This window comes from Strongylocentrotus purpuratus, unplaced genomic scaffold, assembly GCF_000002235.5.
Source record: "Strongylocentrotus purpuratus isolate Spur 01 unplaced genomic scaffold, Spur_5.0 spur5_scaffold_13, whole genome shotgun sequence".
Classification (NCBI taxonomy): Eukaryota; Metazoa; Echinodermata; class Echinoidea; order Camarodonta; family Strongylocentrotidae; genus Strongylocentrotus; species Strongylocentrotus purpuratus.
In genome coordinates, this window is record NW_022145598.1 from 28,369,272 (window position 1) to 28,441,360 (window position 72,089).

Genomic DNA, 72,089 nt, shown 5'->3' on the forward strand with positions numbered 1-72,089 from the left:
GCCCCATCCCCTTCCCATAATTACCCCCCTTTCATCTCTCATAAGTGCCCCGTTTATCTTGACATGTGCCTCTTTTCTTTTTAATAATAGCCTGCACTTCCCCCTTCTCATAAATCCCCCCCCCTTCCCCTCGTATTAAATGCCCCTATTAAAAACTGATCGGTGCCCCTTTTCGTACAACAAATGAACATTTCCCCTTATTATTAGTGCCCCTTTTTCATTCTCATAAGTGCCCCTTTTCTTTTCACCTCAGATAATTACCCTTCAACAATGATACGTACGTGCCCCATTTTCACCTTCTGATAATTACCCGTTGTAATTTGACATGTGCTCCATTTTTTTTCTAATAAGTGTCACCCTTTTCGATAAGTGTCCCCTTTTCCTCTCATCACGTGCCCCTAATTTCCAACTACTAAGAGCAATATCACCCAAAGCACACCCGCATTTCTAGATGTTATAATTATGGTACTTATCAAAGGTCTTTTCAGTCTTCTGTTATGATAATGTAATAAACCCATCAGGATTGGGGTTTTCTTCTTTATAATTGATGTAATTTTTCGCACTGCGACCTCACAAATCTTATTTATAAAGATAAAAAAAATATTGAAATCATCCCTGATAATCTAATCACAATATAGGGGGTATATACAAATGTTTTTTTTTTTAAATATATATTTTCGCTTTGAGATTTCCCTTTGTAGGTGCCCTATTTATTTTCTCCAGAAAGTGCCCTTTTTGTTGGTGCCCCCGGCCCCCCCCCCCCCCCACTTTGGAAGTCGCTCCACTGCCTCTGTTTGCACTCAATTAGTCTCAATCAATTAAAGAAATCATTAAATAAAAAATTCTAAACCAAATTGTAACAAGTAATGTATATAAGCAGAAAGTAGATAACAAGGGCTGTTTGCTGCCATCTTGTGCCCAAGATTTGAATAACTCTTCTAGCCGTTGGTCTCCAATTTCTACTCACTGAAAATGCTTCGCAAAACTCCAAAATATGTGAGGAAGAGGAAGGTGTTCAAAGGAGATCAATACCAGATATTACAGAAGAGTAACATGAATGCTGGAGAGGTGCCAGAAGAACTAACAGCTAATTCAGAGATCGAGGAAGCTTTCCCTGAATAAGTGTTTGGACAGCCCTATTTTTGGCCCTGGTCCCACATGTGAAGATCCGCGTCATTAGTGGCCCACAACTTGCAGCTGCTTTGCAAAAGGCTCACGTGTGTCTGGGAGGTATGTACTTAGACCTACTATCAAACAATATTTTTAGTTTGCAAACTGTTACTTTGAGATTGTATTGCATGCTCAAGGGGTGAATGGCTCAAAAAGCCAAATCAAATGATTAAAGGAGGGGGTAATCGACCATCACCAGTTTTCGGCCGATCCGTTGGATGCATGGTAAAATCCCTGTAAAATCCATCGCATAACAGCATATATCCCACACATACCATACCATGCCAGAGTCACTGAAGAACCACATTTGCAATGGAAAATATATCCTAAAATATCACATTTTAGCGATGTAATCGGCGGTCCCGCTCCCCGAATCTGAAAAATTAAGTATCTTACGCGTGTAAGGAATATGGGTACCATAAAATGAGCTTTATTTCAAGTATTGTTCAGATTTAGAGTCCGATTTTGTGTGAGTCGCAAGCTCAAAAGTATCTCATCGCATGTATTTAATCAATGCAGTCGGATACCGCAGCGCACACACGATATCTCTGTCTAATTCAGATTCCAATTTCTGATCACCGCAGAGGTAGTTTTCGGCACGGGAAGCTCCGGCTTGGGATACCTGCTCCGGCCGCTAGTGCTATAGATCAGTGGGGAAACGCATGGTGCGCTTGCTTGCTTCCTATTGACTTTGTACATGCGGCCGAAAACTGCCTCGCTAAGCCGAAAACTACCTCCGAAACAGTGAAAATTGAAATGAATGTTGTCATGGCAATTCATGATTTTTTTTCTGGGATTCTTTCTTTGTTTAAATAATAATAGTATTTGCTTCATGATTTGAACAAGAAATGATAATAAATAGGAAGTAAAGAGTCCAAAAAATAGGATTTTGTCTTATGTGGCCGAAAAACCCCTCCTTTACTCTATGGTGAATCAAAGTGGGGGCATCGGAATTGTCGTGAAATCTGTGAAAATGTGTATTTGTGTAATATACTACATGTATGTCATAACTAGCACTTTGTTATTATTTGGGGATTGTGCTTTTCAAAATATTTTCCCTGTTCCATAAAGTGTTTTGGATATCTTTTACAGGGCATCTCATTCCTCTGGAGAATTTGTCAAAGAGGAATGGGTTGAACTGCGCCATGGTCCTTGGTTGCTTCATTTGCAAGAAGGAGAGGACATTCTCTTCATCAGAAAATGAATGGGAAGGACGTGGAAAGTCTGCAGAAATAAACCGCAGAGCTACTCTGGCAGCAACGGAGGTTGGTTTGGCACGGGATAGCTTGTGCGACTTGCTGACCATCCTCGGAACAGCCCCACTAGTCGAAGCCCCTAGCTACAACAGGCACATAGCCACTTTATCTTCCTTATCCCAAGAGGTTAGTCACCAGCCTTGTGTTTTCTTCATTACATTATCTTAGCTGTACGTACATTTAATCCAAACATATTTTTATTTCTTAGTTATGGTCAATAGAAAGTATAATACATGTACATCGATATCCCTTCTTGTCAAATCAAGGGATGAAAATTAATCAAATCTAAATATTTGTAATAGGGTCTAATAACTAAGGGGCCTGAGGGAACTTGAAATTTACTTGTTATTTATTACAAACTCTTTTTTTTTTGCAGACCAGTAAGGATCAGAAGAAGAAGGTGGCAGCATGCCTACGTCAAAGGGCCATGGACAAGGATCTGACCATCAGGGAAATTGATCATGTGGACGTGGCAGTGCCCTACGATGGAACATGGCATAGACGAGGTTACACATCGAATCATGGGGTGGGGGTAGTGATACCGATCGATACAGGGGAGATTTTTTGACACAGAGGGTCTATCAAAATCATGTAAACAGTTTGAGTATAGAAAGGGTTGGGTCTTCAGTGTTCTCAGCCAGAGGGACCTTGATCGCCTTCAGAGACTCCAAAAATGAGCAGCAAGGCTTGTATTTTCTGCTCCTCTTCGAACTCACATACAACCTCTTTGACTTGAACTTCATTGTACATGTTTATACAATGTTTTAGAACATTTCTGTGCTGCAACTCAGTGCCTTAGTTTTTGATTGTACATGTTTATATATTTTTAACTTGCCTTTCATTTTAGTCATGTTTACATACACACTATATATGACATTTTAGTTATTTAGAGGAACTAGGGTGATATATATGTGGGTATTTATTACACCTTAGTAGAATAAGTCCTAGTAATATGTGTTGCAATTATGAACTTGCCTTTCATTTGAGTTTTTATTGTACATGTTTATACAATGTTTTAGAACAATCCTGTGCTGCAACTCAGTGCCTTAGTTTTTATTGTACATGTTTATATATTTTTAACTTGCCTTTCATTTTAGTCATGTTTATGTACACACTGTATATGACATTTTAGTTGTTTCTTTTTAACTTGCCGATTATTTAGAGGAACTAGGGTGATATATATGTGGGTATTTATTACATCTTAGTAGAATAAGTCCAAGTAATATGTGTTGCAATTACGAACTTGCCTTTCATTTTAGTTTGTAGTGTACATGTTTATGTGATATATTTTTTACTTGCCTTTTATTTTAGTTTTTAGCATATGTACATGCATACAACTTTTGATATAAACCAAATACATCCTGCCACTTTCATTCAATTCATTTTTTTAATAAGCATCATATGTGTATTGTAAGTTAACATTTAAGTTTAGATTTCTCAAAAATTCAATATATTATAGTCACCATTCTGTGTACTATAGAACGCACTACAGCCACCATTCTGCTAACCATAGATCAAGATCCAAACTACCATTCTGAATATACCATTTCAAAATGCTACAATTAAGCGTAACATTTTGTTGCGTATTTTGAATGGTAGTGAATGGTAGATGAATGGTGGCTCTATGGTAGATAAATGGTGGCTCTATGGTAGATAAATGGTGGCTCTATAGTAGATAAATGGTGGCTCTATGGTAGATGAATGGTGGCTCTATGGTAGATGAATGGTGGCTCTATGGTAGATGAATGGTGGCTCTATGGTAGATGAGTGGTGACTCTATGGTAGATGAATGGTGGCTCTATGGTAGATGAGTGGTGACTCTATGGTAGATGAATGGTGGCTCTATGGTAGATGAGTGGTGACTCTATGGTAGATGAATGGTGGCTCTATGGTAGATGAATGGTGGCTCTATGGTAGATGAATGGTGGCTCTATGGGAGATGAATGCTGGCTCTATGGTAGATGAATGGTGGCTCTATGGTAGATGAATGGTGGCTTTATGGTAGATGAATGGTGGCTCTATGGTAGATGAATGATGGCTCTATGGTAGATGAATGGTGGCTCTATGGTAGATGAATGGTGGCTCTGTGGTAGATGAATGGTGGTTCTATGGTAGATGAATGGTGGCTCTATGGTAGATGAATGATGGCTCTATGGTAGATGAATGATGACTCTATGGTGGCTCTATGGTATATGAATGGTGGCTCTATGGTAGAATATGTAGGTGTGGCCTAATTTGAATAAATGAATAAATTTGTCCCAATTATTTTAATTAGTTCTATGGTAAATGAATGGTAGATCTATGGTAGATTTGCTATGGTGTTTGTATGGTAATCTATGGTAGATTTGCTATGGTGTTTGTATGGTGTACCATAGAGATTTTTTTTGTAAGGGGTCATGGAAACAAATAGAAAACATAAAGTTAAACAGACATATACGAAAAGAAAAGGAAAAGTTAGGATTCACGATCAAATACTATATCTAACGTACACCTTTATCGGTTATTAGGGACTTTTAGTTTTGCACGAAGACAATGTGAAATTGCTACGGTCGACGTCCTTTTAATGCACTGCCTTGAATGGACGTCACACGACGTATCAGTCCACGCAAATCTAAAAGTCCCTATTTACAAACAAGTCAACGGCGAGCTCTAAGCATCTATTGCCATATAGCTTTTACTACGTAGTCGCGCGCTCAGGGACTCAACGTTATTGTTCGATCGCTTTTGTCCAGATTTGCGGTTTGCCAGATTCTATCGTTCGGGTTGGGGATTAAGGATTTGGGAATCGCCCAATTAAAATATTTGGTCAGTAAAATAGGTGTACATAAATATGTTGATGTCTCGGCAAGGCATGTGTGTGTGAGGATGGGGGGGGGGGGGGGGGGGGGGTCTCGTGAACGATCGGACCCAAATGGCAAAGGCCCATCAGGATACTTGCAGAGGCGTAGTAAAGTAGCGGATAATAAATAGGCATTCATTTCCTAGGCATAGATGTAATAATGTCTTTAAAGACCGACTGTACTAGTTTGGCTAGGAGTGAATAGACCGCCCTGGGTGCTCACTGACAGATGGCTATCTCATCATCTCAGCTCTCGATTAACATAAGAAGAGAGGATCATGGGACCAATGGTCACCGATCTATTATAGGCTTGTCTTCTATATAGAGGGAGCAAGTAGCTACAAGTAGTACAATGGGGCATTAGAGGATCTTTATATTGGCAATAGTGGCATGTCGAGACAAAATTAGACAGAGTTATCTTGGCTAGACATTGAGAAAATTTGAGAGAACGAGAAGGTGTTAAATAAACACATTTTTCAGGTGTGTTTTTTCGTCTTTTTCCTCTTCTAAAACGCGTAAAGAATAGAAAGAGACTACAGGACTAGAGTGCGTGGTTTAAAAAAAAAAAAAAAAAAAAAAATCAATTATCGGCTGGTAAGCGCACGTCATAATAATTTGTTCATGTCTTTGAAAAGCGGCCAATCTAAATTGGTTTTTTAAAAAGCGATTAGGAAAGAATGAACTGTGTCAAGATTACAAAACGTGTGATAAAGAAAATGAGAACGAAATGTCAATAATAAATAGCCCGGTCCATTTCATTTTCGGAATTAAAAAAACTGTTTACATATTATTTCGGACTTTCTGGTTTTTGTAATAGCAAACCCATTTACATTTACAGAAATATAATTTTTGTGTAAACTATAGTAATTAAAAAAATATCTAAATCTCAATGATAATGATACTATAGGTTTTCCGGCCAAACTTCGTAAACTAGCTTAGCATCCCAATTAATGTTACGTTCATTCAAGTTTGTGCGAAATTGAATGACTATGTAGATCAACATTCAAAAAGCTAATTGCGTCATTCAATTTGCTAATATGCTCATCTTACCGTAATTAAATGCCTAAAACCCCTTGAATCCGGTGGCTCTGCCCCTGGACCCCACCTAGGGCCCTAAGGCTCCGCCCCCGGAACCCCACGCCAATTCGTGACCTGCCAGTGTCACAAATAAGGTATAAAACTATGCTCATCCGACGATGATTTCATGTATGAAACCCCTGAGCTTCTGAGGGCTTCACCCCTGGACACAACACCAATTTGTGTCCTGCCAGTGTCAAAAATGAGGTATCAAAATATGCTCATCTGATCGTAATTTATTGCCCAAAACCCCTGAGCTTCCGGGGGCTCCGACCCTGGACCCCACGTCAATTCGTGACCTGCCAGTGTCACAAATAAGGTATAACATTATGCTCATCTGACGATAATTTAATGTATAAAACCCCTGAGCTTCTGGGGGCTCCGCCCTCTGGACCCAAAACAAATTTATGTCCTGCCAGTGTCACAAATACGGTATCAAAATATGCTCATCTGACAGTAATTAAATGCCTATACCCCCTGAGCTTCTGGGGGCTCCACCCCTTGACCCCCACTGAGAAACGTTCAACGGCGGGGCCTACATGCTAGAGTGGGGTGATGGGCATTTTTTTGTCTAATTTTTGTTTAATTAAACTAAAAGAAGGCCAGCGGATAAAAAGTCACAGTTCGTAGGGAAAAAAAACATGTCGGCCGACCGACAATATACATCTCACCGACTTTAAACTTCTGCATTGATATAGTACACGAGGATCGAGCAAGAATACCGACACAGCTGACCCGACACAGCAATATATTTTACCCGTGTCTTTCTTGCTCCCTCGACGAGACGACTCCACCCAACAACCCCCTCTCTCTTTTACTCCCACTCCTCCTCTCTCAGACCCTTACCTCCCCTCTCTCTCCTCTCTTTCCTCCCCCGTTTCTTTTGTTTCCCTTTTCTCTCTTTTCTTCTTTTTTTTCTTCTTTATTTTGTTTTCTCTTTCTTTCTTCTCTTTCCTTTCTTTTCCTTTTTTTCTTTTCTTTTTCTTTTTTCTTTTCTTTCCCTTTCCCTCTCTTTTTCCCCTCCCCCTTTTCTTTTTTTCCCCGTGGCAGCCAATTTACCGACAATATCCTGACAGGTGGGGGGGGGGTGTCGTACCCCCACCCCCCCCCTCTCTTGGGAGACGCCCCTGAGTGGACACCAAGTTTAAATGGTGTAAGATAGTGGATATAAAGACATAAAATGACATGAAATATTTGAAATTATACACTTAAATTGTAAACAATAATTATGATAATAGCTAGTTCTTATATTATTATAATAGCACTTTTCAGGACCGAAGGCCTTCTCGAAGCGCTTCACAATTATATATATTATTACCCCGGTCATCGGATTCAGGCTTTGTCGCACACATACTCCCTGGGGGAGCATTCCAGCCAAGCGTCGTTTTTACAAGCGCACACTTGCTAATCCAAACAATTTAAAACAGGTGCGTTTCGCTGTGAACAGGCGCGATAACAATCGCCCTCAAAGCTACGTCTAAACAAGGAGTTACTACACTAAACTATGTTCCCAGCATCACGGCAGCCACGTTTGCCTGAAACATTCTGTATTCAAGATTTGTTGGGTGTTGCTAAGTTTTTGTCAAGGTCTATCACGGTATCTTTCCCCTCGTTGCTTAACGTCCATCCCTTTTTGTGCGCAAAGCCCGGCGTGAATAGAAATGTAAACATAGCTTGAAACGACGTCACAATCGGAAAATGAGCGCCATTTTTTAGGGAAAGCTCAGTAGGTTTCAACAAGTTGCAACTTCAAGCATCAAAGTCCAGAATCTGGCCTATTTAATTTTGATCTCCACCACACCAACGCTACCTATTCCTACTTACTTGCTACCAGCCGATGATGGCGTGATCATTAAATTAAGACGCCCGGCGAAACTCAGGCTGGGCTGATGAGCATAATTATGAGTCTGTTGATAACGCCATCTTCGACGGCTTGGATCAAGTGTGGGGAAATTATAAAGGACCGTAAAGATTCTGGACTACAAGCATCTCCGCCTGGCTGCCGCCACTAAAACTTTAAGCATCTCCGTACGGCGACCGCCAGCTGGAAACTTTTAAAGTTGCAACTTTAACAACCTATTTTTGGCGGCAGCCTGGCTGAGCCAATTATAGACGTGCCGCCAGGCTGGGGGTGGATGGGCCGATTAAAGATTCCGGGGTAAAACTCAGATCCCAGCCTGGCGCAAGCCGGCTGGGCTAATTAGTGAAAATTAATTGCCCCAGCCAGGCTTCGGGCGGATTTGCAGCCTCGATCCGCCAATACGTGAGGCGGGAGCCAGCTGGTATCGATATTTTTGACGCCTCGCCTTACAAACGCACATTTGTGAGAATTACATTTTTTGTATAGACATGTGATGATATTCTGTCACCTAACACCCGAACCATAGGTCCGCCCATAACAAATTTGGAATCAAAATGTGCGGGAGACATGAGAGAAAAAAACTCATGAAATTTCAGCGCCAAAGGTTGAGAGGTTTTGATGCAGCGGCAAAAATTCGACGGGGGGGGGGGGCATTATGCCCCCGGCCTTATTAGGGTTAAATCAATATCTTCTCACATTCTCTCACTATTTATCTCTTCCTTTCGAGTTCTCTCTTTCATTACAACTTCTCTCAATTTCTCCTCTCCACTCTTATGTGCTGTGTATCTCTCTTCTTCTTACTCAAACAAAAAAATTGACAGGATAGTAATTGAAACTAATTATTGCACGTCAAACAAACATTTAATCACTAATGCTACTATTTCAATGACTTTAGAAAATGAATCATCCTGTAATATGGCAACTCCCATCGTATCAAGTTTGCATATTTACATCGGCTTTACTTACAATAAGTATAATGATTAACTTGTAAAATAATAGTTATATTCACAGCAATAGTAATAATAATGATAATGATAATAATAATAATAATAATAACAGCAATACTGATACAATAAATATTATTATCAAAATGTTAGGCACCCATCAATTTGATTCTTGTTTTTTAAATATCTTTTAACTTGCTCTTTAAAAAAATTTCAGGCAGTTCTGAAAATGCAAAAGCACTGTTCATTACAATTGCAGACCCATTCACTAACTAAAGTATGCCCTTTTACCCTCATCATCGACAATATTTCCACAATGCATTATTTCATGATAAAGATGGTATATATTAATCTTGCCTTCATTATTAATAAAGTTCTATAAAATAATCTTCTCATTCGCTTTTAAAATTTGTGTTTCTTTCAGGTCATGATCGGTCATGTTCACGTTTGATATTTTGATACTAACGGTTTTACTCTTTCACACAAATCCGGCACAAGTGGATGTTGACATGACATTTCAACACGATGTTGCTCAGTGAAGCGTGTATAGATTAATGTAATCAATGTATCATAGGAAAGCATATTACTGCTACTCTATATGGAAGCAAGGAATCTTATTATACACCTCATAGATATTCACAACATCTATTCGTTTTCGATTTTCATTTTTTCTGGGACGCAGTGTATAGTTAATAATTTATAAACCGAGCATCTTACTTTAGATTACCCATATTTCACACTAAAACCATATTTGTTTTACCTAAAGTTTGGAAGATAAAATATTGACTTTTGTCTTTCTTTATTCTTTTTCCTTGTCTTGAATTACTTATATGACATGATGTCATGTATTGCATATAGTTTTCATTGAAGGAATGCATTTATTCATTGTATTCGATTTATTTAGGTAATGATTGTGAAATATAAAATAAGACAGCCTTAAAACATGTAAATAATGTCATAAATTGCCGTGTATTTTGACACATTGACGTTACATTATTTGTTTTCGTTATTTCTATTCGTATATATCTGATGTATAAGCTTATTACTCGAGACCACAGACAGAACTTTATATTTATATGTTTACATGTTTGTATATTTCTATCATAGAACCTATGAATAATTTACTACACAAACTGCACTTTTATGTTGTAATCAAATATCTTTGACGTTTCATGATTTCATGAAGCACTACCTAATATTATACAATGAAGTTTAAACACAGTCTCTTGGCAGTAAAAATGAGATTCTATAAAACTCAAAAAGAACAAACCGCCACTAATTCTAATCATCGATATGATTATTTTCAAATTGCTTGAATGTAAAGATGAAAAGTGCTCTGTTTTTTAAACATCATAAATAAACAATTCTTTTACACTCTTTTTTAAGTGCTCTTCGTGTAAAAATTAGTGCATGGAACTACAAAAAAAACACAAACTCGAACATTCCTAAAGATCTATATTTTTTTTGGTATTTTTTTTGCTGGGGGGGGGGGGGTATTTACTTGCCTCCATCTAGGTGTTCAAATACAATCAGTGGTGCAACCTGGTGATATGAAAAATGGAAAGAAACCAATACATTTTTTATATCCCCACTTTTTTCTCGCATATGAATCTTAATCGTCTGGAGCAATGCTTATCCTGCCAACTATATCGCTTCGACTCTTGATAACTATCAAACCAAATTTGAAAACAGTTTACATTCTCGCGAAACGACCCTTGGGTAAAATGTTTATATGTAAGACTTGATCCGTCTAGCCACCTTGCCTCACTGAGACTTAAGCCGGTCAGCCCGATCCAGTAGTTCTCACTAGCACGCTCTGCAATGAAGTCCTGTTCCTCTTGCGACTCGATGAAGACTAGATGGGATCCGTATTGGGAACAAGCTGAAACCGCAGAAGAATGATTCATCTCTGAAGTGCTGAAATTGTAGAACGACCCGCCGAATTCACAATCCACCGGAGGGGATGAGCATGCTGAAAAAGATGAAAATACAATATGTAAACTAGACATGTAATACTTGTTTGGAACAAGTATAGGTGGGCTGGTCAACTAAAATTTGAGACAAAATAGAGCAAAAAAAAGCGATATACTGCTAAAAAAACAATGTCATGTAGATCAATGATGTGAACGAAATTCACCTTTCATAGGCATAATACGCGACTTAAAAAATTTCTGATATGTGCCCTTTAATCGTAATTTTCACTATGATGACGTCATCAAAATGAAAAATGGTGCAATTAAGCTTGTAGAGAATTGTCTTAGCTACATCATATCAAAATTGGAAGAAAATCGATCAATATTTACAGAGATACAATCAATTTTACATAAATATGCTGACGTCATAATATGCAAATTCGTATTTTGAGTTCCAAGGCCATTATGATGATGTCACGATACACTTAATGGCTAAATGAGACATGTAATCATATCTCCGACTCATCTTCTATCTAAATATGAAAACAAATTGAGGGTCCCGGTGCATTCCTAAGAGCTATAATGGATTTTGTAGTGGCATATTTTTGCCCATATATGCTATGTATTAAAAGAGCTCGCGCGCACGAACATTTATCTTGAATGGACGCTCATGTTGTTATTAATGGTCATAAAGAAATAAACATGGTATCAAATTGTTCGAAAAAATATGGGAAATATCATGAAAGAAAAAAAAATGGCGATTCTATGTTTTGTAATGGTGTTACGCGCGAAAACGCGCGCGCATGCGCGTGTGCGCGATTTTTTTTAATAAAATGCTTAAAATGGCCTAAAACGTATGCAAAATAAATTTAAGACGATTTTGAGCATTTTGAAATTTTGTGCGCGCACTGACGCGCGGACGTACGCGCATGCGCGCGTTTTGTGACCTAAAATTTACCGGACTGATATTGACCTTGATCATGATAAATATGAAAGAGAACTCATTTTGGGTTATGAAGATTTGATCATGAGTTAATTTTCAGAAAATTTCACAAAATGGCGCCTAGATGACGTCATCAGTCAAGGTCAAGGTTGAAAACCTTACCGTGCTTTGTCCATATGCCTATACATATGTGCGCCAAAATTGAATTTATTTGATTCAGCCATTTTCAAGTTATCTTGCTAACAAAAAAGTGGTAAGATTTAAGAAAAATAAATAATAAAGAAATAAATAAAGGCGATTTTAACAAAAATATAAGGTGGTCTGTATTAGATACAGCCCACCTGATTAATCAATTTTAAGAAAGTAGGCAAAGTGATTATTTGGGTAGAAACTGAAATATTCAAAGACAAATTATTATTATTCTCAACATTATTATTATTATCGTTATTATCATTATTATTATTATTATAGATAATAGATAATGATGATGATAATGGCGAAAATAATGATAATAATGATATAGAAAATAATGATACTAAAAATAGATGCAAAGACAAAATAACAGCTTTAAAAAGACTCGGTAACATTAGTGAAGGTTGATGAAAAACTGCGTAATTTTTGTATGAAATGTTACTTATTATATTCCTCACTGGACTAACCCTCTAACATGCAAAAAAATCATGATTTTTTTTTAAACCACAAAGATATTTATGGTTTTCTTTGAAGGCGTCACTGGTCAACACCCTCTAACAGTAAATTCTCCAAACCATTTTTGAATTTTCCCAACCGTTTTTCCATGAAAATAAGACAAAAGACAGGCTTTAAAAAATATTTCGACACTTAAATATCTGGGATGGTATATAAAACCAATGCATAGCTTTGTGATGATTTACATTCACCTAAAATGTAATTAAATTGTAATAATATAGTTGGGAGAATTAAGGAATCGATCAGATCAGTTCTTCCCCAACAGTTATCATTAATAATGGTGTGCTTTCACTAGAATTTTCATATTATCTTTAACTGTATACATGTAGCATTGTAGTCATTACCTTAACACCACTTTCTCTCATCTGAACAATGTTACCAAGTCCCTTTAATGATCAATCAATACCTACAAAAACTCTCCTCACTATCGCAAATTTTGGCCAATTTATGAATAAAAGAGGGGAAAGAGAGAAAGAGAGAGAGAGAGAGAGAGAGAGAGAGAGAGAGAGAGAATAGAGTGGGGGGAGAAGGAAGGGCAAGAGATAGTCGAGCCTCTGTACCGTTTTCGTTTAGCGCACCCAATCAGCTGATAAAATAACACACCCTCAACGTTGAAAGTAGACCTAGCCATTCCTCTAAATCTGGACCACGAATACGGAAATTTGGGGATTGCACGATCAGTGGAGAGACCGCGCTGTGTGTGCGGGTTAAAAAGAAAGAACGGACTGAATCTGGACTAGGCAAGAGAGAGAGAGAGAGGGGAAAGGGGTAGTGGCTAGACATATTATATTAATGATCAAATGCAGGCGCGCCGGAAGCAGTTTGGGATTGGGGGGGGGGGGCAAACATTCCAGGGGGCTCACTTTCCAGGGGCAGTGACGTAATGAGAAAAAAAGTTCGGAAGGGGGGGGGGGCAGACGAAAAATCTGCATCACCACCAGTCTTACACGTTACATGCAGGTCCCGCGGAACGTTTTTCAAAGTGGAGTATTATCGATCAGGAAGAGCGTAAATTGGCGTGGGGTCCAGGGCATGAGTCTCGGCAGGGGGTCAAGGGGCTGAGCCCCGGGAAGCTCAGGGGTTTTAGGTATTTAATTACGGTTAGATGAGCATCCAGGGGCCCTCTGTAAGGCAATTGACGTGTTCCAAGGGGGGGGGGAGCCCCCAGAAGCTCAGAGGTTTTAATATTTAACTACGGTCAGATGAGCATCCAGGGGCCGTCTTAGGGCCCTTGGTGTGGTCCAGGGGGCAGAGCCCCCGGAAGCTCAGGGGTTTTAGGTATTTAATTACGGTCAGATGAGCATCCAGGGGCCCACCTTAGGGCCATTGGTGGGGTCAAGGGGTCAGAGCCCCCGGAAGCTCAGGGGTTTTAGGTATTTAATTACGGTGAGATGAGCATCCAGGGGCCCGCCTTAGGTCCCTTGGTGGGGTCCGAGGGTGGAGCCCCCGTAAGCTCTGGGGTTTTAAGCATTTAATTACGGTCAGATGAGCATTTTTTATACCTTATTTGTGACATTGGCAGGTCACTTATTTTTTTCTCAGTCTTTCTTTCTTTTTCTCTTTAACATACTTTTTAAAAAAGGAGGGGGGGGGCTCGAGCCCAGCCACTTTGCAGACCATGACATAAAGGCTTCTAGATAAGCGTATTTCGCCTGACTGTAATGTGGGAATTTCTTATTTTCCAACAAACGCATAAAAAGGTATGACTTACAAAAAAAATGGAGAAAAAATGCCGGAAAATCATGTCACAACATCAACATTTGTAAATCACTTGTTTCGAATAAGAAATACATTACCCCCCCCCCCCCCATCAGTAAGCCAGCGTTCAGGGGCTCATGTCTTCTCACCCCTATAACAAAAAAACGGACACGCTTTCCCATTCTCGCACAATATGTCCACGATATGCGCGTATCGCTATTATAGAGACCTCCATTTAAAATACCGTATAGGTGGCATGCGCAATGTTTATGACATTAATCCTGTGAACTGTCCTTTTTCTTTGAATGGAATTGTATATGTGATTTAATTCAGGTTTTTATTATTGTTACGTTCTTTTGGATTTAAAAAACAAACCATGTTTACTCCTTTACTGTTTTTCTTTTCTTTCTTTTTTGGAGGGGGGGGGGGGGCGTTTTTGGGGGGCAAAAATGCGTTTTGCCCCCCCACTTTTTTGACTGGGGGGGCAACTGCCCCCCCTGCCCCCCCACTTCCGGCGCCTATGATCAAATGCATGACATCATTTCATTGTTTCTCTTACTTACTGGAGGCGGTGGTTTCTGGCGATGTTGTTGTGTCTGACACCGTGGCCGTAGGGCTCATCGTTGGCTTTGTCGTCACGTCCGTAGTCGATGATTCCGCTGACTCTGAAACGTTTATAAAAAATGAAGCCACACTTTCAAAGTAATAAGATTAGGAATGACACCTCAACAGTAATAGAAGGCCAAAACGAAGAACGTTTTTTAAAATAAACTTTAACAGTTTATTTATTTTTTGTATAGTGTGTGTCAGGACATTGAATTTAGTGGTGCTTTGACAAAGTCGAAGGGTCTTATTTTGCCAAATCATTTATCTAAATGTATTGATATGGCGTGTTGACTGTTGTTAAACGCATGGACCATAAAATTAGACGGTTATTTCCCCCTTAAAAATGTTTTACCGACGCCCGAGATAGGAAAGGACTTTTAAAAAGTCAGATAAAGACTGAAAGATACAGATACAGATACAGAGAGAGAGAGAGAGAGAGGGAGGGAGGGAGAGAGAGAGAGAGAGAGAGAGAAGAGAGAGAGAGAGGCTATAGTGGCTAAACTCAGAGGCCCGAATTCACAAAGGAGGTTCGTCGACAAACCTCCTTTGTGAATTCGGGCCATAGTGATATTAATCACATGACGCCATTTTAATGTTTCTCTTACGGGAAGTTGTGGTTTCTTGCGATGTCGTTGCGTCTGATCGTTCCGGCATCGTGGCCGTTGGGCTCGTCGCGGACTTGCTTTTCGCTTCCCATTCTGAACGAAATGAACAAAACATGTATTAAATCGAGTGGGGAAAAGGGAGCCGGAGTCAGGAAATGATAGGAATATAGACAGATAGAGACAAATAATGTGCGAAGAGGGAAGACGAAGAAGAAGAACAACAACAACATAATAATAATAATACATTTTATTTATCAAGCGCTTAATGCTTAATGAAAGGAAAAGGAAGGAAAAGTGAGAAGAACTAAAGAAACATATTTGAAAATATTGAATTAAAAGTAAACGGCAAAGAAGAATGTGACATAACAAAAATGAAGGACTACATTAAAATTGATTGAATTATAGATAAACAACATCAAGAACAGTGTCGTTAAACTTATACGAAAATTTTTTATTTCAATAATTGACGTGCTCCTAAATTCTTTTAGCGACGCTCTTGAAAGAAGGACAAATAAAAATAAGACTATAAAAGTAAGAATTAGACGGTCACCCCCCCCCCCCTCCTTAAAAAAATGTTTTAGCGACGCCCGGAAAGGACCGAAAAATAGTATAGAGATATCAACTGCTTCGAGAGGCCTGGCTGTTTAATAGGCTCAAGATGTGCAAGCTCTCGAGAGCCTATAAATCAGCCAGACCTCGAATATTAAAGCAGTCGATATTTCTTTTATATGGTGAATTGAAACAAAAATCTACCAAGAATTCTTACCTTATCCTTTTGTTGAGTAAAGATCGGTTAAAACATCACGGACAATCTGAGAAACTGTCTGTTTATCTTTGTTTAGCGGTGTCCGCGCTCGCACATAGGAAATGTTAACACTTAAACCACAGTGGGTATCGCAGCAAAATTTTAATATTTTCACGATAACCGGAATTTTGAGGGATCTCACTCTTGGACTATTAATCGGTATTGGCATTTTTTGTTTCTTTACGGGAATGGCCAAAATCACGACTCCAATTTCGACCAATCAGATGGCTGGATTCCTTAAGTGAGGTATATAAAATCAGATAAAGACCGAGAGAGAGGGAGAGAGAAAAAAGGGGATTTGGTGGCTAGACCCATTATGATAAAAATCAAATGCATGACGTCATTTCCATGAAGCTATTGCCTAGACATACCAGAGGTAGTGGTGCTTTGAGAAGTCTTTGAGTCTGAGCGTTCCGTCATCGTAGTCGAAGGGCTCGTCGTAGGCTTGGTAGTCGCTTCCTCCGTTGAATCTGTGAGGAAGAACAAATCATGGGGTAGATGACGAGGCATAATATTTACTCTGAAAATATCTTCCCGCCGGCTGTTTCCAGGCACTCTTGGTCAGGGTACGGGGATAGGATCAAAGCGGAGGTGGGGGGGGGGGGGACGAATAGAAATCGGAAAATACTTTTCCTGTGGGAATCCCAATTCTATCAACAAGTTCCGAAAGAGGACCGCGAGGTATTTTCTTCTTAATAATCATCATCTTCTTCTTCTCCAGTTGCAACTACTGAATGTTGGTAACCCCCTGTAGAAAGTGTCGTCATGCTCTGTGTTCCTTAATTAGCCACCCCTCCCCAGATACGCCTAATATCGTTTTTGGTCAGTGTCTCCCTTGAAACCCACACTTGAGCAGTGACAGTTGTAGCCTACCATAGTCTCCTCACACAAGAGGGAGAGAGAGAGAGAGAGAGAGAGAGAGAGAGAGAGAGAGAGAGAGAGAGATAGAGAAAGAAAGGGAAGGGGGTAGTGGCAGACATTTAATAATGATCAAAAGCATGACATCATTTCATTGTATCTCTTACTTACTGGAGGTGGTGGTGTCTTGCGATGTCGTTGTGTCTGACATCGTGGTCGTAGGACTCGTCGTGGGCTTGCTCGTCGCGTCCGCAGTCGATAGTTCTGTTGAATTTGAAACGTTTGATAAAGTTGATGGTTCAGGGTTGTAACAAATGAATCTACACGTACAAAGCAATGAGATTAGGAATGACAACCTAAACATGATTAGAAGTCCAAAACGCAGAAAATTTAGCTCCATGAAAACATATAAATTGTATCAGTCAAATTATTTTATGAAGTATAATTTGTGTCAGCAAATTTGTAGATTTAGTGGTACTTTATCAAGGTCTAAGAGACTTTTTTACCAAATAATTTATCTAAATGTGTTCCTGCATGTGGCTTGATTGTTGTCATTGCACTCGTGGGCAGAAGAGTGCATGAGGCAGTACCTCCCCGTTAAAAAAATGTTTTAACTACGGCCGTGATAGGAAAGGACTTAAAACAAGAATCAGATGAAGACCTAGAGAGAGAGAGAGAATGAGAGAAAGAATAAGAGAGAGAGAGAGAGAGAAATAGAGAGAGAGAAAGAGAGAGAGAGAGACGGAAAGAGAGAGAGAGAGAGAGAAAGAGAGAGATATATTCGAGAGGAAAAAGGGGAAGTGGCTAGACATATTATATTAATAATCAAAAGCATGACATCATTTCATTGTTTCTCTTACTTACTGGAGGCGGTGGTTTCTGGCGATGTCGTTGAGGCTGACACCGTGGTCATAGGCCTCGTAGCTGTCTTAGTCGCCACGTCCGCAGTCGATGATTCCACTGACTCTGAAATGTTTATAAAAATGAAGCCACACGTTCAAAGTAATAACATTAGGAATGAAACCTCAACAGGAATAGAAGGCCAAAACGAGGAGCATTTTTTAAAATAAACTTTAACAGTTTATTTATTTTATGAGGACTGTATAGTTTGTGTCAGGACATTGGATTTAGTGGTGCTTTGACAAAGTCGAAGGGTCTTATTTTGCCAAATCATTTATCTAAATGTATTGATACAGCGTGTCTAATTGTTGTTAAACGCGTGGACAAAAGAATTAGACGGTCACTTACCCCTTAAACAAATGTTTTACCGACGCCCGAGATAGGAAAGGACTTTTAAAAAGTCAGATAAAGACTGAGATATACAGATAGAGAGAGAGAGAGAGACAGAGAGAGAGAGAGAGAGAGACAGAGAGAAAGGAGAGAGAGAGGTGATAGTGGGGAAGAGGGAAGAAGAACAATAACAGCATCAAGAACGTTGTCGTTAAACTTATAGGCAAAATATATATTTAAATAATTAACGTACACTTCCCCTTCCTAAAGTGTTTTAGCGAATCTCCTGAAAGAAGGACAAATACAAATAAGACTATAAATATAGGAATTAGACGGTCACCCCCCCCCCCCCTCACCTTAAAAAAAATGTTTTAGCGACGCCCGGAAAGGACCGAAAAATAGTATAGAGATATCAACTGCTTCGAGAGGCCTGGCTGTTTTATAGGCTCAAGATGTGCAAGCTTTTGAGGGCCTAAAAATCAGCCAGACCTCGAATATTAAAGCAGTCGACATGTCTTCTATATGCTGAATTGAAACAAAAATATACGAAGAATTCTTACCTTATCCTTTTATTGAGTAAAGATTGGTTAAAACATCACGGACAATCTGAGAAACTGTCTGTTTATCTTTGTTTAGCGGTGTCCGCGCTCGCACATAGGAAATGTTAACACTTAAATCAATGGGTATCGCAGCAAAATTTTACTATTTTCATGGTAACCGGAATTTTGAGGGATCTCACTCTTGGACTAATAACCGGTATTGGCATTTTTCGTTTCTTTACGGGAATGGCTAAAATCACGGCTCCAATTTCGACCAATCAGATGGGTGGATTCCTTAAGTGAAGTATATCAAGTTAGATAAAGACCGAGAGAGAGGAAGAAAAACAAGGGGGATATAGTGGCTAGACCCATTATGATAATGATCAAATGCATGACGTCATTTCCATGAAGTTATTGTCTAGACTTACCAGGGCCCCGTCTTACAAAGAGTTACGATCGATCCAAATCAATCGTAAGTCCTCCAATCAATCTCAAGTTTGCAGTCTCCTATCTCTTATGTACATAGTTACGATTGATATCAATCACAAATAAGTTACGATTGATATCAACTCTTTGTAAGACGGGGCCCAGATGTAGTGGTACCTTGAGAAGTCGTTGTGTCTGAGCGTTCCGTCATCGTAGTCGAAGGGCTCGCCGTAGGCTTGTTCTTCGCTTCCTCCGTTGACTCTGTGAAGAAGAAACAAACATGGGGTAGATGACAAGGCATAATATTTACTCTGAAATTATCTTACCGCCGGCTGTCTCCAGGCGCTCTTGGTCAGGGAGAGGGATATGATCAAAGCGGGGTGGGGGGGGGGGGGGACAAATAGAAATCGGAAAACATTTTTCCTGTGGGAATCCCAATTCTATCAACAAATTCCGAAAGAGGACCACAAGCTTTTTTTCTTCTTAAACTTCATATTTTACTTCTTCTTCTTCTTCTTCAGTTGCAACTACTGAATTTTCGTTTACCCCCTGTAGAAAGTCTCTTCATGCTCTTTGTTAATTAATTAGCTACCCCTCCCCCGAAACGCCTACGTTGATATTACACCTACGTTCATCGCAGTGTCTCCCTTGAAACCCACTTGAGCAGGTACAGTTGTAGCCTTCCATAGTCTCCTCACACCAGCCGTTTTTACAGAGATTTTTGCCACAATCTGCGAAATAAGTAATAAACGGGATAAAACTCAATATTGATTAACAAGTTATCATTACATTTTGTTCTGTTTGGTGTGAAAGATATATTTTCGGGATTTTCACAAATTAACATAAAAAAGATAAGCAAGACTAATGATAATGCATTTTTACCAGGGCTTAAACATGTCAAACGCCACGGAGACCATACTCCATAGCCATCGGATACCCATTTCATTGTTGTCAGTGCCCATTCTCTAAATACACTGTTTTGCCTGGTGTAATTCACAGCCCTTCCCGACTATTTTTTTAATAAATCCCCGATAATTGTTCCTGGCTTTATTTTGTCAAAGGTTTATGATTAGGGTAAGAGTTGCAATTGGCTTTAAGGTTAGGATTAGAGTTAGGGTCAGGTATAGTGTTTGTTACAGTTACAGGAAAACCCAATCATAATAGACAACTACTCTAAAAGAAAGCAGAAATATCAGAGAAGCAGACTGATGAAAGTTCGAATGGAATCGGATGAAAAATAAGAAAATTTGTTTCAACACACAAAATGACTAAAATGTTAATTTTTCCAAATGTTTGACTCTGGAGGGCCTTTCCATTTGAGAGAACCGATGATAATGTGCTATCCGAAATATATTTTGCCTACTGCCCCAAGGGAGAAGGCACTTCTAACCTTTTTATCGACGACGAACGGGAAAGTTGTCCATGACTATGTCACAATCAATTGGAGATTGGCATATATTTAGTGATCTCATATTTCAATCATTCATAACTCCCTTGAAGTTAATTCGATTTATTTTTCCAATCTTTTTCTCTTACTTTTCTACTTTCACACAAATGAATATTTAACAAGATTTGGATTCCCCTTTAAGAAATTAACGTGGAGCAATTTTCGTCAGAAACAAGTGTCGTACAACCTTGCCCTTTTTAGATCTTCCTACGTACCTGTACTGTAATAAAAGAATTCGTGACATAGAAATAGCGGCCTAAAAATAAAGAAATTATTTAGAACCGAGACCGCGAAGTTTGTCACTGGTTTTTCTAGCACTTAACAATTACTTAAGCCCATCCATTTAGGCTTTAATTCAAGTGAGAAAACAATAATTATTTCACACTGTTTTCAAATTCTGGTAGTTGATAGCGAAGGGAAAAACGAGAATATTATTTTGTGAATACGAATTCACAAATATTGTTGCTCGTCTCGCATCAGAATATTGTTTTGCTAGATAATTTGATGTTCCTTTCATTATTTTCGATAGATTTTACTAATCATCTAGAGAGGAATTTCAAATAGTAGTAGTAGTAGTAGTAGAAGTCGTAGAAGTCGAAGGAGTATTAGTAGGAGTAGTAGTAGTTGTAGTAGTAGTAGTAGTAGTAGTGGTAGTTATAGTAGTAGTAGTAGTAGTAGTAGTAGTAGTAGTAGTAGTAGTAGTAGTAGAGGTAGTAGTAGTAGTAGTAGTAGTAGTAGTAGTAGTAGTAGTAGTAGTAGTAGTAGTAGTAGTAGTAGTAGTTTTTGTTCGTATCTTAAACGATTATTATTCAAAAAAGTAAGCTTCATATATTTTTGTATATATTTATGTTTAATGATGTTGCCTATTATGTGTATAAATGTATCCAGTATTTTTATCCTTTTATTTGTCATTAATTTTATTTTATGTCAACATGTATAATGCTCAGTGTATTTTAAATATCATGATGTTTTTACCTTGTACAAATGATCTGCAATTCAGCTTCGGCTGCCAGAACATCATACGAATAAACCCTTATTGAATTGAAAAAAAAAAATTGAAAAAATAGTAGTAATAGTAGTAGTAGTAGTAGTAGTAGTAGTAGTAGTAGTTGCAGTGGTAGTAGTAATTGTAGTGGTAGTAATGGTAGTAAACATTTAGTAGTAGTAGTAGTAGTAGTAGTAGTAGTAGAGGTAGTAGTAGTAGTAGTAGTAGTAGTAGTAATAGTAGTTGTAGTAGTAGTAGTAAACAATTAGTAGTAGTAGTAGTCGTAGTAGTAGTAATAATAGTAGTAGTAGTAGTAGTAGAAGTAGTTGCAGTGGTAGTAGTAATAGTAGTGGTAGTAGTAGTAGTAAACAATTAGTAGTAGTAGTAGTAGTCGTAGTAGTTGTATTTGTAGTAGTTGTAGTAGTGGTGGTAGACCTCTAGTAGTATTCGTATAGTATTGTTAGTAGTTTTTATGATAGTGGGATCGGATATTTATAATGTCAATTAAAAATGTATGATCTGTACTATTATTGATTGATTAGCTTTTTTTAAGGGATTTTATATTTTATAACAAAAAATGAAACCAAGGAAGCATGAGATTTACCCGGGATTCTGCATATTATGTGTTGGCCAGGAATTTTTCCAGCGAAGACGGCAGGGGTAGAGAAGAGTTTTGGGACGGTCTGCAACATGGTGCCATCGGGCAGTCGCACCATCTTACAATTAAAGGACGTCGGCAAGGTGCTTTGCTTGCTGAACTCGCCTGGACAAGATGTTTTCGTCAGCTTCGACGAATCCGATAAAGCGGGCAAGGCTGTGTGGAATAAACACACACAAAAAAAAAAAATCGCTAGTGAGCTCTTCTTCCTACTGCTCTCCCTCCTCCTATTCCCCTCCCCAATCCTTCCTCTTTCTCCCTTGCCTCCCCTCCTCCTCCTCTTCCCGCTGTCCCTCCTCTTCTACCTCCCCCTTTCTCAGCCATCCCTCCTCCTCACCGCCTCCCCTCCTCCTCACCGCCTTCCCTCCTCCTCACCGCCTCCCCTCCTCCTCACCGCCTCCCCTCCTCCTCCCCCATCTTCTTCCTCTTCTACCTCCTCCTCTTCCACCTGTTCCTCTCCCCCTTTAGTATCATTCTCTTTCTCCCATATTCCCCTCATTCTCCTCCTCTTCCTCCTCAACCTCCTTCTCTTCCTCCTCTTCCTCCCTGTCACCTCTCACCATCTCTCCTTCCTTTTCCCCTTCCCCATCTCCTATTTATTCTTCCCCTCCTCTACCCTTTATGATTGAAATTCCCCTTACAATAGTTTGAAACATTCATTAGGGGGAATTTTCCAAACGTCCAACTATTATTAGAGATCCCACGTAGATTTTACACCTCGCTCCTATTTCGCTTCATAATGGTAATTTTATGAGCCAACTTTTTCAGCAATATTCGTACAATGATGAAAATATGACGTATATAATTATGAAGTCACACTTATTCTTACCAAAGGACAAACAGGTTACAGTGCCAAACAGTAACTTCCACATTACACCGATCTTTTGGTCTTTAGCCTGTGTTTATAAAAAAAATTAACATTGCATAAACAAATAGAACAAGAACAGAAAAATGATGATTAAGATAATGGCTAATGATGCTAATGTTATCACCTACCAAAACCAAGAACGGTATTTTCCAGCAGGATTTCCACTTTCACTGGCCCAAAATATTGGAATGCCCTTCCCGGCACATTAAAAGAAAAACCCTCTATAAGTGGTTTCAAAAATGCCCTCAAGAACTTTTTGTTGCAAACGAATCAGAATAAAGTAGTTCCCCGTTTTTGTTTTTTGGTTCGTTGTTTTCCCCCCGTAATTGTATTTTGTCTGGCATGGGTCATTGAGAGCTCTGTGGCATTCATGTATTTAGTTAACAGTGGTTTCAAGTGGTACCTCGTTCGTTTGAGCAAATGCATTTTGTAGGGGCCCCCTATGGGGGCGTCTGGCGGGCCCTTAGCAGCAGAAATTGTGTCTGGCATGGGCCATTCAGTACTCCGTGGCATTCATACAATTAGTTAACACTGGTTTCAAGTGGTACCTCGTTCGTTTGATCAGATGCATTTTTGGGCCCCCCTCAACTGGCCCCAGGGGCCACATGCAGCAGAGGGACTCCGGCAGACGTCCACATTTTGATATCCTAGGTTTTTTCCCAAATGTTCCAATACTCAGATATTGTTACCTCGTTCGTTCGATCAAAGTGATCTTGGCTGCCGGACTATAGGCTATGCCATTACGTACAACTGATATATTTTGGTTCATTCGAAGTTTTACTTGGAATAAGTGGAATATCAAATTACAAATTATTTTCCAAAACATAATCATATCCCTGTTATACAAACAAAAAGTGAAACGTTGCATCGACTTTTTCACAAGTGTTGCATAAATTATTATTCACCTTTTGCCATTTATATACATTTTCTTTTGAGGCAATAATCCTGTGAATCATCTTTAAATTTAATTGTTTAACTTTATTATAACGAATTTGCATTAATTTAAATGTAAATACATCCTTCTAAACAACTTAATTATCTAAACCTAGAAAGGAATCATGTATTTATTAAAAACGGATAACAAGTAAAACGGCTATAAAATAAAATCCAGCACATGGTGGCTATTTCAATATGATTGAAACAAAAACATAGAATACTTAACAGATCAATCTTCAAGGGCTTTAAACAAAAAGATCAGTTAAAGGAGGCACCTTTTCTTTGTTCAAAAGGGCTCTTTTGGGGTACTTAAAAAGGTTGGGGGCACTGTGACCCTTGTCAAACCCCTCCCCCCCCCCTTCTCCCAGGATCCCCGCCTCTAAATTAGCTAGTTTGCTTCGTTTGGGTTTGTGATGTTTGTGAAAACGCTTGTTATCTTAAAAAAAAAAAATCATAATTCTAGATCGAAATTATTCAAAAGCTGTGTTAGGTATTAGGGCCAATGTACTTATTTTGAGAAGTGGGGCGTACATTTATTTTATATGTGAAAATACATGTTACGCTAATAACATGCTGAAAGTGGATTGACAATTATGATTCAGCTTCATTGGAATACCTGTCAGCGTCAAATATTTTCAGAGGGGTGGGGTTTGTGAGTGGATCAAAAGGATAGATATTGATAGTATCACCATTATTTTTCGTTGCTATGCACGTTGCGATACAAAAAGAACCAAGACCAATTTGCACTATCAGACAATTAAATATCGACCTTCATCACATTACCTTAATGGAATATTTCCGGCATGGAAAAAGTCTGTATTTTTAATGAATAGATGTATAATTGAATTGCAATAAAGCGTCTCACTTGGATGCTCTTGTTTTGGTAGGATAATGATGGGCATCGTTTTCTCCCAAACGTTGGTACTTTCAATGGCTCATACAATAACAAAGATAGAATACCAGTGAGTTCATTAATCGGACAATGTTATAACGGTTAAATTGTGAACGTTAATTTCTCCCCAAATGTTTATATTTTACTTTTGAGTGCATTCATGCACTCAGCCCCAGCATTTGCAATTCCCAACGAATTTATCTACCCAGACAACAAAAATGGGAAGGGGTGGTCTGTTTTGGTACTTAATTCTGTTGTACATATAGCTAGTGTGTAAATGGGCGTGTAAGACGTACGGATAGAGAACATTGCGTTAGCTAATACCTGCAAGATGAGATTAATATAAAGTAAAATAAGCATAGAGTGTGGCATAAAGAAAGAGCAAATTTGTTTTTCACATAGCAAAAGTGATGATAATTTGTATTTGGTTCTTTTACCTCCTATTTTTTTTTTTTTTATAATTTACCCCGCCTAACTTCGGGGTATAATGAAATACATTGTTTGAACGGAACAGAAACAGAAAATAAAATTTTACAATCTCATAGAAATGAAAGAAGAAAACAAGAGAACAAATAAAAATGTCGTAACAGCAACATTGTACATGTATATTGATCTTCTAAAGCACTACCTTTTAATACATGCCATTTAGTAAAGAATTTGCTCGTTGTATTTTTTATTTTTCAAAGCCACTTGCTTTTCTAGAGAAAAATTAAAGTTAATTTAATGTTTGAAACAGCTAAACGATAGTTTATATGTTTCCTGTATCTGTTATCAAATATCTTTTTTTCTCATTAGGATTAACAAACGAATTCGGGCCATTTCTTTTATATTGAAATGATACAGAGTAAAAATTAAAACTGATATACATGTAGGTAGTAGTACTGTCTCTATATTAACAGTCTTTAGACTGACCATATCGGCCTTATATATGAGCACTCCCCACAAGTATGCTCCATTGTTTCGGGGAACTTTTCACAACAAAGTACAAAGTTCTGAGTCAACCAATTTCATTTTACGTTATCTATAATTAGTTAGAAGACAGTTTGTGTTAATTTTGAACTGGGAATTCTTGTTTTAACTTCAATAGTTGATATAAAAGTTAGGATATATATATATATATATTTCCAATTACTATCTGTAATATCCATTTTCTCGTAATTTCTTTTTGAGAAGCAGGAGGTATAAAAAATCCTTTTAATTCGAATACGGTAACATTTCTAGGGTGTCATGTTTTCTAGCTGTAACTCTGAATCATTTTTAATAAGTGTAAAAGCCTCGGATACACAATTCTTCCCATCAAAACCTTGTCTAAGTTTCTGTTTATAAGCTACATGTATGGCATGAACAATACTCCTCCAACGCATTACACAATTCGGGGGAACTCCTATTTCAACTATCAAATGGAATTATTGACCCGTAGTTATTTTATTAAGCACTAACAAAGTTTATACCTTTAACATGCACGCTTTTATCAACACAGGGTTTGGATGCAACAAAAATATTACGATTATTTCAAATTATTTGATTAGTAATTTCTACATCTTCTGGATTAATAAAACTGAAATAAGCTTTCAACATTCCTTTAAAAAACGGCGATATGCTCTTCCACGTGTAAACTTGTTTTGGATGTACATTAAAATAAAAAAACTAGGTAACCGGGTTCAATAAACTTATCAAAGATATTCTTCCACACATTTCTAATTGTGTTATTAATATCTATCCACTTCAACTTTTGAGCTGCAAAAATTGTTTTAAGGTCGACCATCTTGAAACCCCTTTCTTCTAAATCCACTATGATAGTGTTTGTTTATCATAACTTTACCTCCACTCCATAGAAAGTCGAATATGATCATGCTTTGTATTGAATGACATATTCTGAGACATCTAAAGCTGAAGCTAAATACATGAACTTTGCTATTAAAAGGCAAAAGTTTTATTAAAAGTATTTTTAACTGAAAGTGTTAAATTTTTGCATTTCCACATATTCAAAATCGTCTTTTATTTTTGTCTGATTCTGTTTTTTAAGTTTAATTTTTCAGCTTAATCTTTATTATAAGGAAAACAGTCTAATAATGCATTCACTGCAGGGACGGCCGAGTGACTTCGAAAGTGGGGGGAGGCACCAAGAAAAAAAGGGAACCTACAAAGGGAAATCTCAGAGCGAAAATATACAATTTTTTAGACATTGGTATATACCCCTACACTGTGATTACAATTATCAGGGATGATTTCAATATTTGTTTCACTTTAAACACCATACAAGATATTACTTAAGCATCATGCTTTGCAGTTGGTTTGATTGTCTACAACATTGTTTGCTAGCGAGCGAGGAAAATTTTAAGATGTCTGAGGTCGCAGTACGAAACATTACATCTTATAAAGAGGGAAAAGCCCAATCCTAATGGAATTATGTGCACATTCTCATAACGGAGGACTGAAAAGACCTTTGATAAGTAACATAAGTATATCATCTATAGATGCGTGCGAGCGTAGCGAGCTTCGGGGAAAATTGCTCTTAGTCGCGCTTGAAATTAGCTAGGGCGCGTTTAATGATGAGAGGAAAAGGGGAAACTTATCAGGAAAGGAAAGGAGCATGTGCCAAAGTACAAAGAGTAATTATCAGAGGTGAAAATAGGGCACTTCTAACACCCTCAAAAAAAGGCACTAACCAGGGATGAAAAAAATCATTCATGAGAATAGGAAATAGGCATTTTTCGACGAAAAAGGTGCCCCCATCAGATGTTGGTAGGGGCATTTATAAGATATTATAATATATTGTTAAAAGGAAAATTATCAGAGGTGAAAAGATGCACTCATCGCATCTGAAAAGAGGCAATGACTAGACATTAAAAGGGGCACTTATGTGAATAAAAAGGGTACTAGTAATAAAGGCAAATGTGCGTTAGTTAGAAAATTGACACCGAAGAGATTTTAAAGGGGCATTTATCGGAGGTGAAGGGGGCACCTATCTGAAGTGAAAAGAAGTAATTTCTCGTACCTGAAAAGGGTCATTTACCAGAGAAGGGGCACTGATGAGAAGGGGAAGGGCCCTTTTTCAATGGGGAACTTATCATTAGGAAAATGGCCACTTAGTTAGAAAGGAAAAAGGGCACATGTGAAAATATAAGGTGCGCTTATCCGAGTTAAAATGGGGGTAGTTATTAAAAGGAAAAGGGGCACTTGTCAAAGGAAAAAAGGCACGTACCTATCAGATTTAAATAGGACATCTATCCGAGGTGAAGGGGGCACTTCTCGTACCTAACTAGGGGCACTTACCAGAGATTAAAAAGGGCACTTATGATAATGTAAAATGGGTCCTTGAAAAAGTGGGGGGGGGGGCACTCTGCGCCCCCTGCCTCCTGGGAGGGCCGCCACTGCTTCACTGGCTGTATTGGACACTTAATACCAAGTGGATTCTCGTTACTAAACCTTTTTGGACCTAGCCACAAAGCTTGGGTCTTATTTACATTCATTTTCAAACCTGACATCTTATCAAAATTATGCAATTACAAAGGGAACTTTTTAGCAGATTCTATACCGTCAAAGACACAATGTTGTATCGTCTGCACATTAAATAATCTTTAGCTTGGCATTATTAACAGATATATCGTTTATACTATCGTTATCTCGAATATACCAGGATAATGTTTCGACTGCTAAAATTAATTAAAAGGGAACTTAGTGGATCCCCCTATCGACCCCCTCTCCGAATCGGAAAATATTCAGATGGTTTTCCATTCTTTATCATACTACTACTTATGTTTGTGTAAAGAGTTCTGCCATTAAAATTTGATCCAAACAGGAAACGTCTCAATGTTCCGCTAGAAAATTCCACTCTAGTGAATCCAATGCCTTTTCAAAATCCAGAATAAGCAAAATACCCGATATATTTTTGAGTTTGGTATAATCCATAATATCTTAAATTTTTCTCACAGACTCCCCCATATACCTTCCTTTCACGAAAACCCGTTTATATTCTAGACCTGAACAACAGATTTTCTATAATATTCCAAAATGTTAAATACCATTAACATGAGAAACCTTCGATACCTGGGCTCTTGCCGTTGGCCATTTTTCTAACGGCATTTAAACATTCACCAATTGAAAGATTCTTTTTAAACTTTACAATAGGGCCTCCACGGAAAACGGTATTTAACTACTGATGGAGCCACCCTACTTAAAAAAAAGACTAATAAATAAAATAAATAAATAACAAAATGTCGCCTTCTTATAGACAGGGGATAAATGTACTATATAATATACATGTAGAATCATGTTGAGTATTCTTATCAATTCTTGACCCGTACACATTTTTATAATATGCAATCTGCAACGACAATATTAGTTCTGGATTAACAAGCTCAGTGCAATCATCTGTTATCAACTTTTTACACTGCTCCTTCTGCGAGTTTCGCTTTCAAGGCATTAAGGCAAAAAAATACTTGTACTCTTTTCACCCTTTTCCTGAACGTACAATTATATCAATCCATCTAATATTTTTCCATGGTACTTTTCTAAAGCATTTCTTACAACATGAATCTCATTAAGGGTAGCGTCTGGCGGATCCTAAGCAAGGTTTTTCTTTAATTTATGTAATAAGCTCGTTAACTCAGATACTCTATCTCGTCATAGTTAATTTCCTTGTTTGGTACTTTATCCATTCTTATTTAACTTTAAATAAGTGGATGGAAGTGGGATGGCCCTTATGAAGGTCCCTGTGCTTACCCTGCCCACGAACATCACATGAACATTGCTTCCTACATCATGCCTCTCTGTTTAAGTCATTTATGAAATGTTTGAATTAAGAAAACAAATTTTTTTCTTTTTCTGGTCTGTTTTACACATTAATTACCTTTTATTATTTCGAAATGTATCATATTTTGTTTTTCTCTTTTCCTCAAGCGAGGTTTTTATTTCTTTAATTTCAATACATATTTACATTAATTACTATATAATTGAATGGAAAAAAAACATTGGCTAAAAATTAAAGTATATTTAACAATTCTTACAGCTTAGTATTATTTTCTTTGCCAACACATTCATAGCTTATAAAACAATTCTAGCAACGACTTGAATTAAAATAACAAAGTATGCGGGTAATAACAGAACCATTTACAATCTCTTTAACGTAACATTTATAAATTGCATAATTATTGCGCACAATTTAAAATAATATTCAGGAGAGTATATTCCTTGTTTCTGTATGTCCTTACCTACAACTAATATCTTTTGGCTGACTTGAAGTTCTACTTTTAATAAGTAGAATATCAAATGATAAGTTATTTTCCAACACATAATCACATCTTTGCAATTCAACAAAAGTGAAACCTTGAATCAACTTTTTCACAAGTGCATACAATATTATTCACCATTTGCGATTTTAAAAATTCCTTTGAGGCAATAATCGTGTGAATCATCTTGAATTTAAATTGTTTAACTTTATTATTACGAATTTGCTTTAATTTAGATGAAAATGCATCTTTTCAAACGAAGTCATTATCTAAATCTAGAAATGTATCATGTATATGTATATATCGAAACGGGCATTACGTAAAACAGCAATGAAATCAAATCAGGCTCATGGTGGCCATTTCAATATGATTTAAACAAAAACATTAAAATACTTACCATTTTACAAATCAATCGAAAAAGGGCCTCCACAAATGATCGAACAGAACGATAATAACCTGACCTCTTTCTCGGATAAAAGGAACAAATTTGGCAACGAAGAAAACAGATGCTTGAATACAGAAAGGCGGGAAATATTAACCGTAAGATTCAAACTGTAGGCTAAAGCTACCGATCAACGGAGATCAATTAAAATCGCAGGAGACATATGACTTGATACCTTCCGTCGACCAATTGTAAATGGTAAATGATACGTTTGTCCTTCTCTGCAGGCGGTGAGCTGATACGAGAACGGGATTGATATGAACAGATAGATTAAAAAGGAAATACCGTCAATTGGTCGATCAAAATTATGATGATGATTGGTGGATTGATATCAATGGGATAGATGGTGAGATACCTCTGCAAGGGATGGAGCTAATGTGATGATTGTTTGGTTTCAGTTTTTGTTTGTAAAGTCACCCATTACTTAGGGAGCTTGTTGTGTTGTGAACAGAATCTATGGGATAGCTATTAACGCCGATGATTGTTCTTTCTTTGTTTTTTTAGCTTATGCTTTTATTTGAGAAAATGCTAGATATCTCAGAAACATTATACCTTTGGATCGAAACAGTGGATAGCTCCTTGAGATAGCTTTTAGCCCCGATAATATTTGTTTGTCTATTTTTTTTACATTTTGTTTAAGAAAACGCACGTTTTTATCTTAAAAACATCAACATTTTGGATCAAATTTAGGGGATAGCTCTATTAGATAGGTATTAGCGCCGATAAACTTGTTCTAAGGGTTGGGATGTACATAATTCCGCTGGTTGAAATACATGTTACGCTTATAACTTGCTAAAAGTGAATAGAAAATTATGAGTCAGCGTCATGGAAAACCTTTCAGCGCCAATGATTTTTAGAGGGGTGGAGTTGTATTTTTTTGTTTGGGGGAAAACACATGTTACCTTAGAAACATGTTGAGTGGATCGAAGCTATGGGATAGCATTAAGGGATAGCATCGACCATGTTTGTTGTTGAAGTTACCTTAGAAACAAGCTCCTTAAATTGTAAAAATTAATTGTTGAAATGCACGTTACGATAGAAAGAAGCTAATTAAATTGATATGTTTGATACAAGAAAAAAAAACGATTGTTATGAACAATCAGTCGATTGGATATCGAGCCTCATCATAATTAATAACGCAGCAATATCACACTTTAATGCTTTGACCTTGGTAGAATAATGGATAACATCGTGTTTAACCTGAATGTTAGTACTTTCAAAGGATCGTTTATTCGAAATTTTAGAATAAAATAGGGTTTATTACTCTGGACAAGGTTTGCAATTGTGAAAAAGAACTCTATTTCATCTCCCGACTTATCATTATAAACCTTTGAAATGACGAACCTCCGGAGAAACGAACCTTGGAGTTATGAACTGTCGGAATAAAGAATCTTTCTGATTATTAAACCTTCGGAATTATGCATCTTTAAGACAATGAATTTTCGGAATTATAAACCTTCAAACAAAAAACTAAATAAACTCGGTTTAGTAGGTTAATTAATACCGAGAAGGTTACATTCAGGCTAACCAAGTTAATGAGTTATTTTAAACATCATGTTGGTCATCATATTATCCCGACTAAAACTTTCTTCAAAAGAAACAAACAAATAATTATCTTGCTTACAAAGAGAGAAATGCAAATGAAATTTCTAATTTTACACCTGAATGTTGAATTTTGAGACATTTAGGAATTATCAAAATGTTAAATACCTATCGGCACAATGGTGTTTTAGAGAAGTGGGGTTGTATTTTTTTAATTTTTTTTTGGTTGGGGGGGGGGGGGCACACGTTACCTTAGAAATATGTTGAGTGGAGCTAATGTGTGGGATAGCATGACAGGATGTATATTTATAGCATCAACCATTTGTGTTGTTGAGATCGATAGAAACAAGCTGGTTAAATTGATAGGCATGATACAAGAAAAAAAGGGAACCCAACCGTTATGCACAATCAGACAATTTGATATCGAGCCTCATCACATTACCTGCCCAACACATACTAATAACGTGTCACACTTTAATTCTCTCGCTTTGGTAGAATAATGGATGGCACCGTTTTCTTCCGAAGGTTGGTACTTTCAAAAGTTCGTTTATTCGAACTATGAGAATGAAATAGGGTTCACTACTCTAAACCAGGTTTGCAATTGTGAAAATGAAAATTCTCTCTTCATTTCAGGAGTAAAAACCCTATTACATCTTTCGACTTATCATTATAAGCCTTTGAAATGACGAGCGTTAGGATAAACAAACATCAGAATTATGAACTGTTGGAACAAAGAATCTTTCTGATTAATAAACCTTTGGAATTATGAACCTTCGGAATTATGTTCTTCGAGATAACGAACTTTTGGAATTATAAACCTTCGACAAAAAAAGAAAGAAATAAACTCGGTGTAGAAGATTAATTGCCCGACAAGGTTACATTCAGCTTAACCAAATCAATGAGTAATTTTAAACATCATGTTGGTCATCATATTGTCCCGACCGAAACTTTCTTCAAAATAAACAAACAAATAATCATCATGCTTACAAGAAGACTAATGGAAATGAAATTTCTCATTCTACACCCAAATGTTGAATTTTGAGACATTTAGAAATTATGAGATTTGGAATACTTATCGGCCCCAATGGTTTTTGGATAGGTGGGGTTGGATTTTGTTTGTTTGGGGGGGGGACACATGTTACCTTAAAAACATGTTGAGTGAATCTAAATTATGGGATAGCAGTATTGGATAGATACTGATAGCATCGACCATTGTGTTATGTTGTTGAAATGCACGTTGCGATAGAAACGAGCTAGTATTAAGAGGCGTGATATATACATTAAACAAACCGTTATGCACTGTCAGATAATTTAATATCAAAATTCATCATATGGGCTCTATGTATATTTCCGGCATGAAAAAGTTTGAATAATGCATGGATACATGTATAATTGAATTGTAATAATGCTTCAAGCTTAGATGTTCTTGCTTTGGTAGGATAATGGATGGCATCGTTTCTCTCTCTCGATATATATATATATATATATCTCTCTCTCACACACACACACACACATACATGTAAACGCCTTCAATCGGGGAGGTAGGCAAAACACCATGAAACTGTGGAGGTAATAAATATAGGCTTTATAAGCAATATTTTATCAAATTTGAGGAAAGAAAATCACAATAAGCCCATTCCAATGTCAAAAGATACTAAAAAACGTTTACTTCTTCTTACACATGATTCGTCTGAATTTGAGCTATGAAAGTGCGGTGTCTGCATCTAGTCATTGTCAATCGGGGAAGTAGGCATAAGACCTAGCAAACGTGGAGTTTGTCGATTTTTATCTTTTCCTTGTAAACTTCGAACTAACTCATGCAAAAAAGGATATTATTATGTTTGCTTGTATTTAAAACAATGAAGGCAATACTGTCTTTCAAATCTTAATTTCCACAATATAATATCAATCTTAGAAACAAGAGTTATGGTCAACAGTTGACCGTTGTGTATCATGTAAAAAGTCTTGATAAATATGATCTTGATTTACTGTATGGAAGCCAGTGGCGGATCCAGCCGGCGGGAAGAGGGGGGGGGGGGGCCCAATCCGTGAGAAAATATTAGTTGCGACTCAGCCGTCGGTGAATAAGCGGGGGGGGGGGGGGGGTAGGAAGCATTTTTTGGGGGTGCAATTTTTCAGGAAATATTTTGCGCCGACTTAGTCAGCCGGTGAATAAGCGGGGGGGGGGGGGATGAGACCACTATTTTTTTGTGTGACCTAATTCGTGAGATTTTGTTGTTGTTGACCCGTCACCCCCCCCCCCCCCCGTGGATCCACGCCTGCAGAGGATCCAGCCGGCGTCAATGGGGGGGGGGGTAGCCAAATCTTAATACAAAATTTAGTGCCGTCTCAGCCGGCCGGCGAATAAGCGGGGGGGGGGGGGGGATGGGCGCTTTTGTTTTTTGTTTTATAAAGGTTAACTTTACGTTATTATCCTATTTTTTTTATCGTTTTGGGGGGCTGGGGGGGGGGGGCCGGGCCGGAAAAATCGCTACGTGGATCCGCCCCTGATGGAAGCCATTACAAATGTAATCCTAGGAATCCCAACATCAGTTCCACTTACTCAGGTTCAATAAAAATGTTGGCTTAGCTTTTATCAGTGTCAAGAGATCAAGGTAATTTAAAGGGATTGCCCATGAACTGTCACACTATATTGTGTGGCTCAGAAAGAAAGAAAACCGGATATTTCCAATTACAATGACATAATGACTCAAAGTTGATGATCTTGACATCATTTTTTATCATTTCTAAAAAGAATGATCTTCTTAATGAAGTAAGAATTAGGTCAATGATGAAGTTGTAATTGTAGATCCCAGGTGTTCCGTTCTTTCTAGCCCCCCCCCCCCCATGTATATAAAAACCATTATTCTATCATATGGATATTTGTATTTCTTTATTTTTGTTTTCGGGGGGAGGGGGAAGATTTCGGCAATTCAAGGAAAGAATACAATTCATATTTGTAAATGTTTTTAAATTAATCGTTATCACTAGTGGTATAGAGTTTGGATTAATATCATTGCTTCTTTGTATGAGATTCCTTTTGTTCTCTTACTATCATCAAAATATGTTTGTAACATTTATTCTTTTCTTATACATGTTTGCATTTTGACGTATCGACTTGTGAAAATGTTATGTTTTGTGAATAACGTTTATGTCTTTTGAAGAAAGAAGACACATATACAAAATAAAGATTGAGCTTGTTTGTACTATATTGCGTACTGATATGTCTTCATTATTTTAACTGTAAGGAATCACTATATCGCAAATGATGTTACAGTGCTTGCACACGTTGAAATTATTAATAGATAAGCTGGGAAAGATATAATGAAGGAAATTAACTTTAATAATTCCACTGTACGTACCAACGGAACTTAATGACACCACCACACAAAAAGTTTGCAAAACTTTCTCCTGTGCTCCTCTCTTTCTCTCTCTCTAACTATATCTTCATTCAATTTAAGGACGAAACTGTCATCTTTTTCAACATGTTTTAACAATTCCTCGATCAATGTGGTATCAAACCACTTTCCCTGAATATTTTCTTTCCTTTCATCCTCGAATTCTATTAAATTCTTTAACACACCTCCTGCAAACATATACATACTTGCCACTATAAAATTGGATATAATTACAGTTTTAAAACTATGCAGTATTATCTAGCAAATCATTTTCTTTCTTAATTTTAAAATATGACTTATGTTAAAGAGGGAAAACAAAAATCACAGAATTATCATGTTATTTCTATAAATATCTCATACACCAGCAGGTGTATTGTACTACAGAGGAAAAAGACGAGATAGAATCAAATAAATGCCAATTGTAATAAACAATAGTTTATCTTCTTTGAATTTCTGTAAAATATACTTTATTTCGATACAATTATTTGACAGTCTTCAAAGGCACATGCAAATCATGAAATTTACAAGAGACAAGTTAAACACGTCCAGCGATGATATGCAATTAGGAGTTAAGTCCGAACGTGTACATAAAAAGGGCATTAGTACCAATCAATACAATTGAACCACAGGCATTGCACCACATTTGCAAAAATCTACAGATTAAACATGCATGTAGTAGAAAAATGTCTTATAATTGTGATTACGAATAAAGAATTATTTCTAACATCACCTGGGTAAAAGAATGGTGCAATATTGTGAAGTTGACATTGCCACAGAAAATGAGGTTAGAATACAAACGAAGGCAAAATAGATGATATTGATATCATTTACTTGGAGAATTGATCAACTCAGCCTACGCATATTTCATGATTTCTTTGAGGTCTTGTTAAAATAACAGATCATATTACTGTTCATTCTTGGCCGGCCATCCTTAATTTATACACATGTATAGTATATTTGTGTGTTTGGAATGATATGAAAGGTTGAGGCATAAAATGAATTCTGCCACTTAAATAAATGGGGTTTATTACCGCAAAATCCCCAGGGATTCTAAAAAAAATCTAGAATTCTAAAACCTAAAAACAAAACCCACCTCAAACCATAACAAGAAATTAAGCAACCAATTAATGAAAACAAAAGATAACATCTGTAACAACTTTGAACAACATAACTCATAACTAGAAATGAAGAAAAAAAGAGCCCACTGCTGTAAACACACAGCAAGAAAGCCAAAAGCCCTCTCTTGGATCCAGGCAAACAAAGTCTCCTTGAATATTAAACAAAAAAAATAATTAAATGTTATTTAGCAATACTCCCATCAGCCATAATTGAACGCTTTACAAAAAAATGATGCTTTACACACATACCAAACACGACATGCAACACGTACAAACTATCATCCTCCCTAACCAGGGCAGTTTTCGCCATAAAAACTATTTCATACACAGGACCAAACTACTGAAGCACCATTGATCCGAATCTCAAATAGCTTAAGAACTGTTGCAGCTTTAAAAAACATATCAAATTGTTAGTATTAAATTTGTACATGTAATGCACAAGTATACTATTTTTTTCTGGACTGTGACTCCCGACCTTGAATATTCTATTCTAAAAACTTCCTTTTCTCTCTCCTCATTCTTCTCCTGACCCCCATGCTTTACCTTCCCTTCCTAGTTCTCTTCTTTCTTACATCCATCATCCATATCATTTCATTGTTTTATCTGTATACTCTGATTTTGTATCATCATACTTCTACCTTATAATGAATGACACTGTGTCAACATTATTTTGAGGAACTTAAATTCTACAAGCTATATGCTTTTGATTAAGTTCCTTTTTTCACATGTAATTTCGAAATTATTTAGTGTGAAATAAATGAAACTAAACTGAAACTGAAGGTCAAGAGTCACTACTGCTCTCTAAGAAAATAGCAGCCCCTAGGTAGAGTACTAGCACACCACACAGTTTGCTAGAAAGTCCTGATTTATATACCATTTTATTTTCTTTTGTTGTAAAATCATGTGATACATATAAATATGAATGCGTTAGTATTTGAGGGATAATTCCCTTTTCAGTCTGACAAAATTAATAATATCCATTTTTCCAAGTTTCTCAAATATTATATATGAATATTTGTCAGTGGTAACAATAGTACATTCCAAAGATACCATTTAACATGATGGAGTTTGATTTGGGGGCAAAATGGATGTAAAAGATTCCAGATATTAGTTTGATGAACATAATTACGTAGAGTTTAACAGTACCTAAGGTTAAAAAAGCTACACAGCATATCTGTTTTTTACATTCCTCATTAGTTGTGTGCTATACATTTAACACAAATCTGACGCAATACAAATTTGTTGGAGAAGCCAACTTTTGAACAATGATGAAGAATGAAGGAGACCTCACTGACATCACAAATCCCCCCCCCCCAAAAAAAGGGACCAGGGATGAAATTGAATCAGCAAGAAGTAAGGTGAATCATATTAATATTGTAGGTTTATATGATTATACTGGAACCAACCCTTTATTATAGCCCTTTTTATTTGTTTTGTTGCAAAGGTATTACAAAAAAAAAAGGTTTTGGGTCCCCGACCCCCATCACAACTAATTATTCACATTACAACCATCATCTATAGTCTAGTGCTTAAACACTAAATTGACATATTTTATGCATGTGGGAAATCTGAGAATAATATTCAGATCTGTTCTTATTAATTCACAACAAACATACATTCGGTTTACTTTTTAAAGGGGGCACTGATCATTGACTCCCCCTCTATTTTTTGCCACAATTATACTAAATCTGCAGAAACTACTGCATTGCTAATTAAACAAAAGTGTACAAATTCTATCTCTACACTATCCCATATTAATGGCTTGTACTAAACACTCAGGTCGCGGCTCGTTTGGCCATTTAAACAAAATGGTGTCTTCAAATCGGTTTTTAAGGGGGAAAATATTATTTCAAATTAGTGACTGTTTTTACACTCAGGTCGCGGCTCGCTGGGCCATTTATTCAATGATGTCTTCAAAGGGGATGCGTGGGGAAATTTTCTTAAAAAAGAAGTTGGAAGTTGTGATTATTATTTTTTAATGATAGACAAATAAGAAGATTAGAATTAAGGCTGGCATTGGGAAAGACAAAATACTAGGTGATTAAAGTGGATTTTAGAGAAAGTGTAATACTACAAGGGAAATGAACTGTATACATGGTATTTGATAGAAAGAAGGAATAATGGATACAGTGAGAAGATGAATTGTGGGAAATTAAGAACTAACAAGAGAGGATTACATAAACAAAGAATGAAAGAAAACAAATATTTAATAAAAAGGGAATTGAAAGAATTCTTTGGCCAGATTTAACAGTGATAAAGATATAAAGAAAAGAGTGGAGGAAATAAAGATTTACATGATAGAAAAAAGATGAGAAATAAAGGGGTAGAATAAAATTTAGAAAGAATATTTTTTAAAGACTGACAAATATGAAAATAAAGCGAGGAATAAAACTTGATAGGATATTACAAGGAATGATGGAAATATTCATTTATTCTTTCATTCTTTGTTTTTGTATTCCTCTCTTGGTAGTTCTTAATTTCCCACAATTCATCTTCTCACTGTATCCATTCTTCCTTGTTTCTATCATATTAATAGATCATATACCCATGTACTATTACACTTTATCTAAAATCCACTTTACCCACCTAGTATATTTGTCTTTCCCGATGTCAGCCTTAATTATAATCTTCTTATTTGTCTATCATTGAACAAAAAACAATCACAACTTACAACTTCGTTTTTAAAGTAAATTTCCCCACGCATCCCCTTTGAAGACATCATTGAAAAAATGGCCCAGCGAGCCGCGACCTGAGTGTAAAAACAGTCGCTAATTTGAAATAAGATTTCCCCCTTATATTAAAAAGCCGATTTGAAGACACTTAAAAAAAGATGGCCAAATGAGCCGTGACCCGAGTGTTTTTCAGCGCGCTGCGACCCGAGTGTTTAGTACAACCCCATAATAATATCAGAAACAACACAAGTTCTGTCCAAAATGAAAAGGGGCACCCTTTACACATAATAAGGGCACTCTCCCTTGATGATGATATTAATACACTATACTGAACGTGTTCTCATAATAAATGTTGTTTAAGTTTTAATTGTGTCACAAATGTACAAGCATTACACTAGTCAATTCCCCTACTGCCTTCTTATGCTGCCATTATGGTATGTAAATACAAATACTTGACTGTTTGATTACAACTTCCACTGATTTATTTCGTTAAAAAATCTATGGGTTTTTTTCTTGTTCAAATAGGATATTTCCAACTCATGCTGCAAAATTCTCATTGTAATCAGTACATGTTGCCTAAACGATATGCTCCCTGTCATTGATATCTGGGAGTGGCCAAGCATAGGTCCACTAAGACCCTAACACAATTACAAATTGCCGGATGCCTACAAAAATGATAATAAAACCTCAAAATAACAAATCCTTTGCCAGTAGAGTGGGTAAACATTTTATGAATACATGGAGAAACCAAATATAAAAGAATACACATTTTAGACTGTAATAACAAGAACATGCCTTATAATTTATGAGCATTTTCAGCAGTTTGGTGACTCAAAACAAAAGCATGTGTGTATTCAATATAAAAAAGGTGATTTGATATTAAAGGGAATGTTTTTACCAAGGCTGTGTTTTTCTGCTTTTGGTAACCTTCGAGTTTCTTACGTAGTCTTTGATGTTGACCCACGTTCTGTGTTTCAGCACAGCTTCAGCTTTCAAGCATTCGTCTATCGCTCTCTTGCCAGGTAGCTTAGAATGAACAGTCATAAAGGCTCCTAAACGTCTCTGGACAGCCGACTTTTCCGCATCGCTCCATGCTGTCTTTCGTTTCTTCCTTATTGGCTGTTCATCAACCTCTTCCAGTACATGTTGCGTTTTCCTTTGCCTTTTGGTACCTAATGAAAGAAAATAACAAAAAAATGTTGCAATTATACTATGCAGAATAATAAATGCAGTATCACATACTGTTTCTCTGAGTCTCTGACCCATGAACTTGAAGAGTGCATTACTGTTATGAGGATGGAAGGAGAGGAAGAATATTTAAATCCTCTTTTGCAGTGATGCAGAATAGAGTGTGATCCTGGGAGGAATACACTTAAACGATTTTTTTTTGCGGGAAGAAAGCCATCATATAATTTTGTAAAGCTCATATTTCGTGAAATTATGGGCATCTACCGTTTAGGGGAGTCGGGCACAAACAAGTCTTTAAATTATCTGACAGTGTCATGACAGATGGGGTTATGTTTCACATATTCTACCCGGTTTCTATTGGTCATTTATTTTGCTAATCTAGCTCAGTTTTGGGTTTATTTGGGAGGGGCTCCTGGCTGCCTCCATTTTCATCCATTTCCTAGTATATTGTAGTGATTGCTGTGTGCATGAAAAAAAGTACATTTTGTATTACCTTGACAACCCCTGACTCCCAGTCTAGAACAAAAGGGCCACGATCACATAATACTTTCTGAGTCTATATTATTGTATGTACACAATTTTTTTTTAGTTTAGAGAAGTTTAGATATAGAGACCAATTAAATTCACAAATAGATTTTCTCCGTCACTGGCAACAGCCTTTTTGTGAGGCTACATTACAATTATAATTGTGCTATAATTTTTAACAATTCAAAATGCACAAATATTGGTACGTGGTGATTTCAACAGGAAAAAGTTTGGTTTCACTTTGGCTTTTGAGGATGATTGAGAGTGCGGTACAATAGGCAAAATTAACATTTAGGTTTGCAAAAAGAATTTTTTTAGATGCTCTCATTGGACTTAAAGTCATACCTTTTTGGGAGCATCCAGGTAGCTGACGTTCGACATCATGATCACCAGAATCAACATCGCTGTCACAATTGTCATCACATGATTCAGGTCCCTGTTCTCCAGTGTCGATCTCTGTACATAAAATAATAATCAATAATATTCACCAAAAAGAAAATCTGGGTCAACTGCAAAGAAAACATACTTGTAATTTAAAACAAAAGAATATAATCAATTATTTCTAAATACAACATGGTAGAATTGGCACCAGGTATATGCCACATGTGTGGATCGAGTCAAACAAATGCCTTAATTACCCCTAATCTAAATAAATTGAAACAAACAAGTGAACAATATAGTGAGGAATATTTAACTGCATGGTTCATTTGAAAACAACACTTTTCATTAATTCAATAATGTTGCAGCATGTTTATCAATTTACATATTTTGTATTTGATAATTGTCAAGTTGAGTGGAAATCAGAAATACTTGATTCTTAAAATTAGTACATGCTACATGGTTTGTTATTCATCCCACTCATCCCTCGCCATGATGTTTCTCATCTCATTAGGGTTTGGATTGAGATCCCCACTGTATAATTCTACCCTCATCACAAATTTACCTTCATCTAACTTGATTTGAAGCTCATCCAGACTTTTTGCAGTGCCAATCAGCTGGACCGGGTTCCCAGCTTTTCCCTCCATGGCGAACAGGATCTTTGATATTTTGGCCACCTGCATAGCAGCATCTGGCAGTCTATAATACTCCCTATGTATCCTAATATCGTGGCCCATGAAGTTTGCTAAGGCGTCCATCTCATGGTCCCTCAAGCTCATTAGTTGTGACATGGTAGCTACATGCTTCCGTAATTTTGTGGATCGAAGTGTTGAAGGATTTTGTGCTCCACATGCTTCTGACAGCTCACGGAGAGCATCTGACCCTCGAACATGAGATGTAGTGTCACTATTGGCTACAGCGAACAGGTATTTGTTGCTTGGGTTTACACCTGCTTCCTCCCTGTGGGATACAAGGGTGTCTACACATGATTTCATGGAGTCTGTCACAAGGATCGGCACTGTCCTGCCACGTTTTCCTACTACCTCAACTCTCCAGAGAAACTTTACAAGATTTTTTTCCCAGTCTTTCAGCATCTCTAGTTGTCCTTCCACCATATGAGATTCACCTTTCTTGATTTTATTGTAGTCATCAAGAGTCATCTTGCTGATTTCCCCTTGTCTCCTCCTATTAAACACAATGAGATGAGCCAGCATGGTCTTGTTGAGTTCTCTCCATGTGCTATGGTTTTCGATTGCGGTCCCAGATGACAGTTTGTCTACACAAAGTTCAGCCTGTACCTCTAGGTGTCTTGACAAAGCCACAACATCACTCGTTAGGGGTAGGAGTTTGGGCTGGTTTCGTTTCCTCTGGTACAAAGTTCGTAGAGCATGAGTAGAGATTTCAGATCCCCAACAAGTGTCCAGCAGCTTGATGAACTTTTCTACAAGTTTCTGCATGTCATCCCCATCTCTGTCCATCAAAGCCTTACTCAGGAGCACAAAGGCAGCCTTTCTTAAGGTATGTCCCAGCTTAAGTGCTAGACTTGGTGTATTGAACAAGTGGTTCTCCTCATCAAAGCCTGCCACTTTCTTGACAGCACTCAAGACAGTCATAAAACCATTTGGTGATATCAGGGAAGTCAGACTTGCCTTGCCATTGCAGCTGCAACGTCTAAACTGAAGTACAAGTCTTCCTAGTTCTCGTAACTTGCATCTGATGTGGTTGTGCTGTTCTTCGTCATGGCCCAATTTCTTAGAGTACACCTTGGCCAATTCTAGAATCAACTGATCATTTAGAATGCAGGCCTTGATTTCATCATCGCTGAGACCACTCAGTACTTTGTGTGTTATAGAATCTCTTGATGTGCAGGGCACTGGTGGAAGCAAGAGTCGACCTTGTGCTAATAGTCTTCTTCGTTTTTTCTTTTGCTCCTTAGCCGGCTCTTCTTGCTTCAAAATGCAGCGGTGTTTCCACAATTCGGCTTTCGCAAACCATCCCAAACAATCTTTGCAAGGCTGATAATCACGGGGCTTTGCTTCACAAGAAGGTCTATATACGACCACAAGCTCTCCATGACCCTTTTCGAAGACCCTGTAGTTGTGCATGTGATTTCCTTTATTTCTTATCAATGTCAATAGCTTATCCTTTTCTTTTCGATTCGTTGCTGCCATGTATTGAGCCACCTTTATTTCATTGGAATGTTGTGACCGCAGGTGATCAGGAAGTTTTTTGTGGGGCTTCTCACACATCATGCAATAAGCTACCTTGTCATATTTTCGCCCTCCTTGATTGTTGGTCTTCATCACAGTTATCCCCTCATGGTCAGCATCAATGCCTCCATATCTTGATGATGCCTCCAATGACTGATCTGATGACAGAGATTTCAGTGATCGAGTGATGCCATTTATTGATGTACATTTAGCCTTAGGCAATGATGCTTGAGAATTATTTAATGAAGTCTTCCCTGAAGAGTCAGAATCTCCTTGAGAATCACAGACATAGTCTGGATCATCATCACTATCATCATTATGGTCAGATAATGTGTCCTCATTATCACTTGAAAAAATATTTTGTGAAAGGGTTCCATCTGGTACCATCAATGCTTGTATGGCAGGCTCAGGGAATGGTTCCCAGTGCTCTCGGTTATTAGGGGGGTTTCTGCATAGATCATCAGATGTGTCATCATTATCAGCAAGAAAATTGGACAGTGAAAGGTTTCTATCTGGTTCCATTAAAGGTTGTGTGGCAAGCTCAGTAAATGGTTCCCAATGCACTTGGTTATTAGGGGGGTTTATGCATGGATCATCACATGTGTCATCATTATCAGCTGAAACATTAAACTGTGAAATCTTTCCATCTGATTCCATTAAAGCTTGTGTGGCAGGCTCAGGGGATGGTTCCCAATTTGTTTCGTTATTAGGGGGGTTTCTGCATAGATCATCAGATGTTTCAGCATCATCAGTTAGAACATTGGAGAGTGGAAGGTTTCCATCTGGTTCTATTAAAGGTTGTGTGGCAAGCTCAGTAAATGATTCCCAATGCACTTGGTTATTAGGGGGGTTTATGCATGGATCATCACATGTGTCATCATTATCAACTGGAACATCAAACTGGGAGAGCTTTCCATCTGATTCCATTAACGCTTGTGTGGCAGGCTCAGGGGATGGTTCCCAATGTTCTTGGTTATTAGAGGGGTTCCGGCATGGATCATCACATGTGTCATCATTATCAGCTGAAACACTGAACTGTGAAATCTTACCATCTGATTCCATTAAAGCTTGTGTGGCAGGCTTAGGGGATGGTTCCCAATTTGTTTCGTTATTAGGGGGGTTTCTGCATCGATCTTCAGATGTTTCATCATCATCAGCTCGAACATTGGACTGTGAAAAGTTTCCATCTGGTTCCACTAGTTCTTGTGTGGCAGGCTCGGAGAATGGTGAACAAACTTTTTCTGGGTCTGGTGGGAGGTTTGCAGAATTTTGCAGAATTTCAGGTTTTTCATCTTGGACTCCACTGTGTAATTGAGTAGGACTTGGGAATACAAAATTATCTCCCACCCCATAATCATATAACACTTCTTCACCTTCTTTGATTTTCTTCAATGAGAAGAGAACCAGTTCTGGTTCATTGTGAGGGTTCTCTCTAATCTTCATTCTGCTGTTGACTTCACCCCTCCAACCATGGTTGACGAGTCGTCCCAGTTGTTGTTTAGTTGGTTCGACTGATGCATCCCTACTGGAAATGAAATTGAAAAAAAATGAAAACATTAGATTCATCAATGTTTAAAATTACAATGAATCACTGAAACATACAAGTATATGTGGGTTACAATTTGTGATTTCACTTTAGGTTTTCTCTGTTGTCAGATATTATTTGATTAACTGTTACTTTTCAAGTAGGGTATCACTCAAAGAAGAATCGTTACAGTCATGATTTTTGTTAACGCATGGTTAATTTTAGGAGGAAATTTGAAATACAAGTAACATAGGAAACAAATAGGTAACATTACATGTAGGCATTGGAAATCATAACCAATATCATGAACATTAAACATGCATATGTTTACTTTTCATAAAACAAGATTTGCCTTAAAATTGTAATGCTACAAAATGTCACCGTGCATCAGACAAGAGTACCGAGGCGAAAAAAGACGACGAACTAACCGTGGAAGATTTTTTTCAATATAAATACAAATAACAAAAAAAAAAAAAAAACACACAAAGGTCGAATAACGACACGCCCTACAAGCAACGGGCAACAGCATTGCGAACAAAATATATCCTCACAAGACCCTCTGAAATACGAGAGCCAAAGACATTACATGGTATAAAAAAAATAACAAAAAAGAGAGAGAAGCGACCAAATTGGGGAAAGGGCAAGGAGAGGCAACAGACTAAAGGGAAAATGTACAATTTCGGACATATCTATCCACAAGATGTTTACACCGGGTGGGAGAGATGGAAGAAGGCTTCGGCAGGGGAGAAGGAACATGCGGAGAAGAAAGATGAGTCCAAGGAGAAGAAGGGAGGGAGAGATGAGGAAAGATTAAAAAATAGCATGGGAAAAAGGAAAAAAAGCATTATGATAAACAAGAACAGACGTGTAGAATGAGGGGGGAAAGAAGAAAATAATCTATCTAATCTTTAAAAGTGGAACGTAGCTCCAAAAAGCAAATAAAGAATACAATATAAAAAGTGGCTACTAGCACAAACCTGAATTCATATCAAACGGACCAAACATGTATGCAGTGTTATATTATTCTAGAATGAGCAAAGAAAGCAGGAAATCCAATGCAGGGTTTGAATTGTGCATTGAAAACTACATCCTCAATGAAGATTATGTTTACCAACTGTATGATTTTTGTTCTCAAGTTTTCAAATGATTTTTCAATAAATCTTACCATTTGACATATGTTGGCCCATCTCAGATCATCTTCCCAGATTATAAAGAAGAGGAAATTTGGGAAATTACAAAATGAATGATGAACATTTAACAAAGAAGGATAACAGAAATTAAAAGCAGAAGATGTATAAAGACAACAAGCAGGAGTAGCGAAATGAGAAATCCAGCTACAATGCGAGGATGACGCTGGACAACAGACATTGAAAGAAATGAATTAGGAGGATGGGAAGGGAGAGGAGGAGACAAAGCAGATGAAGAAGTTGAATGAGGAGTTGATGAGCGAGGGGTTAGGAGAGGGGTTGAGGGAGGGGTTGGGAGAGGGGTTGGGAGAGGGGTTAGGAGAGGGGTTGAGGGAGGGGTTGTGTGAGGGGTTGATTGGGGGGTGCGGGGAGGTGTTAGGGGAAGTAATGAATGAACAGATGAAGTAATATCAGACTGAAGTGAAGATGAGGTGTAGAAGAAAGGGGGAGTAGAAAAAGAGTCTTCCGATGACATATTGCAGGGAACTGATGAACCAGCATCATTTAAAACTTCACTGGAGGGAGAGGGAGGTGGTGCAAGCTGCGTAGAAATTTCCGAATCTGTTTCATCATTTAAAACTTCACTGGAGGGAGAGGGAGGTGGTGCAAGTTGCATAGAAATTTCCGAATCTGTTTCATCTGTAAGATGAAATGTGGAGTGTACAAAAAAAACATGGACTTTTCAGTGTAATGCACCTTTCTTTTATATCCAATATTTGTACCAAATATTGTTTTATATTCTCATTTTATGCTCTCCAAAATGGAATATGATCTGTTGGACTGACAAGGTTGAATAATTGTCATTGGTAAGATTGTGTGTTTTTTGTATGATAGCTAAAACAGGTTTGAATAGATAGAGAAGAATATAAGTTGCATATTTGTTCTATGCTGTCCTTGCCGTATTGATACTTTCTGCAGAAAAATGTATGTGTACTGTATGTGGTCAGTCCACGGGTTTATTCAAAAGCACGGAATAGAATTTGACAGATATGACTAGCTTTCGATCTTTCTCTAGTGAAAAAACAAAAACCACTGGTAGAAAATATGTTGCCCTGTCAACCCACATGTTTACGACTACGTCATAAGCATATACCCTTAGGTTTGTTTTCAACACCTATCATTACAAAATATACTTTTCAATAAATCAAGTCGTCATAGTATGTAGACTTACCACCATTTCGTCCCTTTCCATGTGAAAAAGTATCTGAAGCAAGTTTCACAGTCTGCATCTCTTTGTTCCCCCACATCTCTGGTTACCAGATCTCCTCTGTACCACAAAAGGAATTCTCCCTCTTCAAACGTTTTGGTGGTAAAGACTGCTCTACCTGTGATTGAAGAAATACATAATCTTCATGAGATCAATCATGCGAGTTTGAACATTGTGAATATGATGTTACAAGTATATTTGTCTGTCATTTAAGATAATGCTCAGGTGTGATAAGTAACTCGGACTCGTACTTGTAAGAAGGCACTTATTTTCAAAATTGGTTGAGTTTTAAATAACATTTGTGTGTCTTTTTGGTCACATTGCCATCAAGCAGACTTGTAAGCAACACATTGTATTTAATATTAGTATGCTGCAGATATTAAATTACAATGTCATGCATGTCATGATGAACATGACGTTTTCTCTAGATTTTCTAAAAACTTTTTGACATTCAACCCCATGAGGAGGCATTAAAATTCATTTCAAGGTCTAACCTTTAAACACTTAACCAAATCAAGTTTAATACCTCCTGCTTTACAAAAGAGCCCTGTACATACAAATATTTACAAAAAAAATAGAATACATTGTAGAAAACATTTAAAAAAAAGCTTTAAAAAAATAAAAACTAGATCAAAATGAACAGAAGGCCTTAAATATTAAACATTTAAGATATTATTGATACAAAGAAAAATGACCAAAAAAATATTTTAAAAAATACACATGCCGTAAAAATTGACTACACAACTGCAAACAGACAAACAAACAAAACTAACTTATGGTAAAAGTCATGATATAACATTAGGTACCAGTGATAGAGGGAGTGACTTAATTTGGTTTTTTAACATTTGGAGTGAAGTTGCCGTGCGAATATGAGTCGGTAGATTGTTATAGATGCTTGGAGCAGTGAAAGAAAAAGAACGTTTTTTAAATTCAGTCTTTGGTTTCAGGATAAATAAGGGATTTAAGGTAGAATGACAAGTAACAAAGTAAACTGGACGATTATGACCAAAAGATTCTAAATAAGGGGCTAGATTATTGAGTATTTTGTAGACGAAAATGCAGTAGTGGTAATTGATTCTATTTTCAACACTTTGCCATTGAAGACTGCTTCACGCAATTAAGTGTTGAATTAAGATTATAAAAACAGAAAAATATGAGGGAAAGCATATCAAATATTCTACTGCATGAAATTAATGAAATATACAGAAAGGGTATAGATTTTACTAAAGAAGTTGACCTGTTTAACTGCGAAGGGTATCAAAGTTACTCTGAAAAGAGCTGGTGATTTTCAGACAATAGGCGATGAGGTGTGATCAAAGAACCATACCAGGCGTTCCTTGCATAGTCTAGCTCTGAATCAATATTTTATTGAGCATATTAATGTTAGATATCTATGCTACAGTGAATTTTCACTATTAATACAATCTACATGTACATGTATGTAACCTCACTCACCTTTGTCAGGCAGCTGTTTCACTGTAAATCCTTCAGGATCAACTTCACTAAAAATATCTGGAACTGTCTGTCTGGTTTGACTTCTGAGAATCCGATTCTGAAACAGGTCAAGTAAATATTAGTAATATTATGCAGAAACACAGCTGTGAGCAAGCTGGAAGAAAATATCTAAATATTACACCCCCCCCCCCACATCCTCCCCCTTATCATACTGGAATTTGCCAAAATATTGCTACTCATATCCATGCTCAATTTTATTATATTATTTGTTAAAATCATGAGGTATTATGAAACACATCCATTATGATGTACATCAAGGGGGTCATGTAAATACATGGCTCCACATTTCCCATGCACACATCTTATCATATTTGACTCATTTGCAATAGATATAGATTGCTCCACATTTCCTATGCACACATTTATACATATCTAGCCCATATGCAATAATAAATGTGGCTCCACATTTCCCATGCACACATTTATACATATCTGGCTGATGTGTAATATATATAGATATGGCTCCACATTTCCCATGCACACATTTATACATCTTCAATCCACCTTAAATAGTTGAGATAAACATGGCTCCACATTTCCCATGCACCCATTTATACACATCTGGCCTATATGTAATATATAAATGGCTCCACATTTCCCATGCACAAATGTATAGACATCTGGCCCATGTGTAATATATATATATATATATATGGCTCCACATTTCCCATGCATAAATTTATACATATCTGGGTCATGTGTAATATATATATAGATATGGCTCCACATTTCCCATGCACACATTTATACACATCTGGCCCATTTGTAATATATATATATATATGGCTCCACATTTTCCATGCACACATTTATACACATCTGGCCCATGTATAATATATATAGATATGGCTCCACATTTCCCATGCACACATTTATACAAATCTGGCCCATGTATATATATATATATATATATATATGGCTCCACATTTCCCATGCACACATTTATACACATCTGGCCTATGTGTAATATATATATATATATGGCTCCACATTTCCCATGCACACATTTATACACATCTGGCCCATGTGTAATATATATATGGCTCCACATTTCCCATGCACACATTTATACATCTGGTCCATGTGTAATATATATATGGCTCCACATTTCCCATGCACACATTTATACACATCTGGCCCATGTGTAATATATATATGGCTCCACATTTCCCATGCACACATTTATACACATCTGGCCCATTTGTAATATATATATATGGCTCCACATTTCCCATGCACACATTTATACACATCTGGCCCATGTGTAATATATATATGGCTCCACATTTCCCATGCACACATTTATACATCTGGTCCATGTGTAATATATATATGGCTCCACATTTCCCATGCACACATTTATACACATCTGGCCCATGTGTAATATATATATGGCTCCACATTTCCCATGCACACATTTATACACATCTGGCCCATTTGTAATATATATATATGGCTCCACATTTTCCATGCACACATTTATACACATCTGGCCCATGTATAATATATATAGATATGGCTCCACATTTCCCATGCACACATTTATACAAATCTGGCCCATGTATAATATATATATATATATATATATATATGGCTCCACATTTCCCATGCACACATTTATACACATCTGGCCCATGTGTAATATATATATGTGGCTCCACATTTCCCATGCACACATTTATACACATCTGGCCCATGTATAATATATATATGGCTCCACATTTCCCATGCACACATTTATACACATCTGGCCCATGTGTAATATATATATATGGCTCCACATTTCCCATGCACACATTTGTACATCTTCAATCCACCTTAAATAGTTCAGATAAACATGGTTCCACATTTTCCATGCACACATTTATACATATCTGGGTCATGTGTAATATATATATAGATATGGCTCCACATTTCCTATGCACACATTTATACACGTCTGGCCCATTATATATATATATATAGATATATATGGCTCCACATTTCCCATGCACACAGTTATACAAATCTGGCCCATGTATAATGGCTCCACAGTTCCCATGCACATATTTATAAGTCTTCAATCCACCTTAAATAGTTCAGTTAAACATGGCTCCACATTTTCCATGCACACATTTATACATATCTGGGTCATATGTATATATATATATATATATATAGATATGGCTCCACATTTCCCATGCACACATTTATACACGTCTGGCCCATTATATATAAATATATATATGGCTCCACATTTCCAATGCACACATTTATACAAATCTGACCCATGTATAATGGCTCCACAGTTCCCATGCACACATTTATAAATCTTCAATCCACCTTAAATAGTTCAGTTAAACATGGCTCCACATTTTCCATGCACACATTTATACATATCTGGGTCATGTGTAATGTATATATATGTATATAGAGATATGGCTCCACATTTTCCATGCACACATTTATACACGTCTGGCCCATTTTATATATATATATATATATATGGCTCCACATTTCCCATGCACACATTTATACACATCTGGCCTATGTATAAAATATATAGATATGGCTCCACATTTCCAATGCACACATTTATACAAATCTGGCCCATGTATAATAGCTCCACAATTCCCATGCACACATTTATAAATCTTCAATCCACCCTAAATAGTTGAGATAAACATAGGACCACATTTCCCATGCACATAATTATACACATCTGGCCCATGTGTAATATATATATATATATATATATATATATGGCTCCACATTTCCCATGCACACATTTATACACATCTGGCCCATGTGTAATATATATATATATGGCTCCACATTTCCCATGCACACATTTAAACACATATTGCCCATGTAGATCTATATCTAGTTATGGCTCCACATTTCCCGTGCACACATTTATACACATCTGACCCAGATTATTATGGCTCCACATTTCCCACGCACACATTTATACACATCTGGCCCATGTGAGTTATATACAGATAGGCCTAGACCTATGGCTCCACATTTCCCATGCACACATTTAGGCTAAATCTGGCTGATGTGAAATAGACCTTCGAATCTAACGTTACTAGATATTCCTTTAGTTTAACTCTAAAGTTAGGCCTAAGAAGAACTTATACTAGACCTAGATCTACTACTACTAGTAGCCTAGACTAGTAGTACTAGTCTAGGTCTAGGCCTAACGTTAGGCCTAGATCTACATCTTACTTAGATCTAGATTAGATCTATGTAGAGGTCTATGAGTTTTTTTGTACCCAATATCATGAATAGAACTAGATCTATAGGCCTAAGGAATTCTTTAAAAAGTTGATAGAATATTAATGGGCCTAGACTGGATTAAAAATGAAAGTAAACTTTCTAGATCTAGACTAGTTCTACTTACTTTTGCCAGTTGTGGCTGTACTAATCCCGCCATGACATGTCCATATACGTTAACAGGCACGTCGCAAGGTGCACTGCACCAGCACTGCGCATGCGCTGCATCTAATAAGATACAGACTGTGCAGTGTGTATCCTCATGCTGGCGCTCTTCACTTGATATTATTCTTGAGATCGGAAAATAATACACATATTCAGGCTGCAAGCTATGACTCCAAAGTGGGAAACCGGGGATGGAGTTAAATCGCAGCCAAACGTTGATGGGGTACTACTGAGATGTCCCAAAGCTGATTTAAATCTCGTTTTAATGATTCTGCAACTGTGGAGCTCCACGGTTTGCTGTGTCTCCACAGTTGGAAGTTGTGTATTCATATGAACCTCCCCGATTGACGGTCATTACAAGTGCACACACACACAAACAAACACAAACACGCACGCACGCACTACACACGCACGCATTAATGTATACACGCCGTGTATACACACACGTACACATGTCATACGCATGTATACACATTATACAGGGCCCTTGGAACGATTTTTTTTCACCGGGGGTGCTGAGCGTATCAGGACACTTACCCCCTGGGCAATCACCCCCTGGGCAATCACCCTCGATGTTGTTCATCATATTATCCCGACTAAAACTTTCTTCAAAATAAACAAACAAATAATTATCTTGCTTACAAGGAGAGAAATGCAAATGAAATTTCTCATTTAACACCTGAATGTTAAATTTTGAGACATTAAGGAATTATCAAAATGTTGAATACCTATCGGCACAATGGTTTTTAGAGAAGTGGGTTTTGTTTTGTTTTGTTTTGTTTTTTTTTTTTTGGGGGGGGGGGAGGGGGGCACACGTTACCTTAGAAATATGTTGAGTGGAGCGAAATTATGGGATAGCATGACAGGATTTATATTTATAGCATCAACCGTTTGTGTTGTTGAAATGGACGTTACGATAGAAACAAGTTGATTAAATTGATAGGTATGATACAAGAAAAAAGGGAACCCAACCGTTATGCACAATCAGTCAATTTGATATCGAGCCTCATCACATTACCTGCCCAACACATAATAATAACGCGTCACACTTTAATGCTCTCGCCTTGGTGGAATAATGGATGACACTGTTTCCTCCCGAAGGTTGGTACTTTCAAAGGTTTGTTTATTCGAATTATGAGAATGAAATAGGGTTCACGTACTCTGAACCAGGTTTGCAATTGTGAAAATGAAAATTCTCTCTTCGTTTCAGGAGTAAAAACCCTATCACATCTTTCGACTTATCATTAAAAGCCTTTGAAATGACGAGCGTTAGGATAAACAAACATCAGAATTATGAACTGTTGGAATAAAGAATCTTTCTGGTTAATAAACCTTTGGAATCATGAGCCTTCGGAATTATGTTCTTCGAGGTAATGAACTTTTGGAATTATAAAACTTCGACAAAAAAATAAAAATAAATAAACTCGGTGTAGAACATTACTTTGTCCGACAAGGTTACATTCAGCTTAACCAAATTAATAAGTAATTTTAAACATCAAGTTGGTCATCATATTGTCCCGACTAAAATGGCCCCAATGGTTTTTGGAGAGGTGGGGTTGTATTTTGTTTGTTTGGGGGAGGGGGGAAACACATGTTACCTTAAAAACATGTTGAGTGAATCTAAATTATGGGATAGCAGTATTGGATAGATACTGATAGCATCGACCATTGTGTTATGTTGTTGAAATGCACGTTGCGATAGAAACGAGCTAGTATTAAGAGGCATGATATATATATTTAACAGACCGTTATGCACTGTCAGATAATTTAATATCAAACTTCATCACATTGGCTTCATGTATATTTCCGGCATGAAAGAGTTTGAATAATGCATGGATACATGTATAATTGAATTGTAATAATGCGTCAAGCTTAGATGTTCTTGCTTTGGTAGGATCATGGATGGCATCGTCTCTCTCTCTCTCTCTCACACACACACACACGCACACACACACAAACAAAGACAAACACGCACGCACGCACTACACACGGACGCATTTATGTATACACGCCGTGTATACACACACGTACACATGTCATACGCATGTATACACATTATACAGGGTCCTGGGAACGATTTTTGGTAGTGTTTTTGGAGTGTATCAGGACAATTACCCCCTGGGCAATCACCCTCGGAAAATTACCCCCCGGAAAACTACCCCCAAAGACAATTACCCCCCGGTGAATCGACCCCCGGGGACAATTACCCCCCCCCCCCCCCCCCAGTACAATTGGCGCTTATTCAGAAACGTATCCAAAATTTGACCCGTAACTCCGGCGTGGAGATAACGTACTAAAACATACCCAAAATGACGTAAATATTCATAAAATGTCCAAATAAAGATCATGAGCTAAAAGTCGTTTATTATCTGTTTCGTGTCATTTTTTTTGGTTATTTTTGGAGTATTTTCCGGAAAAACGATGATATTACACTGTTAGAAAAAAAAATAAACAAGTTGTTTAAAATTTTAAACAACCCCGAGTTAACCGGTGAATCGCTCAACGTTGTTTAAAAATTAAACAAATTAAGGTTGTTTACATTTTGAACACTTAGTTGTTTAAAAATTAGGAAACCTTTTAAACAACAGTTGTTTAGTAATAAAATTGCACAACTCGGTTGTTTAAAGCAAGTTGTTTAAATTTTAAACAATAATGTTTAAATTACTAAGCAACTGTTGTTTATTCAGTATTACTGCACAACTGGGTTGTTTAAAAGGAGTTGCTTAAATTTTAAACAGAACTGTTTAATGGTTATTATCTGGTTGTTTGAATTTGTGAAATGACCTACTGGAACCACTCCTGCAATAATCACAACGATTTATACACTGTAACATGCAGAGCTTGTTGCCAATTTACTTCAACATTTGTTCATCATATTCATGGCAGTGACAGACAACATTATTATTTGTCTCTATAACTTCACCTAAACCCCATCGGCGAAGCCGAGAACTGAGAACCAAGTCGTCGCCTTGACCTTGTTCCGCCATTTTCGTATGCACTTGCACTGCACACTAGCACTGCATGCTTGCATGCATGTATTATGTACGTACTTTGTGCATATCGCATGTGTGTGCGCAAATTGTAATCGCGTATCGAGAAATATCAACGACGCCCCCGGGACTTTTTAAACAACTCTGTTTAATTAAATATTTTTGTCTTTTAATACATAGTTGTTTAAGTCAATCGAGCACTGATTTTTCGATTTTGAACAACGTTGTTTACTTTTTAAAACAACATTCTTTTAAACAGTGATATTTTAAACACCGTTCTAACAGTGTAGTATACACCTTTTCTCCGGATTTCATGGCAAACCGCTGCACATTATCTAGCCCCTTCTTTACCTTTATTCCGACGTTTTTCAACATTAAATGTGTATGAATCTAACAAATTGTCGACCGCTTCTTTGATGCACAAGTTTTTTACCAAACGCCTCCCTCCTTATCTTATTCAAATGTTTTGTTTAAACGAAAAGGTCCATGCTTACTCTACTCGACAGTTAGCCAAATTCTATCTCTGGAAAACAGAAACTAATATACTTTCAAAATCAGTTCGTTACCTTGGCCCCATTATCTGGAATTCCTTGCCTTCTGACATTCAACACACACAATTCAATGCACTCTTTAAAACACGAATAAAAAGATTCCTTCTCTCTAAATGATCAACTTAGATAATGTCAATTTACCTTGCCACTTAGCTTTGTAGAGTGATGGAGTGTGGCGTCGCAACGGCCACACCCCTCCGGCTGCCGTTAGCATTATTCATGATTCATTTGTATACAATTATTTAAAATTTTTTTTTTTTTTTACTCTGGTGATCCCCTCCTTACAAGCCCTTGAGGCTTTTTCGGGACACTCTTTCTTTCATTTATTTGTATTACTACACAGTAAAAACGCTGTTTAAAAAAGTGATGTTCACTTACAGTTGTACACTATCTTAAACAACAGTTGATCAAATTGTAAACAATGTTGCTCGAAACAGAAGTAATTTTGTTAAACATTCGTTGTTTAAAATTTAATGACTGCTATATTTACTATACGAGAGCTTTTAGACAGTGTTGTTTACATATGACGTCATGTGTCTCGTGCCAGTAAAGTGCGTGTTGGCTAAAGGCTTTATTTCACATTGTTATGTTTAGAAACAGGTTCCTTGAAACTAACATGCAATTGAAATTGAAATGCCACTTAGAAATGCAGTGCAGCTGTTAAAACACAGCTCATTGTTATTCATATTAGATGCATACACACAATGCAAGTGTATGCAAGGGTCTTCTGTTGACTACACAGATTGATACATATGTAAAAGCACATGGACATTGAGTCTGGATTAATCTACCAAAGCAACCACACGTGTTTCTGCAGGCTCCATTTTGTTTGTCTCTATACTTACATTTATTTAGCTTAATAGTTATTACTTTCCAACCCACAACACAACACACATCATGGCCGACCAAGCTACCGACGCGCTTCTAAGTGACTGGGGATTCAATGGCTTAATTGAAATCACTTTTCTATTAACCAATTTGAAGTTTTTAACTTATAGCGTAAGTTCACATTTAAAATTTTCGGTATCTGTACGCAAATGTCAGAATATAGGTAGACTTAAAATCGTCGCGTCATGCAGTGCGGCGCTGATCGCGCACTTGGTTATAACGTGTGCTAAATTCCTTGCCATAGAGATTGCATGCATCCCCATATATGCAGTTTATACGTGCGTGCATGCGCGCTCATGCAAAATGGGCACTGTTTTGGCGCTAATTCATGAATTGCAGAATTACCCTAGTCTTCATATACCTATATAGAGACCCAGAAGTAGTGGTGCACTTATTCAGAGTATCAAACCCAAATTATACCCCATTATACAACCCTTTTGTTGTAAACAACCCCCACTGAACAACAGCTTCTTTTTAAACAACTTTCTTTAAACAACCCAGTTGGTTTAAACAACCCCCACTGAACAACAGCTCCATTTTAAACAACTTTCTTTAAGCAACCCAGTTGGTGTAAACAACCCCCACTGAACAACAGCTCCTTTTTAAACAACTTTCTTTAAACAACCCAGTTGGTGTAAACAACCCCCACTGAACAACAGCTCCGTTTTAAACAACTTTCTTTAAACAACCCAGTTGGTGTAAACAACCCCCACTGAACAACAGCTCCTTTTTAAACAACTTTCTTTAAACAACCCAGTTGGTGTAAACAACCTCCACTGAACAACAGCTCCGTTTTAAACAACCGTCTTTAAACAACACCGGTTGTTTAAATTGTGATTTTAAACAAGTTGTTCAAAATGTTGATCAACTAAGTGTTTAAACTTTAAACAACTCAAGTTGCTTAACATTTTAAACAACTCTTAGATCAGGTCACCCGTTAATCAAGAGTTGTTTAAAATTTTAAACAACTTGTTCACAAAAATTTTAACTGTGTAGCTCTTATGTATGTATTACTCTGTTATCTTGATGTAAACATGAAATTATGCATGACATACTGTTAACTTGTTTGTTTTTAAATTGTACATATTGGAAGAAATAAATGAGAGCTATATGCTCTCTCTATCAATCAACAATACAAATGCATATCGATGGTGGGTTGCGGCCGGGCGCGCGCTGTGTGAAGTTATCTACCGTAATGAGGATCTGAGACATTACGGTAGATAACTTCAGTAAGACATCATGGACCAGATGTTTGGAACTCCTTACAAAATTCAATAAGGCATTGTTCATCTCTCTTTTCTTTTAAAGCATCTCTCAAAAAAGTCTTATATCGAAGTATCTACATAACTGATTTCAACATGCAGTAGGCAATTGTCAAATTTTGGTCACATTGCAACTCAGTTTTTCAAATTTTGTTTTCTATTTCGTATTCTTAGTTACCTTTATTGTAAAGGCTATATTTGTTTCCACTGCAATATACCACACAGAGCTACGTGCACTTACACTATTCATTACAAACACATACAAACAAGCACGCTCGCGTGCACATGCACACACACACACACACACACGCACGCACACACACATACGCACACACTCAAAATACACTTGCACAACACACTCACCAACTCATACACAAAGATCGTTTAAACACTTTTTCATATAAGGTTTACCTTAAGATTTGTTTGCTTTTGTTTTTTTGAGGCCGCCATCCTTGTCAAGCTTTGCTTATGATTGCGGTCTCTTGCACTTTTCCAACAGAATAGTTCGGATAATACTTTAAATTTATGATTATATGTTATGGAAATATTAAGTTTCGTTATTATATGTACATATATTATGTAAAAAAAACATTTTGACAAGAAGAAAATATTGTTTGTTTATGTTGTATTATACCTTACATTTATATGTTCTTTGTTATTCAGTTATATTTTATATGGAAAAAAATGCAGAAATAAAATCAAATAAAATCAAATAACTTCACACAAGCGCCCCCCCCCCCCCCGAGAACGGTGGTCCGGTACTTTACCAGTAGTACTTGCAAAAATATCTCGAGTGTATAAACTGTGTTGTTATCAGTGCCGTCGATCGCTCGACGTTTCATTAAATTATTAGAGAAAGAAGACGATTCGTTGTACTGTTTTCGACTCTTAATCCTTGTCTGAATACAGTTTCCCCCCTCCCGCGTGAAACGCGGAAGCTTTGGCGTTTCATTTGATTAATACCATTAACCCTTGTCTGAGGTCATTTTTCGCCGATCCCGTGCAAAGCGCGGAAGCTTTCACGTTTCATTGAATTATTAAGGAAAGAAGACGATTTGTTGTATCGTGTCCTTGTCTGAATTCAGTTTCCAGCAATCTGGTTTCCATTGTCAACACAAACTTACAATCATCACTGTACACACAGTTTGGCATATTGCAAGCTTTGCATGGCACGCACACGCATGAGCTGACTAGCCATCCGGGTAAGTTCAAAGTCCGACCAGACCCATGTACTATCAGCTGGTTACCACGCACCGCGCCGGTATCGAGTGTCGCGAGTATTATTGGGTCGCGTGCCAGCTAGGAATCCATGGATTTTGTGAAAGAAAGTTTAAAAATAACACTAACAAGCGTCATTTGTGGCTGTCGGCTGTGTGACAATTTCGTAAAAGAAGCATAATGATATACATCAAATATATCATACACAAAAAATTGCAGAGGGTGCAACCCCTCTTCCCATGCAGGGCCATGCACATACATATATAAACATACATATTAATGTCCAGATATCTCCTCGGAGATCGAGGAAAATACACAAGAATATAAGAAATAATAATGTTCCGTACACGCAGAAATTGTTTTAAAAATGTTCGCTCTTAGGGCTTTGTCAAGTAATGATTTTATTTAACTTTCAAAGATATTATCATTATGCATCAAAATATGCGCAGCCTATCCCCATAAATGCGCCAAGGTGCAAGGAGAGGGGACACGAATAATTACGTCACAAAGAAATATGAAGGAGTTTCCAATGAAAAGGAGTTTGATGTGATTTCTGTTATAAAAAATATATAAATAAAATTAATGATTGTTTGTGTACAAGTCAATATGTATTATGCTGCGGGACTTCGCCACTAGGAGGCGCTGTCCAGTGAGACTAATCGCAGGTATAAGCTTCTTTCCTCTGTTCTTTTCGTTCATAGTAGAAAATACTAATCATCCTATCCCGATGCTGGGTTGTATATAACGTGATAACAGAAGTTCTCTAATTTCATTTTTATATCCGCACATTCTCTCAGTCTATATGTTTATCACGTCTATTCAAATTCTCTCAATCATGTATACCGCTTATTATCATTTTTTAGATACATCATTTAAAATGTCTCTGCCTTTATCAGCTTTTTACAATCTGTTTCTTTTTATTTCTTCCATTCAAATCCATTTACCTTTTGTATTTTTATGTCTTAAAAGTCTGTCACTTTATTATCTTCTCATATTCTCTCACTCTTTTGTGTTTCTCTCTTTCTAATTATCTCACTCCCTTTCATTAAGCAATTTGCTCCATTTACCACCTTCGCTTATTCTTGTAATCTTTATCTGAGTCTTCCTTTCAAATTATATCACTCTATCATACATCTCTTTCATGACAAGTTTCTCTCACTTTACATCAATATCTTCTCACATTCTCTCACTCTTTGTCGCTTCCTTTCGAGTTCTCTCACTAAATTATACATCTCTTTCATTGCAACTTCTCTCAATTTCTCCTTTCCACACGTTCTTATGTACCGTGTATCTCTCTTCTTCTTACTCAAACAAACACAATTGACAGGATAGTAATTGAAACTAATTTTTGCACGTCAAACAAACATTTAATCACTAATGCTACTATTTCAATGACTTTAGAAAATGAATCATCCTGTAACGTGGCAACTCCCATCGTATCAAGTTTGCATATTTACATCGGCTTTACTTACAATAAGTATAATGATTAACTTGTAAAATAATAGTTATAGTCACAGCAAAAGTAATAATAATGTTAATGACAATAATAATAATAATTATAATAATAACAGCAATACTGATACAATAAATATTCTTATCAAAATGTAAGGCACCCATCAATTTGATTCTTGTTTTTTAAATATCTTTTAACTTGCTCTTTTTTCAATTGCAGACCCATTCACTAACTAAAGTTTGCCCTTTTACCCTCACCATTAACAATATTTCCACGATGCATTATTTCATGATAAAGATGGTATATATTCATCTTGCCTTCATTATTAATAAAGCTCTATTTTATTTTTTTTATTTATTTATTTATTTATTCGGTTTAAAAACATCAACACGTAAAGTTCAGGAACTCATAATGGTTGATTTACAATGAAATTGAATAGTGTAAACAAAATTGAACCAACAAATATACACTTAAGAAGAACATATTGTTTCACACACATGAAAATATGGTTACAATACAATATACAACGGCTGGCTAGATGTGGCTAGACCAAGGCGAGATATGACAAGGAAATCGAAAAGAAGATAAATGACTAAAGAGAGAGAGAGAGAGAGAGAGAGAGAGAGAAGAAGAAGTGGTGAGAGAGAAAGAGAGGGACAAGAAAGGGGAGGGTAGAAAGAAAAAGAGAGAGGTAGAGGGAAAGAGAGGGGAGGGGAGATACGGAGGGGAAGTGAGGGAGAGAGAAGGAAGAGAGAGGAAGAGAGAGGAAGGTAGAAAGAGAGAGAGAAGAGAGAGGGAGAGAGTGAGGTATAGAAAGAGAGAGCGAGAAAGAGGAGAGAGGAGAGAGAGAAGAGAGAGAAAAGAGGGGAGAGAGAAGGGGAAAGAAGAGAAAGAGAGAGAGAGAGAGGGAGGAGAGAAAAAGAGAGACATGGAGAGGGAGGGAGGGAGAGAGAGAGAGAGAGAGAGAGAGAGAGGAGATATTTAGGCTAAAAGGCAAATTAAGAAACAAGGTAGATAAACGTAGCATTAAAACATTAATACATTTCTTATACACATCTACAGAAGGCGCACCGGAGCGTTCAGAGAAGACAACAATGGATTGGCCTGCAACGCATCGTCGCGTCCGCTCCGAAGGCCACGGTACGTGCGGCTGCACATGATGGTCAACATTTCAGCATTTTCAAGAAATTTAGAGTAGCTAGAATGTACAGGCAATTTGGCAGTAAATAGCAAAATATAATCAATACCCTTCCCGTCAATGTTGTGCAAAACATGTAAAGCTAATTGTTAAAGAGTTGACACCTCTATTTATTAATGGAAAAACCCGCATTTCTTCAATATTCTGGATCAGAAAAATACAGCTATAATAAAGTATTGCACCTTGTAGTGGTTCTAAAGAGTCACAACTAGGATGTGAAGCTAATCGCTGAGTTGACACCTCTATTAATGGAAAATCCGCATATCTTCAATTTAACGAATCAGAACATACGGCTATAATAAAGTATTGCACCTTGTACATGTATCAGGTCTAAAGATTCTATAAAATAATCTTCGCATTCGCTTTTAAAATGTGTGTTTCTTCCAGGTCATGATCGGTCATGTTCACGTTTGATATTTTGATAATAACGGTTTTACTCTTTTACACAAATCCGGCACAAGTGGATGTTGACATGGCATTTCAAAAACAATGTTGCTCAGTGAAGCGTGTATAGATTAATGTTATCAATGTATCATTGGAAAGCATATTACTTTTACTCTATGAAAGCAAAGCATCTTATTATACACCTATATTTATTCACAATATCTATTTGTTTTCGAGTTTCATCTTTTCTGGGACGCGGTGTATAGTTAATAATTTATAAACAGAGCATATTACTTTAGATTATCTCATATTTTACACTACATCCATATTCATTTTACCTAAAGTTTGGAAGATAAAATATTGACTTTTGTCTTTCGTTATTCGTTTGCCTTGTCTTGAAATACTTATATGACACGATGTCATGTATTGTATATAGTTTTAATGGAAACAATGCATTTATTCATTGTATTCTATTTATTTAGGTTATGATTGTATATTATAGAATAAAATTAACTTGAAACTTAAAACAAGTAAATAAAGTCATAAACTGCCGTGTGTTTTGACACATTGACGTTACAATATTTGTTTTCGTTATCCACTAGTTCTAGTCATATCTGAAGTATAAGCTCATTACTCGAGACCACAGACAGATATGCATATGCATATGTATATGTGTATGTGTATTTACATGTACATGTATAAGTAAGTATATGTATACAGGTATGTATATTTGTATCATGGACCCTATAAATACTTTACTACACAAACTGCGCTTTTATGTTGTAATCAAATATTTGTTGACGTCTCATCATTTCGTGAAGCCCTAACTATTATTATACAATGAAGTTTGAACAAAGTCTCTTGGTAATAAAAATGAGATTCTATAAAACACAAAAAGAACAAACCGCCACTGATTCTAGTCATTAATATGATTATTTTCGAATTGCTTGAATGTAAAGATGAAAAGTGCTCCGTCTTTTAAACACCATAAATCAACACCTTTAACAATGGTTTCAGTGCTCTTTGTGTGAAAAATTAGTGCATGGAACGGCAAATACCACAAACTCGAACATTCCTAAAGCTCCGATAGACTTATGCAAACAATGACAAAAGAACGAAAACCCGATTTTTTTTCTTTCTGGGAGGGGGGGGGGGGTATTCCCTTGCCCCCAACCAATCCCCATGTAGGTGTTCAGATGCAATCAGTGGTGCAACAAGGTGGTGTGGAAAATTGAAATAAACACATCCAATTTTTATATCCCCACTTCTTTCTCGCATATGAATCTAAATCGTCTGGAGCAATCCCTATCAAGCCAAGTACTATATTGACCCTGACACTTAATACGAAAACAGCTTACATTCTCATTGAACGATATACTGTTAAAATTGCTATATGTAAGACTTGATCCGTCTAGCCACCTTGCCTCACTGGGACTCAAGCCGGTCAGCCCGATCCAGAAGTAAGTAATGTTCCGGTCACTGAGGTACTGAACACGCCCCGCGATGAAGTCCTCTTCCTCTTGCGACTCGATGAAGACCAGATGGGATCCGTATTGGGAACAAGCTGAAACCGCAGAAGAATGATTCACCCAGCAAGTGCTGAAATTGTAGAAGGACCCGCCGAATTCACAATCCACCGGAGGGGATGAGCATGCTGAAAAGATGAAAATACAATATGTAAATTACTCAATTTTAAGAAAGTAGACAAAGTGGTTATTTGGGTAGAAACTGAAATATTTAAAGAAAAATAGATAATGATGATGATGATGACGAAAATAATAATAATAATAAAAGTCGATGCAAAGACATGAACAAAATTACAGCTATAAAAATCAATACCTACAGGAACTTTGCTCACCATCGCAGATAGTAATGGTATTTCAAACAGTTGTTTTTGTTTTTATGAATGAAACATAGGAGAGGAGGAGGGAAGGGAGAGAGCGAGAGCGAGAGAAAGAGAGAGTGAGATAGAGAGAAGGGGAAAGTGGTAGTGGCAAGACCAATTATAATGATGATCAAATGCATGACGTCAATGTATTGTTTCTATTACTCAGACTCGTATAAAGACTAAAAGAGTGACAATATTAATAGGCATTTATAAAGCATCTATCTAGACAACTATATTCCGAGGCGCACTAATAATTAACCCGGCTTTAGCCTTGCTGCCATTACGGTGCTCCAGTATTTCAAGAAATTAATTCCTATATATACCAAGTACCGATTAACCTCACATGGGTCGAGTGTGGCAAATGAAGATTAGCTGCTATTACGGCGCTCTAGTATTTCAAGGAATTAATTCCGATAGGTTCCCATTTATCTCATCTGGGTCGAGTGTGGCAAATGGAGATTAATGCCTTGCCAAAGGACATTAATGCCGTGTCGGGGGTCGAACCACGACCTTTGAGTTCCAAGTCAAGTGCTTAAATCACTCGACTGAGAAACTACAAAGATGAAGAGAGGGCGAAAGAGGGATGGAGGGGTGGTCGGTGCATAGGGAGGGGAGAAAGAAAGGGAGAGAGAGAGGGGGAGAGAGAAAGAGAGGGAAGGGGGTAGTGGCTTGACACATTATAATAATGATTTTTTTTTTTAAAGCATGACATCATTTCATTGTTTCTCTTACTTACTAGAGGCGGGGGTTTCGTGTGATGTCGTTGTGTCTGGCATCGTGGTCGAAGGGCTCGTCGTGGACTTGCTCGTCGCGTCCGTAGTCGATACTTCTGCTGTCTCTGAAACGTTTGAAGGTTGTTGCAAATGAAACCATACTTCGAAATTTCGAAAAGAGGACCACGAGGTACTTTCTTTTTAATCATTATCATCATCATCATCTTCATCTTCTTCTTCTTCTTCTTCTTCTTCTTCTTCTTCTTCTTCTTCTTCTTCTTCTTCTTCTTCTTCTTCTTCTTCTTCTTCTTCTTCAGTTGCAGTACCGGCCACCGTCTTGTATTGTCGTTCTGGTAAAATTACCGGCAAAATTTGTATCATCACGTATTAGTCAAAACACAATCTTTCACATGATTGTTAATAAGAGCTTTCATTTCATTTTTTGAGAGAGGGCGTTTCCAAAACTGGTATATACCTTTAACATTGCAAATTTTAAGAAATTCACAATGTTATTTCTTATACTTATTTTTTGTTGTTTATGAATAAAAGAGGGGAGGAAAGGAGGGAGGGAGATAGAGAGAGAGACAGAGAGAGAGTGGAGAGTAATAGTTGCTAGACCTACCACTGAATTCATTGTTTCTCTTACTCAGAGTCAGATAAGACTAAAAGTAAAAGAGAGATGAAGAGAGACGGGTGGTGAAGGGGACGGGATAGAGAGAGGAAGGGAGAGAGAGAGAGAGAGAAGGAGAGAGAAAAAAGAGAGAAGGGGGTAGTGGCTAGACAAATTATATTAATGATCAAAAGCATACTTACTGGAGGTAATGGTGTCTTGCGATGTTGTTGTGTCTGACGACGTGGTCGTAGAGCTTATCGTAGATTTGGTCGTCGCGTCCGTAGTCGATAATTCTGCTGACTCTGAAACGTTCGAGGGTTGTAACAAATGAAACCACACTTAAAAAAGCAATGAGATTAGGAATGACAACCTAAACATGATTATAGAAGGCCAAAACAAAGAAAATTCTGCTACATGACAACATATAAATTGTATCAGTCTATTTATTTCATGTGGTATTATTTGTGTTTGTAGATTTAGTGATGCTTTGTCAAAGCCCCCTGAATTTTACCAAATAATTTATCTAAATGTGTTTGTTGCTATTAAACTCGTGGGCGTACGAATGAGACGGGAACCTTCCCCTTAAAAAGGGTCTTAACGGCGCCCGTGACAGGAAAGGGATAAAGACTGAGAGAGAGAGAAAGAAAAAGAGAGAGAGAGAGAGAGAGAGAGAGAGAGAGAGAGAGAGGGGAAAGTTTCTCTTACTTGAGGTTGTGGTTTCTTGCTCTTGTAATGTCGTTGCGTCTAATCGTTCCGGCATAGTGGCCGTAGGGCTCGTCGCGGGCTTGGTTTTCGCTTTCGTTGTCACCGACTCTGAACGTAATAAAAAACAAAGTGGGAGTGGGAGAAAAAAGGAGCCGGAGTCAGGTATTGATAGGGGAACAGACAGAGAGAGACAAAGAACATGCGAAGAGGGGAGAAGAATAAGAAGAAGAAGAACAACAACCACATGGTCGTTAAACTTATAGACAAAATTCAAATTAAGAAATTTGACGGGCACTAGCTTCCTCCTTATAAAGTGTTTGAGCGACGCTCATGAAAGAATGATCACAAAAATAAATAAGACTAGAACAAAAAAGAATTAGACGGTCACTTCCCCCCCCCCCCCTTAAAAAGTGTTTTAGCGACGCCCAGAAAGGAGTGAAAAATAGAGTCAGATATAGACCAAGAGAGTGGGAGAAAGAGAGAGAGAGAGAGACAGAGAGAGAGAAAGAGAGAGAGAGAGAGAGAGAGAAGAGGAGAGTGGTAGTGGCAAGACCCATTATAATGATGATCAAATGCATGACGTCAATGTATTGTTTCTATTACTCAGACTCGTATAAAGACTAAAAGAGTGACAATATTAATAGGCATTTATAAAGCATCTATCTAGACAACTATATTCCGAGGCGCACTAATAATTAACCCGGCTTTAGCCTTGCTGCCATTACGGCGCTCCAGTATTTCAAGGAATTAATTCCTACCAGGTACCCATTTATCTCACCTAGGTCGAGTGCGGCAAAGGAAGATTAGTTGCCATTAGGCATTACGGCGCTCTATTATTTCAAGGAATTAATTCTTACTAGGTTCCCATTTATCTCATCTGGGTCGGGTGTGGCAAATGGAGATTGATGCCTTGCCAAAGGACATTAATGCCGTGTCGGGGATTGAACCACGACCTTTGAATTTCGAGTCAAATGCTTAAACCACTCGACTGACACACAAAGATGAAGAGAGAGCGAAAGAGGGATGGAGGGGGTGGTCGGTGAATAGGGAGGGGAGAAAGAGGGAGAGGGGGAGATAGGTAAGAGAGGGAAGGTGTAGTTGCTTGACACATTATAATAATGATCGAAAGCATGACATCATTTCATTGTTTATCTTACTTACTGGTAGCGGTGGTTTCTTGCGATGTCGTTGTGGCTGACACCGTGATCATAGGCCTCGTAGCTGTCTTGGTCGCCACGTCCGTAGTCGATAATTCTGCTGACTCTAAAACGTTTGAAGGTTGTTGCAAATGAAACCACACTTACAAAGCAATATGATTAGGAATGACAACCTGAACATGATTACAGAAGGCCAAAACGAAGACAATTGTGCTCCCTGACAACATATAAATTGTATTAGTTTATTTATTTTATAAGGTATTATTTTGTGTCAGCTAATTTAGTGGTGCTTTGTCAAAGCCCAAGTTAATTTTGTCCAAATAATATATCTAAATGTGTTTCTATGGCGTGTTTGTTGTCATTAAACTCGTGGGCAAACAAACGAGACGGGTACCTCCTCCTTTTAGCGAAGCCCGTGACAAGAAAAACATAAAGGCTGAGGGGGGGGGGGGGGAGAAAGAGAGGGGAAAGCATTTTCTTAGTCAGGGTACGGGGATAGGATCAAGTGGGGGGAATAGAAATCAGAAAATGCTTTTCCTGTGGAAATCCCAATTCTATCAAAAAGTTCGAAAAGAGGACCGCGAGTTACTTTCTTTTTAATCATTATCATCATCATCATCATCTTCTTCTTCTTCTTCCTTCAGTTGCAGTACCGGCCACTGTCTTGTATTGTCGTACTGGTAAAATTACCGGCACAATTTGTATCATCACGTACTTAGTCAAAAATTATTCTTTCACATGATTGGTAATAAGAGCTTCCATTACATTTTTTTTAGAGGGGGCGTTTCCAAAACTGGTTATACCTTACATTGCAAATTTTAGGAAATTCACAATGTTATTTCTTATATATTTTTTTGTTTGTTTATGAATGAAAGAGGGGAGGAGAGGAGGGAGGGAGGGAGGGAGATAGAGAGAGAGAGAGAGAGAAAGAGAAAGAGAGAGAGAGAGAGAGAGAGAGAGAGAGAGAGAGAGGGGGAGGGAGATAGAGAGAGAGAGAGAGAGAGAGAGAGAGAGAGAGAGAGAGAGAGTGGAGAGTAGTAGTTGCTAGACCTACCACTGAATTTATTGCATTGTTTCTCTTACTCAGAGTCAGATAAAGACTAAAAGAGAGATGAAGAGAGAGAAAAGGGGAGGGTGGAGGTTAGGTGCCAGTAGAAGGAGACGGGTGGTGAAGGGGACGGGATAGAGAGAGGAAGAGAGAGAGAGAGAGAGAAGAAGAGAGAAAGAGAGAGAAGGGGGTAGTGGCTAGACAAATTATATTAATGATCAAAAGCATACTTACTGGAGGTAATGGTGTCTTGCGATGTTGTTGTGTCTGATATCGTGGTCGTAGGACTCGTCATCGGCTTGCTCGTCGCGTCCGTAGTCGATAATTCTGCTGACTCTGAAACGTTTGAAGGTTGTAACAAATAAAAACCAAAAATACAAAGCACTGAGATTATGAATGACAACCTGTACATGATTGTAGAGGACCAAAACGAAGAAAATTCTGCTCCCTGACAAAAAATAAATTGTGTTTGTAGATTAAGTGGTGCTTTGTCAAAGCCCAAGTAAATTTTTACCGAATAATTTATCTAAATGTGTTTGTTGTCATTAAACTCGTGGGCGAACGAATGAGACGGTTACCTGCCCCTAAATAAGGTTTTAGCGACGCCCGTGACAGGATAGAGATAAAGACTGAGAGAGAGATAGAGAGAGAGAGAGAGAGAGAGAGAGAGGGGTGGAGTGAGAGAGAGAGAGAGAGAGAGAGAGAGAGAGAGAGAGAGAGAGAGGGGAAAGTTGTTTCTCTTACTGGAGGTTGTGGTTACTTGCGATGTCGTTGCCTCTGATCGTTCCGGCATCGTGATCGTAGGGCTCGGCTCGGACTTGGTTTTGGCTTCCGTTTTCACCGAATCTGAACGGAATAAAAAACAAAGAAAAAATTGTTCAATGAGTGGGGGGAGCCAGAGTCAGGGAATGATTTGGAAATAGATAGACAGAGACAAAGAACGCACGAAGAGGATAGAAGAAGATAAAGACTGAAAGAGAGAAGAAGAAAGAGAGAAAGGGGGAGGGGTGGAGGGAGTGGTCGATGAAGGGGGAGGGGTGGAGGGAGTGGTCGATGAAGGGTGAGGGTGGTGAAGGGGGAGTGGAAAGAGAGAAAGGGGGAGTGGAAAGAGAGAAAGGGAGAGAGAGAGAGAGAGAGAGAGAGAGAGAGAGAGAGAGGGAAGGGGTAGTGGCTTGACACATTATAATAATGATCAAAAGCATGACGTCATTTCATTGTTTCTCTTACTTACTGGAGGCGGTGGTTTCTGGCGATGTCGTTGTGTCTGACACCGTGGTCATAGGCCTCGTAGATGTCTTAGTCGCCACGTCCGTAGTCGATGATTCCACTGACTCTGAAACGTTTATACAAAATGAAGCCACACGTTTTAAGTAATAACATTAGGAATGACACCTCAACAGGAATAGAAGGCCAAAACGAAGAACATTTTTCAAAAATAAACTTTTACAGTTTATTTATTTTATGAGGACTGTATAGTTTGTGTCAGGACATTGGGTTTAGTGGGTCTAAGTCAAAGGGTCTTATTTTGCCAAATCATTTATCTAAATGTATTGATATGGCGTGTCTAATTGTTGATAAACGCGTGGACAAAATAATTAGACGGTCACTTACCCCTTAAACAAATGTTTTACCGACGCCCGAGATAGGAAAGGACTTTTAAAAAATCAGATAAAGACTGAGATATACAGATATAAAGAGAGAGAGAGAGAGAGAGAGAGAGAGAGAGATAGAGAGAGAGACGGACAGAGAGAGAGGGAAAGGAGAGAGAGAGAGAGACTATAGTGGCTAAACCTAGAGGCCCGAATTCACAAAGGAGGTTTGTCGACAAACCTCCTTGAATTCGGGCCATATTGATATTAATCACATGACGTCATTTTAATGTTTCTCTTACTGGAAGTTGTGGTTTCTTGCGATGACGTTGCGTCTGATCGTTCCGGCATTGTGACCGTTGGGCTCGTCGCGGACTTGGTTTTCGCTTCCCATTGTGAACGAAATGGAAACAAATGTATTAAATTGAGTGGGGAAAAGGGAGCCGGAGTCAGGAAATGATAACAAATCAGCATCAAGAACGTTGTCGTTAAACTTATAGGCAAAATATATATTTAAATAATTAACGTACACTGTCCCCTTCTAAAGTGTTTTAGCGACGCTCCTGAAAGAAGGACAAATACAAATAAGACTATAAAAATAAGAATTAGACGGTCACTCCCCCCCCCCCCTCCTTAAAAAGATGTTTTAGTGACGCTCGGAAAGGACCGAAAAAAGTATAGAGATATCGACTGCTTCAGTCGTTAAACTGGCTGTTAAATAGGCTCAAGATGTGCAAGCTCTCGAGAGCCTATACATCAGCCAGACCTCGAATATTAAAGCAGTCGTTATGTCGTTATGTCTTTTATGCTGAATTAAAACAAAAATCTACCACGAATTCTTACCTTATTCTTTTATTGAGTAAAGATCGGTTAAAACATCACAGAAAATCTGAGAAGCTTTCTGTTTATCTTTGTTTAGCTGTGTCCGTGTCGCACAAAGGAAATTTTAACACTTAAACTACAGTGGGTATGGCAGCAAAATTTTACTATTTTCATGGTAACTGGAATTTTGAGGGATCTCACACTTGGACTATAACCGGTATTGGCATTTTTTTTGTTTCTTTACGGGAATGGCTAAAATCACGACTCCAATTTCGACCAATCAGATGGCTGGATTTTTAAAGTGAGGTATATAAAATCAGATAAAGACCGAGAGATAGGGAGAGAGAAAAAAGGGGATATAGTGGCTAGACCCATTATGATAAAAATCAAATGCATGACGTCATTTCCATGAAGCTATTGCCTAGACATACCAGAGGTAGTGGTGCTTTGAGAAGTCGTTGTGTCCGAGCGTTCCGTCATCGTAGTCGAAGGGCTCGTCGTAGGTTTGTTCGTCGCTTCCTCCGTTGACTCTGTGAAGAAGAAAAAGCCCATGGGGTAGATGACGAGGCATAATATTTACTCTGAAATTATCTTCCCGCCGGATGTCTCCAGGCGCTCTTAGTCAGGGTACGGGGATAGGATCAAAGCGAGGGGGGGGGGGGGCAAATAGAAATCGGAAAACATTTTTCCTGTGGGAATCCCAATTCTATCAACAAATTCCGAAAGAGGACCCTGAGGTATTTTCTTCTTAAACATCATCTTTTCCTTCTTCTTCTTCTTCTTCA

The 72,089-nt window shown here is 37.6% G+C and overlaps 4 protein-coding genes across 7 annotated transcripts; 1 reads left to right on the forward strand and 3 right to left on the reverse strand.

Moving 5' to 3' along the window:
- Positions 1-917: 917 nt before the first annotated feature.
- LOC115923090 lies at positions 918-3,224 on the forward strand. Its single transcript, XM_030983286.1, has 3 exons — positions 918-1,230; positions 2,263-2,552; positions 2,803-3,224. The coding sequence occupies exons 2-3, from the start codon at positions 2,316-2,318 to the stop codon at positions 2,992-2,994; spliced, it is 429 nt and encodes a 142-aa protein (XP_030839146.1). The 5' UTR covers positions 918-1,230; positions 2,263-2,315; the 3' UTR covers positions 2,995-3,224.
- A 7,503-nt stretch (positions 3,225-10,727) lies between these two features.
- LOC115923256 (A-agglutinin anchorage subunit-like) lies at positions 10,728-16,935 on the reverse strand. Its single transcript, XM_030983669.1, has 4 exons — positions 16,797-16,935; positions 15,621-15,713; positions 14,973-15,074; positions 10,728-11,119 (listed from the first exon to the last, which is right to left on the reverse strand). Exons 1-4 carry the CDS (start codon positions 16,933-16,935, stop codon positions 10,728-10,730), a joined length of 726 nt encoding a protein of 241 aa, XP_030839529.1.
- A 23,553-nt stretch (positions 16,936-40,488) lies between these two features.
- Positions 40,489-53,028, reverse strand: LOC115923091. 4 transcript variants are annotated; one of them, XM_030983288.1, is made up of 6 exons: positions 52,788-53,028; positions 49,343-49,439; positions 47,852-48,005; positions 42,324-45,490; positions 41,726-41,836; positions 40,489-40,839 (listed from the first exon to the last, which is right to left on the reverse strand). In XM_030983288.1, exons 1-6 carry the CDS (start codon positions 52,818-52,820, stop codon positions 40,562-40,564), a joined length of 3,840 nt encoding a protein of 1,279 aa, XP_030839148.1. In that variant the 5' UTR covers positions 52,821-53,028; the 3' UTR covers positions 40,489-40,561. The 4 variants fall into 4 exon arrangements, with proteins under 4 accessions (XP_030839148.1, XP_030839147.1, XP_030839151.1 ...); XM_030983287.1 differs by having other exon boundaries at positions 40,490-40,839; positions 42,324-45,493; XM_030983291.1 differs by lacking the exons at positions 47,852-48,005; positions 49,343-49,439; positions 52,788-53,028 and adding an exon at positions 46,659-46,992 and having other exon boundaries at positions 40,491-40,839.
- A 9,215-nt stretch (positions 53,029-62,243) lies between these two features.
- On the reverse strand, positions 62,244-66,803 carry LOC115923257 (A-agglutinin anchorage subunit-like). The gene is made up of 5 exons (XM_030983670.1): positions 66,689-66,803; positions 66,184-66,285; positions 65,394-65,495; positions 64,189-64,423; positions 62,244-62,337 (listed from the first exon to the last, which is right to left on the reverse strand). Exons 1-5 carry the CDS (start codon positions 66,741-66,743, stop codon positions 62,244-62,246), a joined length of 588 nt encoding a protein of 195 aa, XP_030839530.1. The 5' UTR covers positions 66,744-66,803.
- Positions 66,804-72,089: the final 5,286 nt, after the last annotated feature.

Coding starts and splice junctions, on each gene's coding strand:
- LOC115923257 (XM_030983670.1), bottom strand. CDS start 66,743: ATGCCGGAACGATTAGACGCAACGACATTACAAGAGCAAGAAACCACA. Junction 64,424..65,393: donor ACACGAAACCCCCGCCTCTA/GTAAGTAAGAGA, acceptor TCATCTTTTCAG/CATGCTCATCCCCTCCGGTG. Junction 62,338..64,188: donor TTGAGTCCCAGTGAGGCAAG/GTGGCTAGACGG, acceptor CATCATGTGCAG/CCGCACGTACCGTGGCCTTC.
- LOC115923090 (XM_030983286.1), top strand. CDS start 2,316: ATGGTCCTTGGTTGCTTCATTTGCAAGAAGGAGAGGACATTCTCTTCA. Junction 2,553..2,802: donor TATCTTCCTTATCCCAAGAG/GTTAGTCACCAG, acceptor TTTTTTTTGCAG/ACCAGTAAGGATCAGAAGAA.
- LOC115923091 (XM_030983287.1), bottom strand. CDS start 52,820: ATGGCGGGATTAGTACAGCCACAACTGGCAAAA. Junction 41,837..42,323: donor TCAAATCAAGTTAGATGAAG/GTAAATTTGTGA, acceptor TTTTATGTACAG/AGATCGACACTGGAGAACAG. Junction 40,840..41,725: donor ACCTGGATGCTCCCAAAAAG/GTATGACTTTAA, acceptor TTCTTTCATTAG/GTACCAAAAGGCAAAGGAAA.
- LOC115923256 (XM_030983669.1), bottom strand. CDS start 16,935: ATGCCTCGTCATCTACCCCATGATTTGTTCTTCCTCACAGATTCAACG. Junction 15,714..16,796: donor TCAAAGCACCACTACCTCTG/GTATGTCTAGGC, acceptor CATTTCGTTCAG/AATGGGAAGCGAAAAGCAAG. Junction 15,075..15,620: donor GCAAGAAACCACAACTTCCC/GTAAGAGAAACA, acceptor TAAACGTTTCAG/AGTCAGCGGAATCATCGACT.